The sequence below is a fragment of the Macaca thibetana genome, chromosome 2, assembly GCF_024542745.1.
Source record: "Macaca thibetana thibetana isolate TM-01 chromosome 2, ASM2454274v1, whole genome shotgun sequence".
Taxonomy (NCBI): Eukaryota; Metazoa; Chordata; class Mammalia; order Primates; family Cercopithecidae; genus Macaca; species Macaca thibetana.
Window position 1 is genome coordinate 1,294,394 of NC_065579.1, and position 60,948 is coordinate 1,355,341.

The 60,948-nt window shown below is 54.3% G+C and overlaps 2 protein-coding genes across 2 annotated transcripts; one reads left to right on the top strand and one right to left on the bottom strand.

The window, feature by feature from the left end:
- Nucleotides 1–24,978: 24,978 nt before the first annotated feature.
- On the bottom strand, nt 24,979–38,184 carry ZDHHC19 (zinc finger DHHC-type palmitoyltransferase 19). The gene is given in 8 exon segments (XM_050779241.1): nt 24,979–25,051; nt 25,054–25,165; nt 25,493–25,578; nt 34,059–34,164; nt 34,992–35,164; nt 35,974–36,113; nt 37,125–37,246; nt 37,827–38,184. Coding segments are annotated over 8 exon segments (945 nt in total). The 5' UTR covers nt 37,973–38,184; the 3' UTR covers nt 24,979–24,991.
- Nucleotides 38,185–43,082: 4,898 nt separating this feature from the next.
- Nucleotides 43,083–60,698, top strand: SLC51A (solute carrier family 51 subunit alpha). The gene is made up of 9 exons (XM_050779207.1): nt 43,083–43,394; nt 44,376–44,470; nt 54,020–54,174; nt 54,741–54,814; nt 55,221–55,379; nt 55,917–56,028; nt 57,033–57,179; nt 59,693–59,798; nt 60,333–60,698. Exons 1-9 carry the CDS (start codon nt 43,357–43,359, stop codon nt 60,467–60,469), a joined length of 1,023 nt encoding a protein of 340 aa, XP_050635164.1. The 5' UTR covers nt 43,083–43,356; the 3' UTR covers nt 60,470–60,698.
- The last annotated feature ends 250 nt before the right edge of the window (nt 60,699–60,948 follow it).

The following is a 60,948-nucleotide window of genomic DNA, read 5'->3' on the forward strand; positions in this document are numbered from 1 at the left end:
GGCGGTGGGTGGTCTGTACTTGGTCCCAGAGAGGTCAGTGAGACCCAGACTTGCATGTGAAAGAAGCAGAGTGGTGGGAGGGGCCCCGGAGAAACCCCTGCTGTGTGGCAGGCAGCCCCCCTGCGGGGCTCACTCAGTCCTCAGAACCATCCTGGGAGGCAGGCATTAGCCCCCTCTGCAGAAGAGCCTCAGAAAAGGCGAAGAACTTGACCAAGCCTCAAACTGAGCAAATGGCAGAGTCAGGCCCCTTCCCCGGCTGACCACCCAGGGGCTGCGGTGTTCCCGTTCCGAAGCACAATAGCTCTGCAAGGCACATAAGCAGGCTTTAAACCAGAGATGCACCGTCACTCCCACGTCTGGAAGCAGATCTCATCGCACAGCAAGGGACAAGGAGGGTGTTCCGTCAGGTGTGTGGAGAGGTAGCAGGGTGGGCCTTTCTCACTCGAAGGCGCTGGGACTCTTGGAGCTCTGGTAGGAGCAGGGGAGACCAACCTCAGGGGCCGCATCCCGGGACCCTGATAATGACCACAAGAAAGGCAGCACCTCTGGGGGAGGAACGTGCTGGGGCTCAGAGACACGGGTGCCATTCCAGGCTGAGCCAGGCTCGCCCCGTGTGAGCCCCGGTGAGTCCCTTAACCTCTGAACTTACTGCTTCCCATGCAAAAGGGGAAAACTTCCCGCATCCGCCTCCAGCCGTCACCTTCTCTCTGCAGCAAAACTGCCCCAAAGTGGTGTCTACGCTTCTTTTCTCCGATTCTTTATTTAAATTTTTACTTATTAGGCTGAGCGCAGTGGCTCACGCCTGTGATCCCAGCACTTTGGGAGGCTGAGGTGGGCAGATCACCTGAGGTCAGGAGCTCGAGACCAGCCTGGCCAACATGGTAAAACCCCGTCTCTGCTAAAATACAAAAATTAGCGGGCGTGGTGGCGGCGCCTGTGATCCCAGCTATTCAGGAGGCTGAGGCAGGAGAATCACTTGAACCTGGGAGGTGGAGGTTGCAGTGAGCCGAGATCGCACCACCGCACTCCAGCCTGGGCCACAGAGCAAGACTCTGTCTCAAAAATAATAAATAAATAAATAAATAAATAAATAAATCTTCACTTATAAATTACTCCCTAAATTAAAATAACACATATTATATATATATATATATACCCATCTCAGCCTCCCAAAGTGCTGATATTATAGGTGTGAGCCATCGTGCTTTGCCATAACATGGGTTTTTTTTAATGTTTTATTTTTTAAATGTTTTTATAACTTTTATGTATTTATTTATTTTTTGAGATGAAGTCTCGCTCTGTCGCCCAGGCTGGAATGCAGTGGCACCATCTCAGCTCACTGCAAGCTCCACCTCCTGGGTTAAAGCGATTCTCTGGCCTCAGCCTCCCGAGTAGCTGGGATTACAGGCGTGAGTCACCGTGCCTTGGTTACTTTTTCTACTTTTAGCAGAGACGGGGTTTCTGCATGTTGGCCAGGCTGGTCTCGAACCCCTGACCTCAGGTGATCCGCCCGCCTTGGCCTCCCAAAGTGCTGGGATTACAGGCGTGAGCCACCGCACCTGGCCAAAACTTTTTTATACCTTTTAGATTCCAGACCTACCACCAGGTTGACTCCTCTGGGCTGACTGTGCAGACCCCCCCCATGCCCCCCACTTTCCATTAACTGATATGTTCTATGTTATCAAGAACATTAAAACTAACCAATGCATCTGCCATTGAGCTTAAGAAATAGACGAACGCTGAGGCACGGGAAGCCCCAGTCACCCTTCCCTCCCCTCAACCCCAGAGGAGTCACATTCCAAACCCAGCCTTTATCATTCCCTTCCTTTTCATTAGACTGTTAGGTATGTACATATCCTTACACTTTATACTAATGGTATCACGTTGCATGTATTCTACTACTTTTAAACATTTAGGGATTAAATTCTGTCCCTCCAAAAAAGATATGTTGGAGTGTTAACCCCTAATACTTCAAGACGCGGCCCTGTTTGCAGACACCGTCTTTACAGAGGTGCTCGAGTTGAGACACAGTCGTGAGAGTGGACCCTCATTCAATACGACTGGTGTCCTTATGAAAAGGAGAACACAGGACAGAGGCAGACCCGCCAGCAGGGAGAACACACGTGAAGCCTGGAGTCAGGCTGCCACACACCAAGACACTGCCAGAAACCAGAGAGAGGCGGCGAACAGGTCCTCCTCCAGCGCCTTCCCCGGGAACGTGGCCCGTCGGCACCCTGACCTCCTCGCCTCTAGAACGAGGAGACAACACGCTTCCGCTGTTAAGCTACCCAGTGTGTGGTACTTTCTTACAGCAACCCTAAGAAATAAAGACATCGTTCCATGTAATATTCTTGAGATTCATCTGTTAATGAGTGAAACTGAGGCTTATTCATTTTCTCTGCCATGTTCTATTACATGATATCCCACAATGTGTCCATTTTACTTTGAAAAGTTGTGTGGTTTGCTTACAGGTTTTGTGGTGGTTGGTTGCTGCCCCGAACCTCCCGGCAAACTGTGCCGTAGGAGTGGAGCTGCCACTTGGGTCAAAGAGGGCAAAGGCGGGCCTTAACTGTTCAGCCCAGATCAGAGCAGTAACAACCCAGCAAGATAAGTCTAATTGCTCCTCAGTGGGTGGAACTTACGCTCTTGTCAGAGGGCAGTGGGAGTTCCCTGCGTCCCACATTCTTGTTAACACTGGAAACTGCAGTCCTTTTGTTGTTGTTGTTTGAGACAGGGTCTCACTCTGTCGCTGGGCTGGAGGGCAGTGGTGCGATCTCGGCTCACTGCAACCTCCACCTCCCAGGTTCAAGCAATTCTCCTGCCTCAGCCTCCCTAGTAGCTGGGACTACAGGCTCCCACAACCATGCCCAGCTAATTTTTGTGTTTTTATTAGAGACGAGGTTTCACCGTGTTGGCCAGGATGGTCTCAATCTCTTGACCTCATGATCCACCCGCCTCGGCCTCCCAAAGTGCTGGGATTACAGGCGTGAGCCACCGCGCCCGGCCCTGCGGTAGTTTTTTTGTTTTGGTTTGGTTTTTTATTTTTAAAAAATGTTTTTTAGACAGGATTTCACTCTGCCACCCAGGCTGGATTGTGGTGGCATGATCTTGGCTCACTGCGGCCTCGTCCTCCCAGGCTCAAGTGATCCTCCCACCTCAGCCTCCTGCGTAGCTGGGACCACAGGCATGTGCCACCATGCACGACTAATTTTTGTGTTTTTCATAGAGATGAGTTGTCACTGTGTTGCCCAGGGTGGTCTCAAACTCCTGGGCTCAAGCAATCTTCCTGCCTCAGCTTCCCAAAGTGCTGGGATTACAGGCATGAGCCAACACACCCAGCCGGAAGGAATTGCCATCGTTTTTATTTTTGCCAATCTGATGGTTGTAGAGTGGCATTTCCTAGTGGCTTTATTTTGCATTTTCTTGATTTCTAATAAAGTTAAGCATCTTTTATATGTTGATTGACAAGGTATATTTCCTGTTTTGCAAAACACCTGGTTGGGTTTTCCTGGTCTTTTTTCTATTTATTTCTAGGAGTTCTTTATGACTCTGGACTCTGATCCTGCGTTGGTCTTTCTACAGCTTTATTCATTGTGTCCTCTGATGAACAGAGTTTTCCTTTTTCTTTTCCCTTTTAAAAGTAGTAAAATTTATTCATCTTTTTTCTTAACAATTAGTGCTTTCAAGAAATTCTTTGTACCCCCAAGGTCACAGAGATATTATACTATACTCCCTTCGTAAGGGTTAATATTCTGCCTGTCAAGTCATTCATGGACCTGGCATTGATTCTGAAGCCTGCTGTGTAGTTAGATCTAAACTGGGAAAGGAACAATTGCCTGCTTTTCTCACAGGGGCGTTTTGAAGCTCAGAAGAGAAAAGGCGTGTGAAAGTGTCCAGAACTGTACAACAATGTACAAGGGAGAGTGTCTGCCATGCTGATTTGCTGGAGGGTGACAAAGCCGTTTAAGAGAGGGCTGCTTTGGCCTTTGATTTGCTCATCAATTGGTAGCGTCATAGGCTGCCAGGAGGCCAGGCAGAAACCCAACCTCCATTCTGCCTGCTGAGGCTGGAGAACACAGCCAAAAGCACCAGCTGAAGCACGTGGCCTTCGCAAGAAAGTAAGTTCCAGTGGCACTGCTGGGGCTGGCCCCAGTTCACCCACACGGTTCCCTCCATCTGCCACCTGACATTAGCAAATGAGGCTTCAAATACAGCCCTGAGTCATAGAGAAAAGATGAAATTATACTCAGGAAACCCTGCTCGCCGAAGTGCGTAACAGGAGGCAGAAAGACATCCATTAAAAGCGGCTAAAAACAAGCCAGGTGTTCCAAGGTAGCCCACACACCCGGACGACGCGCAGGCAGGCTGCACCCAGCTCCTACTGCACCCGGAGGGGCAACACGCACCCATTGTATGAGCCACACAGGGGCCCCAGCAACTGGCCCGGACAAGGCTGCAGAGCCCACGCAGGGTGAAACCCGCTTTAGCGAGCTGGAAGTTTCCATGACGGGGCTGCGGGGAAGGAAGCCGACTCGTGGGGAGGTAGCTGAGCCGCCGGAGGAAGCTGACAAAATCAAACGCACCCTTCGGCCTGCACAAGGCGATATTGCTGGTGCTCCTTGAAGCACATCCTGGCCAGGAGACAGAGCTTCGCCCAGCCCCCGGGCCAGGTGCCTGCTACAGAGACCTGTGATCCTAGCCGAAAGTCACGGAGCTCCGTGCGTCCACACTGGGAAGGGAGAGCCCCGAGGGAAGGATCCAAAAGGGCCTGAGGAAATATTCGGGGGTGACAGATTGCTCGGCATCTTTTTGTTTGGTTTTTCTTTTAAGCGATGGGGGGGGGCAGTCTCACTGTGTTGCTGAGGCTGGTCTCGAACTCCTGGCCTCAAGCAGTCCTCCTGCCTCAGCCCCCAAGTAGCTGGAATTATAGACGGAAACCGTGGCCCCCAGCTGAGGTTCAGCATGCTGATTGTCGCGGTGGCTTCACAGGTGTACATACGTCAGAACTGACCAAATTGTACGTTTCCATATATAATTTAGACAATTAGATCTCAATAAGGCTGTTAAAAAATTACAGAGCGGTGTGATGGTGACTTTTAGGAAATATGCATGTTGACAGTGAGAGGAACGACTAGAGGGAGGTCCCCAGAGGTTAACAGTGCTTAGTTCTGGGCTGTGGGATTACAGAGGATTTCACTTTTCCTCTTTGTGTTTTTCTGTACTTTAAAAAATTTCTGAAATATATGTGTTTGACTTTTTTTTTTTTAAGATGGAATCTTGCTCTGTCACCCAGGCTGGAGTGCAGTGGCGCAATCTCGGCTCATTGCAACCTCTGCCTCCTGGATTCAAGCAATTCTCCTGCCTCAGTCTCTCAAGTAGCTGGGATTACAGGTGTGTACCATCACACCCGGCTAATTTTTGTATTTTTAGTAGAGACAGGGTCTTGCCATGTTGGCCAGGCTTGTCTCGAACTCCTGACCTCAGGTGATCCACCCACCTTTGCCTCCCAAAGTGCTGGGATTACAGGTGTGAGCCACCGTGCCCGGCCGGGTTTTACTTTTATAAATCAGAAAAAAAAAAAAAAAAAAGCCTGTAATCCCATTTGGGAGGCCGAAACGAGGTCAGGAGATCGAGACATCCTGGCTAACACGGTTCTCTACTAAAAATACAAAAAACTAGCCGGGCGCGGTGGCAGGCGCCTGTAGTCCCAGCTACTCGGGAGGCTGAGGCAGGAGAATGGCGTAAACCCGGGAGCTTGCAGTGAGCTGAGATCCGGCCCTGCACTCCAACCTGGGTGACAGAGCAAGACTCCGTCTCAAAAAAAAAAAAAAAAAAAAAAAAAAAAAAAAAGTGTCTATTTCAAAATAAGAGCAACCTTTAAGTTACAGGGGTCTTCTGAAGGTTGGCAGTCGTGGACCTCACGGGGCACGTGCTGGGCTTAGCACGGTGGAGCTGTGCTCAGGGGAAGGGCTTTAGAGCTGCGGCAAACTGCCCAGGCCAAACCTCAGCTCTGCCGCCCGTCTCCTCAGCGGCCTTGAGCTAGTTACTCGAGTGCTTGGTGCCAATTTTAATCCCGAATTATATTTCAGAGACATTGTCAAAGCCTTTGCAGGTGGCTGAGAGATTCAATGAGCCAATACAGGTGGCTCTTAGCGTTCGCACAGCACGGGCTGGGTGAATTACAGTTACTATTCCCTCCTATTAGAAAGAATAGAAGTGGGCCGTGCGTGGTGGCTCACGCCTGTAATCTCAGCACTTTGGGAGGCCGAGGCGGGTGAATCATCTGAGGTCAGGAGTTCGAGACCAGCCTGGCCAATATGGTGAAACCCCGTCTCTACCAAAAATACAAAAATTAGCCGGGCCTGGTGGTGGGTGCCTGTAATCCCAGCTACTCTGGAGGCTGACACTGGAGAATTGCTTGAACCCAGGAGGCAGAGGTTTCAGTGAGCCGAGATCGCACCACTGCACTCCAGCCTGGTTGACAGAGCAAGGCTCTGTCTCAAAAAAAGAATAGAATTGACTTAAGAAACTCTTTGCTTCCCCCCCGCCCCGCCCCCGAGTTAAAAAAAGATAATTGAATAATCTCTAGAACAGGACGCCAGTTTCTGGAACTCAAGGGTTTTGAGGTTTCTCTTAACGAATATCGGAAATCTTTATCTCTCAACCAACTGTAACCAGTATCTGTGGCCTCCTCCAGCCCCCACCGACGCGGGTTCCCCTCCCAGGCCTCCTCTCCTTCCTGACCCTCTGCTGTGAATTATCTGAGTCCACTGCTTCTGAGGCTGCTTTTCTGGGGCAGAGACAAGACCCTACTCTTTCCTTCTCGTATTTGTTCCTTTTCTGCTGTCTGCCAGGAGGAACCACCGTGCCCAAATCAGTCTTTAGCTTGGCCTCCCTTTCAGGGGTCTGGATGCCATCCTTACCTGCCTTAATCTGGTGGCCTGAGCAGCTTACCTGAGCCTCAGTTTCTTTTTTCTTTTCCCTCCCTCCCTCCCTCCCTCTCTCTCTCTCTCTCTTTCTTTCTTTCTTCTTTCTTTCTTTTTTTTTTCTTTCTGACAGGATTTCACTCCATAGCCCAGGCTGGAGTACAGTGGTGCAATCACGGCTCACGGTAGCCTCGACTTCCAGAGCTCAGGTGAGCCTCCCACCTCAGCCTCCTGAGTAGCTGGGACTCCAGGCATGCACTCTCATGCCCGGCTAATTTTTGTATTTTTGGTAGAGATGGGATTTCTCTGTGTTGTCCAGGCTGGTCTCAAACTCCTGGGCTCAAGTGATCCACCCACCTTGACTTCCCAATGTGCTAAGATTACAGGCGGGATCCTACTAGATGGGGCAGGAGTAACCAACCCCACTAGACAGATGGGGAAAATGAGGCCGGGCGCGGTGGCTCACGATCCCAGCACTTTGAGAGGCTAAGGCAGGCGAATTGCTTGAGGCCAAGAGTTTGAGACCAGCCTGTCCAACATGGCAAAACCCCATTTCTACTAAAACATAAAATTAGCTGGGCATGGTTGTGGGTGCCTGTAATCCCAGCTACTTGGGAGGCTGAGGCACGAGAATTGCTTGAGCCCAGCAGGCAGAGCTTGCAGTGAGCCGAGATCGCGCCACTGCACACTCTAGCCTGGATGATAGAGTGAGACTTAGCCTCAAAACAAACACACACAAAAAAAGAAATGCACCTTTGTTTGTTAGTTTTATTTGAACCAATGTTTACATCTCTGGCCACCACAGGCTCGTATGAAACTTCATGCTATTAAATTTTATGGGTGACATGGCCGGGCACAGTGGCTCATGCCTGTAATCCAACACTTTGGGAGGCTGAGGTGGGCAGATCACGAGGTCAAGAGATGGAGACCATCCTGGCCAACATGTTGAAAACCCGTCTCTACTAAAAACACAAAAATTAGCCGGGCGCGGTGGCGGCGCCTGTAGTCCCAGCTACTCGGGAGGCTGAGGCAGGAGAATGGCGTGAACCCGGGAGGCGGAGGTTGCAGTGAGCTGAGATCCGGCCACTGCACTCCAGCCTGGGTGACAGAATGAGACTCCGCCTTAAAAAATAAACTTTATGGTTAGCAATAGAACAAAGGCAGAGAGACAGGACAGAACAATGAGTCATTCCAAAGGTGAAAAACACACCCTGTGTGTTCTAAAAGAGGCCCTGGGACAAACCCCTGCTAGGAAGGTTGTGCATTCGCTGCAGTGTGTGTATGTGGTTGTGGTGAGGACTGTGTCTGTCTGAGCAGGTGTGTGTGGCTGTGGAGTTTATAGCTTTCCTTTGACTCACATCCTTCTTACCTATCACCAGCTTACATGTTAGAGGCCTGCAACAGGAGACCAGTTCCAGGCCAACCTGTGGTTAAAAGAACCTCAGCCTGTGAACAAATGTTGCTCCTCCACACTCGAGGTCCCTGTGGCAGCCCAGCCCGCCAGGCCTCTGCAGACACGAGTTGACCTGGTTCTCCTTCTTGCCGTCCCTCACCTGCCAATTCCCAATCAGTCTTGCTATCTGCCCTGCCACAGGCCTGTGCCAGTCTGATGCAACCGTTTCTGGTCCGAGGGTACGCCCTGCCTGGCACAGCTCAGCAGTGGAGAAGAGGACTGAACCGTTAGCCCAGGGCTCCGTGGCACCCTGGCTCAGTGGTCCTGGAAGGCTCCTTTTCCAGGTCTACCGGCCACGGAAGATCAGTCATCACCAAGGATCAGCGTCTCCACTCCCTCGCTGAGTGACTGTGTGCGACTCCCCTCACCTCTCTGGGCCTGTTTCTGTCTCTGTAAAGATGAGACAGTAAGACCTGCACTCAGAGGACTGTTGTGAGCATTGGACGGAAAACAGCATTTCCCCAACTCAAGGCATCCCATTTCCCGTCACAATTCTTCCCACGCCTGCATGCCACCTGCGTGGCTTTTCACTTGGTGTTTGTCACCAAACCAGCTTTAAATCATCTCACTTTATAAACACGTACTTCACTGAAGAGCCCAGGGCATCCGTGACAGATCCAACATGCAGCCTTTCTTGTTCCTTTTAGTGGATCCATTCGAAAAGCTCCTGTCTCCTGGCCGGGTGCGGTGGCTCAGGCCTGTAATCCCAGCACTTTGGGAGGCTGAGGCGGGTGGATCACGAGGTCAGGAGTTCGAGACCATCCTGGCCAACACGGCGAAACCCCATCTCTACTAAAAATACAAAAAATTAGCCGGGTGCGGTGGCGGCGCCTGTAGTCCCAGCTACTCAGGAAGCTGAGGCAGGAGAATGGCGTGAACCCGGGAGGCGGAGCTTGCAGTGAGCCGAGATCGCGCCACCGCACTCCAGCCTGGGCGACAGAGCGAGACTCCGTCAAAAACTAAGCGAAACAAAACCCTCCTGTCTGCAGGCCGGGCACAGCGGCCCACGCCCGTCACCCCGGCACGCCGGCGGCCCACGCCCGTCATCCCCACGCCCGGCACCCCGCACGCCGGCGGCCCACGCCCGTCATCCCCGCCCGTCACCCCACGCCCGTCACCCCACGCCCGTCACGGCACGCTGGCGGCCCACGCCCGTCACCCCGGCACGCTGGCGGCCCACGCCCCTCACCCCGGCACGCCGGCGGCCCAACGCCCCTCACCCCGGCACGTTGGCGGCTCACGCCTGTCACCCCGGCACGCCGGCGGCCCACGCCCGTCACCCCGGCATGTTGCGGGGCCGATGTGGAAGGATTGCTTGAGGCCAGGAGTTCAAGACCTGTCTGGGCAACATGACGAAACCCCCCCCCCATAAAAAATTAAGATTAAACAAACCAGCTGGGCATGGTGGTGCACCTGTAGTCCCAGTTGCTCTGGAGGCTGAGACAGGAGGATGGCTTGAGCCTGGGAGGTCAAGGCTGCAGTGAGCCACAGTCTCTCCTTCACATTCCATCCGGAGAGCAAGCCCTTCGTCTCTAAATCATCATCATCATAAAATAAATAAATAAATAAACAAACTGTCTCCAAATCCTTCCATTCTTGTCCGGGCCTCTTTTGCGTTAGCTCTATCTTTTCCTAACACTCATTAAATAAATGCTTAACTGTTAAAACAGAAAGTTCTCTGGGCGGGGGTTGTGGGGGGCTGCCAGGCCGTGGTCAGAGGCTACTATGCACTGCAGACCCTGCACAGCAGAAGGGCAGCCCTGCACCTGCTCCTGTCCAAGGCAGGTGCGCGGTGACTGCAGGCCATGGGAAACGTCCATCCTAGGGGAGTCACCAGCCACCCGGGAAGCCAGGATCAGGGCCCTCCACCCCCACAGTCCAGGAGACAGAAGGAGGGACACCAGGGACAAGGAACCCGAGGGCCCAAGGCAAAGTGGCATCAGCTCACCCAGGAGTCCCACCTTCACGCCACTGTCACAGCACTCACCTCCTGCCCGCCAGCGCCTGAGACCAGAGTGCTGGGGAGGCTGGCTCCGGGTGAAGGAGGTGAGGGCAGATTTGTTTCTTGCTGCAGCTGTAGCCTCTAGAGCTGGGTGGGCAGGCAGGGCCTGGCTCCGGGAGCTCAGAGCTGACCCTCTACAAAGATTCCAGGACGTGGGGTCTGGAGATGTCTCTCTTCAAAAACAGATGAATCCAGAGGAGCCGGGGTGGGGGGCCTGCGTTTAATACACTGTACTCCGTGTCTCCAGCATCCAGGGGAGCCGGGGGGGGCCTGCGTTTCATACCCTGTACTCCGTGTCTCCAGCATCCAGGGGAGCCGGGGGGGGCCTGTGTTTAATACCCTGTACTCCGTGTCTCCAGCATCCAGGGGAGCCAGGGGCCTGCGTTTCATACACTGTACTCCGTGTCTCCAGCATCCAGGGGAGCCGGGGGCCTGCGTTTAATACACTGTACTCCGTGTCTCCAGCATCCAGAGGAGCCGGGCGGGGGGGCCTGCATTTCATACACTGTACTCCGTGTCTCCAGCATCCAGAGGAGCCGGGGGCCTGCGTTTAATACACTGTACTCCGTGTCTCCAGCATCCAGAGGAGCCGGGGGGGGGGGGCCTGCATTTCATACACTGTACTCCGTGTCTCCAGCATCCAGAGGAGCCGTGTGGGGGCCTGCGTTTCATACACTGTACTCCGTGTCTCCAGCATCCAGCGGAGCCGGGGGGGGGGCCTGCGTTTCATACACTGTACTCCGTGTCTCCAGCATCCAGGGGAGCCGGGGGGGGCCTGCGTTTAATACCCTGTACTCCGTGTCTCCAGCATCCAGGGGAGCCGGGGGCCTGCGTTTAATACCCTGTACTCCGTGTCTCCAGCATCCAGAGGAGCCGTGTGGGGGCCTGCGTTTCATACACTGTACTCCGTGTCTCCAGCATCCAGGGGAGCCGGGGGCCTGCGTTTAATACCCTGTACTCCGTGTCTCCAGCATCCAGGGGAGCCGGGGGGGGGGCCTGCGTTTAATACACTGTACTCCGTGTCTCCAGCATGGAAAGCCCTGCCCGCTCCCTGCTCGGCATCTCCCAGCGCTCCCAGGAGGCAGGCGGGGCAACTCCAGGACAGTCACCCCGGCTCACAGATGAGGAGACCGGGGTTTCCAGAGTGCGACACGAGTGCCCAGCACAGAACAGGGTGGGCGCCAGCGAGGGGGTTCAGGAGCACCTCTCGTGCACTGCCGCAGCCCATACCTTACCCCACTTCATCCCTGGGACATCCTGTGAGCTGCGGACCACCGGCCAGGTGAACAAGGTGAAGAACTCGACCCAAGATGTAGCTGATTTGAATTTGTTAAGAATTAAGGCCGGGTGTGGCAGCTCACACCTGTAATCCCAGCACTGTGGGAAGCCGAGGCGGACGGGTCACCTGAGGTCGGGAGTTCGAGTCCAGCCTGGCCAACATAGTGAAACCCCGTCTCTACTAAAATACAAGAAATTAGCCAGATGTGGAGGCGGGTGCCTGTAATTCCAGCTTCTTAGGAGGCTGAGGCAGGAGAATCACTTGAACCCGGGAAGCGGAGGTTGCAGTGAGCCGAGATCGTGCCGCTGCGCTCCAGCCTGGGCAACAAAGGGAGACTCTGTCTCAAAAAAATAAAATAAATAAATAAACTACGGCAGCCCCAACTTCCAACTACGTTATATTCCAAGATATGATCAAAACACATTTTCCCACTGCAACAGTGTTATTTTATTTACCTGTTGGAGCTTGTCCATCAAGGGCCAGTTAACCCGTAACACACCAGGATTTCTGAACAAGCGTAATGAACATCTGACAAATATTATTACAACACCAATGGTCAAAATAGAAAAGCAAGAGCATTTGGTAAGAAATTCCTTTTTTTTTTTTTTTTTTTTTTTGAGAAAGAGTCTTGCTCTGTCGCCAGGCTGGAGTGCAGTGGTGCGATCTCGGCTCACTGCAAGCTCCGCCTCCTGGGTTCAAGTGATTCTCCTGCCTCAGCCTCTCCACTAGCTGGGACTACAAGCACCTGCCACCACGCCCGGCTAATTTTTGTAATTTTAGCAGAGATGGGATTTCACCATGTTGACCACGCTGGTCTCGAGCTCCTGGCCTTAAATGGTCTGCCCGCCTTGGTCTCCCAAACTGCTGAGATTACAGGTGTGAGCCATTGCACCCAGCCGACTTTTTATTTAATATCTTGAATACCTGTCTGAAAATCTGAGACCAGATGGGAGAACGGACAGAATTTCCTGCACTCTCCTGTTCCGGAATTTAAAGAAGAGAAAAGAGGGGACGCATCGCCCAGTTGGGACCAGGCTGGGAGAAAAAAAGACAGAATTTGCTGACAAAATAGGGAAGCTGTGAAAGAAAAAAGCAGGTCACTGGCAACTAGCTCAGCAGCTGGAAATCCCCTCGGTCCTCGGGAAAGACGATGAGCTCCGTCTGACTGCTTCCAACTCCGATGCAGAGAGAGCTGGTTCCTATCCCGCAGCAGTCCCCGTGTCCTTCTCCTCGCTGAGCCTCCTCTCCTCCACCTGCCACAGACACATCACCTCCTTCTCCTCGCTGAGCCTCACCTCCTCCGCCTGCCACAGACACATCACCTCCTTCTCCTCGCTGAGCCTCACCTCCTCCCCCTGCCACAGAGGCGAGCATCACCTCCTTCTCCTCGCTGAGCCTCACCTCCTCCCCCTGCCACAGAGGCGAGCATCACCTCCTTCTCCTCGCTGAGCCTCACCTCCTCCCCCTGCCACAGAGGCGAGCATCCCGCTTGCTGCCCAGGGATGTGGTGGGGAATGAGAATCACCTAAGTAACAACTCACAAGCACAGTGTCTGGCTTTGGGGCGTAGGGGCGGGGGCACAGGTAATCAATACAGGCCCCCCCCTGCCTGGATGGCTTTCCCCTCCCTGATGAAGGCCTCCGGGACACAGGGCCCGCTCTGTTCCTGGTCACGAGGCTGCAGCTGAAGGGCGGAGGAGGCCTCTCAGATTCGAAGTAGGGCGGAGATGAGAGGCGTAATTCCAACTTGAGATCAGAGTCTGACAGCCGGGCAGGCGGCAGGCAGCCGCTTCCTCCCCTCCGTGGAGCCTGCCAGGAGAGGGTCGTAGTAAGGGCGTGACTGGCAAGGCCCGCAGCGGGAAGGGCAGCCCCACACCACGCCGTGCAGCTCTGTGTAAATCCTGAGTCCTGAATATCCTCGTGTAACTCAGATCTGGAAAGAGTCATAGATATTCTGGTTCCACGCTTTCATCTCACAGATAAGGAAACGGGCCCAGAGAGGAAAAGGGCACTTGGCGAGGCAGGGAAGCTGGGCTGAGAATGCAGGTGCCCTGCCCACCAGACCCACAGCCAGGATCCCCGACGGGAAAACACTCGCTCGGTCACCATGAGCATTTGATGAATTTGCCTCTGGTCTTTTAAAAATACATATGTGTAATTTTATTTTAAATTTTTTTTTTTTTTTTTTTTTTTTTTTTTTTTTGAAACAGGGTCTCCCTGTGTCAGCCAGGCTGGAGTGCAGGGGCGTGATCTCGGCTCACTGCAACCTCCGCCTCCTGGGCTCAAGCAATCCTCCCGCCTCAGCCTCGCAAGTAGCTGTGACTACTCCTGGCAGGCATGTGCCACCATACTCAGATGATACGATTTTTTGTAGAGATGGGGACTTGCTCACAACAAAGCCCAGGTTGCTGTGAAATTCCTGAGCTCCAGTGATGCTCCCACCTCAGCCTCCCAAAGAGCTGGGATTGCAGGCGTGAGCTGCTGCACCCAGCCTACATGTAATTTTATTTTATTTTATTATTTTATTTTTTCATTTTATTTTCGAGACAGGGTTTCGCTCTGTTGTCCAGGCTGGAGTGCAGTGGCGAAATTAAAGCTCACTGCAGCCTCTGCTTCCTGGGCTCCAGTGATCCTCCCCCCCTCAGCCTCCTGAATAGCTGGGACTATAGGTGTGCATCACCGTGCCTGGCTAGTTTTAGTCTATTTTTTTGTAGAGGTAGGGTGAGCCACTATGTTGCCCAGGCAGGCCTCAACCTCCTGGGCTCAAGTAATCCTTTCACCTCAGCTTCCCAAAGTGCTGGGATCACAGGTGTGAGCCATTGTGCCTGGCTATAATTTTAAATTAATACCTAATTATACTATGCATGAATACTTTCTCTTTAAAAACTTATTTTCTCGGCCGGGCGCGGTGGCTCAAGCCTGTAATCCCAGCACTTTGGGAGGCCGAGGCGGGCGGATCACGAGGTCAGGAGATCGAGACCATCCTGGCTAACACGGTGAAACCCCGTCTCTACTAAAAAATACAAAAAACTAGCCGGGCGAGGTGGCGGGCGCCTGTAGTCCCAGCTACTCGGGAGGCTGAGGCAGGAGAATGGCGGGAACCCGGGAGGCGGAGCTTGCAGTGAGCCGAGATCGCGCCACTGCCTCCAGCCTGGGTGACAGAGCCAGACTCCGTCTCAAAAACAACAACAACAACAACAACAACAACAACAAAAAACTTATTTTCTTGCCTCCTGGATATGGTGTGGCTACTCAGTGTTTGTTGAATGTGTGAACAGGTGAATTCTTATTTCTATCATCCTGTTCAGGCCCCAATCTTATGACCAGCTCCTCCTGGATGACAGCACCTCCCAACGCCCCGTCCCGCGGCCCTCCTTCCCCAACCCATTCTACCAGGGCCACTGGATCAGGGCACCAGGGGCAAGGAGGCCGACGAGGCTGCTTGAGGACCCCTCTCATTCCTGCCCCACTCTTGGTTGGGGCTAGCTTTGCGGCACCCTTTGGATTTTTTTTTTTTTTTTCCCAGACAGAGTCTCATTCTGTCACCCAGGCTGGAGTTCAGTAGCGCAATTTTGGCTCAACCTCTGCCTCCTGGGTTCAGGCGATTCTCCTGCCTCAGCCTCCCAAGTAGCTGGGACTACAGGCACGTGCCATCACGCCAGGCTAATTTTTGTATTTTTAGAAGAGACGGGGTTTCGCCATGTTGGCCAGGCTGGTCTCGAACTCCCGACCTCAAGTGATCCGCCCGCCTCGGCCTCCCAAAGTGCTGAGATTACATGTGTGAGCCACCACACCCGGCCCCTTTGGATTTTTCTATCCCAGCCCCAAGCTTGGGACGAGTCTGGGGCACCCAGATACCCTCCCATGAACCTGCACCATGCTCAACCGCCTGCACACAAGCAGCTGTTCCTCTTACTCCGTGGCTCCTCGCACATCTGCTTCCTCTCGCCCCGTACTGGGACGTGGAAAGACCTTAAACGCCCGGGAGATCCAGAAAATGAAGCGCAAAACCTGGGCTCCTGGGAGGACCCGAGGGCCTGGAGATGGAGGCTGGGCAGGTCCAGCACTGCTGAAGCCAAGGGAATGAGTGACTTCTCCAAGAGCAGGCTGAGTCATGCTGAGCCTCACTGGTGCCCTAGTAGCAGGAGCTTGAGGACCAAGGATGGAACCTGAAAGATTCATGGTAGGGGTGAGGGGAAGAGCAGCCAAGAGTCAGGAGGGTCAGAAGTGTGTCTGATCCCTTGGCAGGGCACGGTGGCTCACGCCTGTAATCCCAGCACTTTGGGAGGGCAAGGCAGGCGGATCACCTGAGGTCAGGAGTTCAAGACAGCCCGTCTCTACTAAAAATACAAAAATTAGCTGGGCGAGGTGACACGCGCCTGTAGTCCCAGCTACTCAGGAGATTGAGGCAGGAGAATCGCTCGAACCCAGGAGGCGGAGGCTGCAGTGAGCCGAGATCGCACCACTGCACTCCAGCCTGGGTGACAGAGCAAGACTCTGTCTCAAAAACAGCAACAACAACAAAAGAACTATGTCTGATTCTGGAGGCCAAGACTGAAAGAGGTTCCGAGACAGAGGGTGTGGCCAACAGTGCCAGGTACAGCTGGTATAAAGGAAAAGTAGTCTTTTTTCCTTGACGTGGCCGTGCACAAACCCTCCCCGGGACCAAGCTCAGGGCTGGGCCACGACCAGGGGCCCTCAGGCTAGATCTGGTGCCGAGGAGACCTGCTGCTGAGGCTGGACGGGTGAGCCTGGAAGGGCGTGGACCCTCCACCAAAGCCCAGGGACAAGTGCCCCAGACCCCACTGAGCAGAAACAGGGTGGGACGGAAACCAAACAAACGGCTCCTTTAAAGCCACCTGAAATCCATGTTTGCGGAATGTTTGGTTTTCTGCTTCTCTTTCCTGCAGCAGGATATTTAAAGAAAACAAATCTTTAAAGGCTTCTACTCCAAAGCAAAGAGCGCTGTGTGTGCCTACTTCTGGTCTCCGCTTCAGGAACAAACCCCCTTTACTCTCTGGCCTGGATTGTACCCAAGGCAGCCAGAGCCTCCTGGCCAAGCTGGGCCAGCAGCCCAGGCCCCCGCCAAAGGCTCAGAGTGAGCTGGGCACCACCAGGCCTTGAGGCCTTCCAGAGGCTTCTACTCCAGGGCACTCTGAGGCCAGGGGGTGGCTAACGGACTATGCTGCCAGCTGGGAGCAGAGGGGCCCCATCTCTGCGCCACACCCAAGTCTGGCCAGCTCTTTCCCCTGGGGATAGATACTTGGTGGTGAAGAGAGGGAGCTGGGAAGGTCACCCAAGAAAGGTGAGCCGGGCCATCTGCTTGGGAGTCAGAATGAGGTGGCCCATCCTCAGCCTTGGCCATTTCCCAACGCTCTCTTTTATTTAATTTTTTATTTTATTATATAGAGACAGGGACTCAATATATTGCCCAGGCTACTCTCAAACTCCTGGACTCACATGATCCACTTGCCTCGGCCTCCCAAAGTGCTGGGATTACAGGCATGAGCCACCGCGCCCGACCCCCAAATAATCTACATTCAGAGCCTGCAAAAGAGTCGGGGCCCAAGGAGAGAAAATGGAGACAGAAGAGAAAGGGAGTTACTCCCTCCAGGTCCCCACGCCTGAGTCAGACCCTCTCACTGTTTCCCTGTTTCCTTTACAACCACCGCACACCCACCTGGTCCCGGCCTAAGGAAAGGAATACAAGTCCTTGAAGGTTTTCCCGTTTTTTGTTTTTTTGTTTGTTTTTTTCCTTCTTCTTCTTTCTTCTGTCTCCCAGGCTGGAGTGCAATGAAGCGATCTCGGCTCACCTCAAGCGATTCTCCCGCCTCAGCCTCTGGGATTACAGGTGCACCACCATGCCTGGCTAATGTTTGTATTTTTAGTACAGACAGGGTTTTGCCATGTTGGCCAGGCTGGTCTTGAACTCCTGACCTCAGGTGATCCACCTACCTCAGCCTCCAAAAGTGCTGGGATTACAGGCGTGAACCACCACACCTGGCCCATCATGTACCCTTCTGATCCTACAAGCGCACTGTGAGGTAGGCCGGGCATGGAGTTTAGTTTCAGCTTTGCATTGAGATCAGAGCGGCTCTGAGAGGTCGGGGCCTCATCCAGGGCCACACATACAGCTGGCAGCAGAGCCGCCTGTCGCCCAGCTCTCCGGGTGCCCGGCCTGTGCTCCCTGCACAGCCGCTTACTGCCCTGCCAGGAAAAGGCAGGCAGGAGGATCTTTCCACTCCCGTCAGGGGCTGAAGAACAGGCGTCTGGGAGCTAAATTTGGCTGGGGGACTCTCCCAGCCCAGACAGCCCAGGGCCTGCCCAGGGACCAGTGCTTTCACCCGCTGACCTCATGCCTCCACCACTACTCAGGACAGATAAGATTCAGCACAACTCAGGTTCAGCCAAAGGATACTAATGGGCCATGGAATAAATCCTGCCCAGAGCCCCGTTCACCTCAGGACTTGTCCTCAGACCAGGGACCTTCCTCCCTGGTCACTCAGTCAAGGAATCGCAGGAGATCAGTGCAAGAATAGCCCTGAACAGTCCGGGCGTCGTGGCTCACGCCTGTAATCCCAGCACTTTGGGAGGCCGAGACGGGCGGATCGCGAGGTCAGGAGATCGAGACCATCCTGGCTACCACGGAGAAACCCCGTCTCTACTAAAAATACAAAAAACTAGCCGGGCGTGGTGGGGGAGCCTGTAGTCCCAGCTACTCAGGAGGCTGAGGCAGGAGAATCGCTTGAACCTGGGAGGCGGAAGTTACAGTGAGCTGAGATTGCGCCACTGCACTCCAGCCTGGGCGACACAGCGAGACTCCGTCTCAAAAAAAAAAAAAAAGAGTAGCCCTGAAGCTCCTCCAGCACACCTGGTCTTTGCAGGCCCGAGACACCCACAAGAGTAACGGCAGTGCCTCATTCAGGAGGCTGAGGACTAAGCGAGCAAATGCAGGCCGAGCGCTTCCCCAGGCCTGGAGCTCGGGTAGCGCTCACCTGTGTCCTCAGTGTCCTCATTGCTACACTGCAGCCCGATCGCTGGGCCTTTAGGAGGAGGGACGTGCCCTTCCTGTTGACAGGCCAGGCCTCGGACCCAGCCGTCTCCTCTCCGTGGGGCGGCAGGAAGGGCCCAGGACTCAGGTGGCAGATCAGGGACCCCTGGCCTGGCCTCTGCTCGGCTGTGTGATCCCGGGGAAGCCCCGCCTTGCGTCCCCCACCGCCTTGGCTTCTTCTCACTGAGAAGTAGAGGAGGTGGCTGGCTCTTCAGCAGGGCCCCTTCCACTTTGGGAATCCCCGGTTTCAGCAGCAGAACTTCCCCGAGCAGAAAGCCGCTGGGAACGTGGGTGCCCGGGTGGGAGGTGGAAGCCCCAGGGAGAGGCAGACAGGGTGCCCTGTGCAGGCCCTGCCTCCAGCCTGGCAGACAGTTCCCGGGGCTTCCACACCCGGACCAGGGCCTTCCAGAACCGCAGCTAGTACATGAAAGCGGTCAGACAGTTGACTGTTCCTGGAAGCTGTGGTTCAGGAAAAGTGGGAGGGAGAGAAGGAGGGAGAGAGCAATCGAGGGAGAGCAGAAGAGTGTGTGATGAGAAGGAAAGACAGGAGGAGGAGGAGCAGGGGGAAGGGAGGACACAAGCCTGGAACGGTGAGAAGAGGTGAGGCAGAGGCCCACGTGGAGAGGCAGAGCCTGGGACACTGCCGCCGGGGAGGTCAGGGAGGAGCAGGGAGGGCGGAGGCTGTGAGCAGCCTCCCTGGAGCAGAGCGCGGAACCACCATTGCTTCTGACTTCCTTCAGCCTGAAACACTGCCTGGCCACAAAGCAGAAGCCGCAGTTGCTTTCTCAACAGGAGGCAGAGCCGTTGTTGGGTGATCTTCTTCCCATCCCCTCAAAGAACCTCAGCCCACGTCCCCACCCCCTTTGGCCTGGAGACACCAGTGTTGGTGGATTTTCTGTAAAACAGTAGCAAAGACCTCGTGTCCGAAGCGGCACCCTTCACCTCTGTGGTCAGGGCCACAGGGGAACCCGCACCGAGCCGGGCAGGAGCTGGCGGCTGTTGTCATGGGAACTGGCATCCCAAGGCCTGGCCTGCCTCCTGCCTCCTTTATCGTGCTATGATGGTCACTGCCCCCTCCACGAAGCACCCGCCGTGTGGGGGGGTTTGTGCCAAGCTCTTTCCATGCACTGTGTAATCCATGTCATAACTACACGATGAGACACGACGTGTGTGTGTGTGTGTGTGTGTGTGTTTTCTAGATATTAATCTTACGTTACAGAGGTTGGAACCAGGCAGCCCACCTTCAGAGCCCTCGTCTTAACGATGACCCTACGTTGAAATAAAATGTGGAAACCGCCCACAGACATACATCGTGGTGGTTACGGGTCATAGGAGCTGCCCTCCTGCCTCTTGGAAGCAACACGACCTTGGGAGCAACGCGACCTTGGAAGCAACGTGACCTTGGGAGCAACGTAACCTTGGGAAGCGACGTGACCTTGGGAAGCGACGTGACCTTGGGAAGCGACGTGACCTTGGGAGAGTGGCGTGTTTGCTCCGTGCTGGTTTCCTCACCTCAAAACCTAGAGTGACACCTTCACAGAGCAGTTGTGAGGATTAAAGGAGGTGCCTGAACCCCCGAGCACAGGCCCTGGCCCAGGCAGGGTCCATTGAGGGTTTGTTAGCACAGGAGTTGTGGAAGCCTTCAGCCCCCGGGCTGCTTCCCTCCAGCCATTCTTCCGCATGCTAAGAACTAAAGTGAAGGGATTCGGACCCAGATGAAGCATGGGTGCCAGGCACTGTGCCCAGCTGCCCGTGAGGGCCAGCAAGGTGCCTATGTCCGGTGAGGTACTAGGATTCTGGGCCCTGGATCCTGCAGTGCGATGATCTTCCCTTCCCCCATCTGTCCCTGCCCTGCTCCACCCTCAGCCACCTTCAGGGTCCCCACCCAAGGGTCAGGGCAGAGCAGGGCAGGGCTGAGCGGGAGGCAGGGGGAGGGGGTCATTATCGCCGGCAGCACAGGGCTGGAGACAGAGTTAAACCTTCTTATCAGTTCCCTGGGCTTGTGCTGAAATGCCCAGCCCAGCCCAGCTCCGAGGCACAGGCTCTGGGGAGCAGGGCCCTGCGGATGCCGGCCAAGCCTGTCTCCTCTGGAATGGCCCAGGACCAGGGATAGGGGCAGCGGCCTGGGCACCAGAGAGTCACCAGACTGACTGCGCAGTGCGATCCCACGCAACCACTTCCCTGTCTGGGCCCCAGAGTCCCTGTTTGTGAAACTGGGGGCTGGGGGCGGCTGGATAAGGCAGCCCAGGCCCCTTCCTCCCCTAGAGAGTTGGGATCCTGTGACCCCTGGGAGGCGGCTGTGACTGTCCGCCCTACAGACGAGGAAGCTGAGGCTGCACACGGGACGGTGACTTCTCCACAGCACACTAGCTGGGCACAGAGAGGAATGACGGGGCTGAGCTCCACCCCACGTGCCCATGAAGCCTGTGAGCTCCCCAGAAGGCGCATGGAGGAAAGGCGTGGAGATGGGGGCGCTGCTCTGGGCACCCCATCCCAGGGTCTAACCCCTTTCTTCAGGTCCTAGGGGCCAGCTGGGGACCTCTCAGAGGAGCCCTAGACAGGCAGGCGCCTGGCAGCTTTGCAGGCCTGGGGGTCGCTCCTCGGCTGCAGCCCACAGAAGGCAGAGATGGCAAGGCTTCCTGGGCGTGTGGACAGTGGGCCCCATAACTGGGCTCTGATAACACCCCTCCCCTTATCAGTGGGTCAAGGACTGGGCGGGGTGCATCTGAGAATCAAGAGTACATTCCGCAGAAGCAAGGAAGGGACAGAAAGGAAAAGTGGGTGCAGCTGAACCGAGGCCTCCCAAAGGCAAAGAATCCCTGAGGGGGCCCTGGCTTAGGGGAGACTGTGGAGTGGTGGGGAGTCAACATAAGGGACAGTCAAAGCCTCACTTAACCCTCCAGGAGCAAAGGGGCCTGATCCAAACGACTTTCCTGAAGCAACCTTAGAAATCCTGGGCTGGGGCTGGGCGCGGTGGCTCACGCCTGTATTCCCAGCCCTTTGCGAGGCTGAGATGGGCCAATCTCTTGAGTCCTGGAGATCGAGACCAGCCTGGCTAACATGGTGAAACTCTGTCTCTACTAAAAATACAAAAATTAGCTGGACACGGTGGTGCACACCTGTAATTCCAGCTACTCAGGAGGCTGAGGCACGAGAATCGATTGAATCCTGGAGGAGGAGGTTGTAGTGAGCCGAGACTGCACCACTGCACTCCAGCCTGGGCAACAGAGCAAGACTCCGTTTCAAAAAAAAAACAACAGAAATCCCAGGCTGGGAGGGACAGAGAGACCTAGGACCTGCATTTGGAGCAGGAGGCCATTGCCCTCAGAGGGGTCATGGTCTCCTCTGACACTTTGAGGAAAATTATGTCTGCCCAGTGAGGAAACTGAGGCCCAGCGTGTGAGGGGAGATGACTCACAGCTGGCTTAGGCCTGAAAGGCTCTTGCCTGAGGCTGAGTGAGTCAGTCCCTGCATACCTGGAGGCGAGGACCAGTAGGTGCCATCCTGAACCAAGGGACAGGGTGGCAGAGGAAGGGCAGGGCCTCCCCAGATACCGGGCCTGGCCTTCTTTGCCCCTGTGGGCTGGGACTCCAGGCAGGCACCACTTCTTCAACCACCCAGTTCCATAATTCACATCCGGCCTTGGCCCAGGCTCCTGGACCCCCTCCTCCGTGGCCCAGGCCAGGCAGGTGGGGGAGGCTGGGCCTACAGGGAAGGGCCTGAAGCCTCCAGGGCCAGTTGTGGCAGGACCCAGTGGGCTGGAGATCTGGAGGGACGTCCTGCATCGCCAGCGGCCAAGAGGACAGGGGCTGGGCCAGCATCCCCTGAGAATGGGCGCAGAGACACACACGCCTCCACGGTGCCTGGGGGTGCTCATCTGAACCCTTGGGGGACATCCTTCCGTCCCCACCTTCCTCCACACCCTGGCTTCACCCGGATACAAAGGTGGCAGGAAGCAAACAGTGTGGCAGAATCACTGGGACACTTGATAAAAATTCCTACCCTCCTCCGACACAGAGAGCCCGAGCCACGGGAGCCTGGAGAGGCCGAGCCACGGGAGCCTGGAGAGGCCGAGCCACGGGAGCCGGGAGAGGCCGAGCCACGGGAGCCTGGAGAGACCGAGCCACGGGAGCCTGGAGAGGCCGAGCCACGGGAGCCTGGAGAGGCCGAGCCACGGGAGCCTGGCAGAAAGGGGACGAGCCTGGCAGAAGGGACTTCCCTTAAGAAAGGGGCCCGGGTCAGTCTCGAAGGTGGTCCTTGGAGAAGCTCTGCGTGGAGTGTCAGCTGTGTGGTGGAGAAAATAATCATGATGATACTGGCTGCACCCATTGCGTGCCTACGGTGTACCTGTGTTCCCGATGTTTTGCACAAAACACCTCATTCTAGCCTCTGACAACCTTCCAGAAAGGTGACTTTATTCCCAGTCCCACGGTCACATTCTGGCCACTAGCAGAGCCACAGTTAGATGTGCCCCCAGCCCCCCACCCCAGGGGCCTGAAGATGTGTGGGGCCTGGGACCACCCCAGGGGCAGGACCAGAACCAGCTCCTGACTTCCCACCAGGAAAGAGGGACAAGGGTGAGACACAGCTGCAGGAAAGATGCAAGGCCGGGCTGTGGTGGAGAACGCCCCCACCCCTCCACTTCCCCAGGACGCCGCAGCCGGGAGGGGGCTGCTCCCAGCCTCAGGGCCCCAGAAGCCATAGGGCCAGCCCCAACCCCGCCCCGGAGGCTCCAGTGAGGCAGGGCTGAACCGGGCCAGTCTGGCGAATCCCTGGGCTGCGGGTGCCCCCTGCAGCCGGACGAAGGTGTGACTGGGCAGAGGCCAGGTCTTCCCAGCCTCGGACACCCTGACATGGTGGTTTTCTCTCCTATCACCTCCAGCTGTGGCTGGGAGCTGGGCCAGTCGGCTGCTGCAATTATTGTTGCCTTTTTTTTTTCTTTTTTTTTTTTTTTTTGAGACAGAGTCTCACTCTGTCACCCAGGCTGGAGTGCAGTGGCCGGATCTCAGCTCACTGCAACCTCCATCTCCCGGGTTCAAGCGATTCTCCTGCCTCAGCCTCCTGAGTAGCTGAGACTACAGGTGCCCACCACTGCTCCTGGCTAATTTTTATATTTTTTAGTAGAGATGGGGTTTCACTATGTTGGCCAGGCTGGTCTTGAACTCCTGACCTCAGGTGGCCTCGGCCTCCCAAAGTGCTGGGATGACAGGAATGAGCCACCGCGCCCGGCCTGTTGTTGCCCAATTGTAAGGAGGAGAGAGATGCCAGGTGTCTGGTCTAAGGTCACAGAGCCAGGTGGTGTGGGGTCCTGAACTCCGCAGATCCTGGCTCCTCCGTCCCGGCCCGTTAGAGCCTCTCCAAACCCTCACCCGGGACAGACACGCGCAGCGTGACAGCTGTAAGCGGCAGGCAAGGGTATTTAATGGGCATCGAGGGTCTTGGCACTCCCACCACCACTCCCACCAGGGGAGCGGCAAAGGGCAGGGCCCAGAAAGGCTTCCGCTCAGGGCTCAGGAGGTGGGAGGTAAGGAGGTGGGCTCAGGAGGCGGAATCAGGAGGTGGGTTCAGGACGTGGGTTCAGGAGGCGGGTTCAGGAGGTGGAGCTCAGGTGCTGGTGTTGTGGGCATCTCCGCGGGTGCACGGGGCAAGAGGAAGGCTGAACCTCGTCTGGGGGCTCCTGCGGCAGCAGGGGGGGCACTGGGCCGGTGTGGAGCTAAACACAGAACAGGGGCATGAGCGCCCTCACCAAGACCCCGCCCCACAGCTCGTGCCAGGTCTCCTGCCCCGGGGGGCAAAGGGAGGGGCTGGCACAACAGAATGTGCTGCAGAGGCCCCGGGCACAGGGGTTGCCCAGCCCCACGGCGGCCTCCTGATCCTCCACCTCCCGTCTCCGTGTCTCATGGGGCTTCAAGTCAACATTTCCTTTAAATAAAAGAATCTCCCGCCACTCCCACCCCTTGGCCAAATTATAAACCATGAGACTCATCTCAGTCCTAAGAGTGACTGGCCCAAGGCCAATCAGCACATTAGTGGCGTAGTCATCATTCATTTGTCTTTGTGACTCCAGGGACCCCTGGGTATATTCTAGAGGCCTGGGTCCTCCTTTCAACGCCCCTCCAGGGTAGGACCCTCCTCCGCCAAGCTCGGAGTGCTCCAGTTTCAGGGTCAGCCCAACCTCAGGGGCCTCCCCCCACACCCTCACAACCTGCAGACACCCCTCTCCCGACACGCACAGACACACAGGCGCACACACGCTTCTTACCTCCTGGGGAGCTGCAGCCTCACCACACCCTGGGGGGCCCTTTCCTGGTTGGTAGGTACCCAGAGGTTGGGGCTGGGGGCCAGGGCGGGCTGGGGGGTTGAGAGCAGAGGGGGACATTGGAGGGTGCAGGTTGGGCACGGATGTCCAGTCAGGCCCCACCACTCTCTGCAGCTGGACAGCTTCAGCCATGTACCTGGGGAGCAACAGGCCAGATGCAGGGGCCACTGCCCTCCCTGGTCTGGCTCCCCCGCCCGCCTCAGCTTAGGAAGCACGCAGCCCAGGGCTTGGCTCTGCAGGAAGCTGAGGCCTCATCCAGGATGCAGCACCCCTCTACGCCATAACGGGGCAAGAACCCACAGAGCCAAGTAAGTAGGGAGGCCCCAGAGCCCCCAGCGCCCCGGAGAAAACCCCAGAGGAGCAGGCACTGTGAGTGTAAGCACCCGTGGAAAGGAGCCGGGGAACCCCCCTCTGCCCCACCCCCAGGGCTCACCAGTTGGGCCTCTTGGTTTTGCCAACTCACTTGGGTCCCAGTGGTGCACAAATTGCTAAATACCAGTTGCTGGCACAGCCCTGGTCGAAGGGGTTGTATCCGTGAAGGTCTCTGCACTGGAGGGGGATGGAGACCGGAAGAGGAGCTCAGAACCAGCAGGAATGGCTGGGCCATCGCCCAGTGGCCCTCCCTGAGCTGGTCAGCTAGCCAGCGCTCAGTCCAGGCAGCAGCAAGCTGGAGGCTGGGAAAATGAGAGCATCCCCCGACCACTGCCCCATCCTCCTCCTCTTGGTCTCCACTGGCCACACGCATCCTCCTGCTACCTCCTTCCAGATACTGAACGCCACTGTCTGGAAGGTCAGTTGAGTGAGGCCCAGTCATATTTCCCTAACCGTGATCACATGGCGCAGGAAAATCTGGGCTAAAAGCCTTGAACACACAATGCGGTAAAGGCCGAGTCCTCCCCTGGGCACTCTTGACCTTGACCAGGTTTTCTCCCTCCTCTCTCCCCTTCACCCACTCACTCTACCCATCAGCCTCACCCCCTCCCGAACTCCCCAGGGCAGGCTGGGCCTCATCTGACTTCAAAAGCCTTCGCTGTCACGTTTTGTCACTGAAAGTGGCCCAGCAGCATCTCTGCCCACCACCAACTCCCCCATGTCCCATGCCCCCCGCCCCTGCCGCAAAGGCTGAGATTTTCAACACCATCCTCCACCAAAGGAACCAGGACTCCATGCGAGGACAGCTGGCACTCACTCCAGGAGGAAAGCTCTGGATGGCTCCAGAACGTTCACTGTCGCCACTCACTGTCACCACAGGGCAACACGCGTCCTCGCACTATCTGAGATTCTGCCGACTTTAAGGTATTTAAAGCATGTAAAAGCAGCGTATTGGCTGGGTGAGATGGCTCACGCCTGTAATCCCTGCACTTTGGGAGACCGAGGCAGATGGATCACTTGAGGTCAGGAGTTGGAGACCATCCTGGCTAACAGGGTGAAACCCCATCTCTACTAAAAATACAAAAAATTAGCCGGGCGTGGTGGCGGGCGCCTGTAATCCCAGCCACTGGGGAGGCTGAGGCAGGAGAATCGCTTGAACCCAGGAGGTGGAGTTTGCAGTGAGCCAAGATCATGCCACTGCACTCCAGCCTGGGAGGCAGAGCAACACTCCAGTTCAAAAAAAAAAAGAAAAAGAAAAAGAGGCCGGGCGCGGTGGCTCAAGCCTGTAATCCCAGCACTTTGGGAGGCCGAGACGGGCGGATCACGAGGTCAGGAGATCGAGACCATCCTGGCAAACACGGTGAAACCCCGTCTCTACTAAAAAATACAAAAAACTAGCCAGGCGAGGTGGCGGGTGCCTGTGGTCCCAGCTACTCGGGAGGCTGAGGCAGGAGAATGGCGTAAGCCCGGGAGGCGGAGCTTGCAGTGAGCCGAGATCGCGCCACTGCACTCCAGCCCGGGCGACAGAGCAAGACTCCGTCTCAAAAAAAAAAAAAAAGAAAAAAAGAAAAAGAAACTGGTATTGTAGTAGTCATTTAGAAGACTTTAATTAAATGTATGGAATTTTGGCCAGGCATGGTAATTCACACCTGTAATCCCAGCGTTTTGGGAGGTGGAGAAAGGAGGATCTCTTGAGCTCAGGAGTTCAAGACCGACCTGAGCAACATAGTGAGACTTTCATCTCTAAAAAAATAAAAACAGTTAGGTGGCTGTGGCATGTGCACCTCTAGTCACAGGTGCACTGGGCACTGGGATGAGAGGACCCCTTGAGCCTAGGAGTTCAAGGTTGCAGTGAGCTGTGATTACGCCACTGCACTCCAGCCTGAATGACAGAGTGGGACCCTGTCTCTAGGAAAACTAAAAATATATTGACAGAATTTTAAAATTTGTATATATATATATATGTTTTTTGTTGTTGTTGTTGTTTTTGTTGTTTTTTGAGACAGTCTCACCCTGTTGCCCAGGCTGGAGTGCAGTGGCGCGATCTCGGCTCATTGCAAGCTCCGCCTCCCAGGCTCACGCCATTCTCCTGCCTCAGCCTCCCCAGTAGCTGAGATTACAGGCGCCCATCACCACGCCCGGCTAATTTTTATATTTTTAGTGGAGATGGGGTTTCACCGTGTTAGTCAGGATAGTCTCGATCTCCCAATCTCGTGATCCGCCCGCCTCGGCCTCCCAAAGTGCTGGGATTACAGGCGTGAGCCACCGCGCCTGCCTTTTTTTTGTTTTGCTTTGTTTTGTTTTTGTTTGTTTGTTTTGAGACGCAGTTTTGCTCCTGTTGCCCAGACTGGAGGGCAATGGTGCGATCTCGGCTCACTGCAAGCTCCGCCTTCCAGGTTCAAGTGATTCTCCTTCCTCAGTCTCACAAGTAGCTGGGATTACAGACACCTGTCACCACACCCGGCTAATTTTGGTATTTTTGGTAGAGACGGGGTTTCACCATGTTGGCCAGGTTGCTCTCAAACTCCTGACCTCAGGTGATCCGCCTGCCTCAGTGAGACAGTCTGGCTCTGTTGCCCAGGCTGGAGTGGAGGGATCATAGGTCCTTGCAAACTCAAACTCCTGGGCTCAAGGGATCCTCCCACCTCTATCTCCCAAGTAGCTGAGACTACAGGCATGCACGACTACGCCCAGCCAATTTTTAATTTTTTTGTAGGAATGGGGTCTGGCTATGTTGCCCAGGCTGGTCTTGAACTCCTGGCCTCAAGAGATCTTCCCGCCTCAGCCTTTCAAAGGGCTGGGATTACAGGTGTGAGTCACTGTACCCTACATTAGGGAAATAAATTTTGATTAGATGTATATAAGGTATAGAAAATGTTGATTGTATATGAGGCATAGAAAAAAGTTGATTGTATATGAGGCATAGAAAAATGCTTAAAGGAATGATGATCTTTAATAAATTCGTAAGACTGACCAATACTTTTTTTTTTTTTTGAGACAGAGTCTCACTCTGTCGCCCAGGCTGGAGTACGGTGGCACGATCTTGGCTCACTGCAACCTCCACCTCCCAGGTTCAAGCGATTTTCCTGCCTCAGCCTCCCGAGTAGCTGGGATTACAGGCGCCCACCACCACGCCCGGCTAATTTTTGTATTTTTAGTAGAGATGGGGTTTCACTGTTGTTGGCCAGGCTGGTCTCGAACTCCTGACCTCATGACCCACCCGCCTCGGCCTCCCAAAGTGCTGGGATTACAACCGTGAACCACCATGCCCAGCTAAGACTGACCAATACATTTGTACCTGCCTCTCCCACGAAAGATGCTTTCAGATATGAATGAAACCAACAGCTCTTGGCTGGGCGCAGTGGCTCACACCTGTAATCCCAGCACTTTGGGAGGCCGAGGCGGGTGGATCACTTGAGGCCAGGAGTTCGAGACCAGCCTGGCCAACATGGCAAAACCCCGTCTACTAAAAATGCAAAACTTAGTCGGGCATAGTGGCAGGTGCCTGAAATCCCAACTACTTGGGAGGCTGAGGCATGAAAATTGCTTGAACCTAGGAGGTGGAGGTTGAAGTGAGCCGAGATCACACCACTGCACTCCAGCCTGGGCGACAGAGTGAGACTCTGTCTCAAAAAATATAAAAAGGAAGAAACCAACAGCTCTGAAGCACTCAGCCCCCCTCACTGTCTCCACACCCGGGGCTCCTGCTCTGATTCTGTGTCTAAAACTGCCTGACACTCCGCAGGACCAAAGCCAGAGTGGGCAGCTTCTTGCTCCATCTCCCACCCAACTCCCTTCGCCCCATTCCCCGCCAGGGATCAGGGCTTCCGGCTTCTCTCTCTGTCTCTGCGTCTCTCCCAAAGTGTTATGGATTCTTTTGGTGGTTGGTTCGCTCACTGTTTCAGAAACATTTGGGGTCCTTAAAAATGTTTCAGGGGCTGGGAGTGGTGGCTCATGCCTGTAATCCCAGCACTTTGGATCATTTGAGGTCACAAGTTCAAGACCAGCCTGGCCAACATAGTGAAATCCCGTCTCTACTAAAAATACAAAAATTTTTAGTAGGGTGTGGTGCTGCACACCTGTAGTTTCAGCTGCTTGGGAGGCTGAGGCAGGAGAATTGCTTGAACCCAGGAGGCGGAGGCTGCAGCGAGCCGAGATGGTGCCATTGCACTCCAGCCGGGACAACAGTGTGAGAGTCAGTCTCAAAAAAAGAAAGAAAAAAGAAAAGTTCCAGGGGCTGGTCTGAAAGCAGTGGTTTATCTCGCCTTTTCAGTAAGTTACAGATCCAATTCCTTGTTCTACTCTTTCCTCGCTGCTCACTACTGCCCTTGTCGTCAAGAAAAAAAAAAAAAAAAAAGAAAGTTCCAGGCACTGTGCTGGGAACTGCACACGACATAAACTGGACCAGCCTCAGCCCTCAGGGTGGCGAGGGCACCGCGGGGAGGAGCAGGAAGCCAGGCGCCGCCCAGGAGGCCAGAGGCTGAGCCCTGCGGGCCGGGGACAGGCCGCTTCCCGTGCAGTTTCAGAAGCTGCTGTGTGCGGTCTGGAGAGAGGCTTCTGAGGCCTGACCACCGGCTTTGGCCGCCGGGTGAGAGCAGCGTCAGTGTGACAGTGAGGACAGCGGCCCGCTGAAGCCGGCCTGGGACGGGGGAGAGTGGAGCACGTGAGCACTGCCAGCTCTGTCAGGAGACTGGGCTGCGGGAGAGCAGCGTGGAGCAGGGGGAGGGGAGGCTGGCGATGTTAAGTGAGGGTTTTGCTTTGCTTTTAAGATGAGAGACAGGAGCATGTGTAAATGGTGATGAAAATGAATGGTGCCAGGAGCAGTGGCTCACGCCTGTAATCCCAGCACTTAGGGAGGCCGAGGCGGGTAGATCACCTGAGGTCAGGAGTTCAAGACCAGCCTGGCCAACGTGGTGAAACCCCGTCTCTACTAAAAATACAAAAAATTAGCCAGGTGTGGTGGCTCATGGCTCATGCCTGTAATCCCAGCACTTTGAGAGGCCGGCCATGGTGTAACTCCAGCTACTCGGGAGGCCAAGATCATGCCACTACACTCCAGCCTGAGTGACAGAGAGATGCTCCGTCAAAAAAAAAAAAAGAAAGAAGAAAAGAAAGAAAGAAAGAAAGAAAGAAAGAAAGAAAGAAAGAAAGAAAGAAAGAAAGAAAGAAAGAAAAGAAAGAAAGAGAGAAAGAAAGAAATTGAATGGTACTAATAGTAGCGACATCTGGAGCAGTCACTTGTACCAGCCACTACTCTGTGTCTTGCACTCACCCATGCTGCCCATTTTACAGACGGGGAAAGTGGATGCCTAGGTGGCCAAGCAATATTCCCAGGATCTCCCTGCTGGTATGCTGTGGAGTTGTGATGTGAACATGTGTGAACTGGATCCAGAGACCTTGCTATCAACCACAGGCGGAGTTGCAACCCGGGGATGGAGGAAGAAGGGAATGAGATTTGGGGCATGTGAAAAAGGCCTGAGGTGGGTGCTGCGGGCCGCAGGAAGGAGCCCCGCCTGGTGAATCGCAGGCCACGTTAAGGTCCCTGGAGGCTGGAGAGCCTGGGGACCTGTAGTCTTAGCTACTTGGGAGGCTGAGGTGGGAGGATCACTTGAATCTGGGAGGTGGAGGTTGCAGTGAGCCAAGATCGAGCCACTGCACTCCATCCTGGGTGACAGAGTGACATTCCGTCTCAAACGAACAAACAAAAAAACCACATTCAATTACCATATGACCCCTTTAAGTATTTACCCCAAAGAAATGAAAACTTACGTTCACATGCCTGTACACCAGTGTTTATAGCAGCTTTATTTATTATAATCTCCCAAACTAGAAATAACACAAACATCTTCAGTTGGTAAATGGATAATCTATTGAACATCCACACAATGCAATACCGTACAGCAATCAAAAGGAATAAACGGCTGATATGAGCAACAACGTGAATGAATCTCGAATGTATGTGCTGAGTGAAAGAAGCCAGACTCACAAGCCAACAATTCCATTTATTCTAGAAAAGGAAAAATGATAAGGACAGAAGACAGATCAGTGGTTGCCAAGAGCTGCAGGTAGGGGGAGAAATCGACTACAAAAGACCATGATCTCTGATTTTCTGGGGCGATGGACCTGTCCTAAATATTGATTACGGTGGTGATCTCTGATTTTCTGGGGCGATGGACCCGTCCTAAATATTGATTACGGTGGTGATCTCTGATTTTCTGGGGCGATGGACCCGTCCTAAATATTGATTACGGTGGTGGTCTCTGATTTTCTGGGGCGATGGACCCGTCCTAAATATTGATTACGGTGGTGGTCTCTGATTTTCTGGGGCGATGGACCCGTCCTAAATATTGATTACGGTGGTGGTCTCTGATTTTCTGGGGCGATGGACCCGTCCTAAATATTGATTACGGTGGTGGTCTCTGATTTTCTGGGGCGATGGACCCGTCCTAAATATTGATTACGGTGGTGGTCTCTGATTTTCTGGGGCGATGGACCCGTCCTAAATATTGATTACGGTGGTGGTCTCTGATTTTCTGGGGCGATGGACCCGTCCTAAATATTGATTACGGTGGTGGTCTCTGATTTTCTGGGGCGATGGACCCGTCCTAAATATTGATTACGGTGGTGGTCTCTGATTTTCTGGGGCGATGGACCCGTCCTAAATATTGATTCGGTGGTGGTCTCTGATTTTCTGGGGCGATGGACCCGTCCTAAATATTGATTACGGTGGTGGTCTCTGATTTTCTGGGGCGATGGACCTGTCCTAAATATTGATTACCGTGGTGGTCTCTGATTTTCTGGGCCGATGGACCTGTCCTAAATATTGATTACGGTGGTGGTCTCTGATTTTCTGGGGCGATGGACCTGTCCTAAATATTGATTACGGTGGTGATCTCTGATTTTCTGGGGCGATGGACCTGTCCTAAATATTGATTATAGTGGTGGCTGCAGGACTGTATCCATTTGTCAGAACTCATAGCTGTACACTAGAAAAGGGTATTACATAGGTAGATTATTGTTCAATAAAATACTTTTTGTTTTGGTTTGGTTTTTGTTTATTTGTTTGTTTGTTTGTTTTGAGACAGAGTCTGGTTCTGTCTCCCAGGCTGGAGTGCAGTGGCATAATCTCAGCTCACTGCAACTTCTGCCTCCCGGGTTCAAGAGATTCTCTGCCTCAGCCTCCAAGTAGGTGGGATTACAGGCACAAGCCACCACGCCCGCCTAATTTTTGCATTTTTTGTAGAGACGGTTTTGCCATGTTGGCCAGGCTGGTCTCAAACTCCTGGCCTGGCCTGAAGTGATCCACCCACCTTGGCCTCCCAAAGTACTGGGATTGCAGGTATGAGCCACGCACCCGTCCAATAAACTTGGCTTTTAAGAAATCCTACCCTGGCTCTTGTACCATGATTTCATCATCAAGCCTAAATTCACCTGACTTTCTGGGGGGTTTTTGTTTGTTTGTTTGTTTGTTTGTTTTTTGAGACAGTCTCGATCTGTCACATAGGCTGGAGTGCAATAGCATAATCTCGGCTCACTTCAACTTCTGCTTCCCAGGTTCAAGCGATTCTTGTGCCTCAGCCCCCTGAGTAGCTGGGACTACAGGCGTGCCCCACCACACCTGGCTAATGTTTGTATTTTTAGTGGAGACAGGGTTTCGCCATGTTGGCCAGGCTGGTCTCGAACTCCCAACCTCAGGTCATCTGCCCACCTCGGCCTCCCAAAGTGTTGGGATTACAGGCATAAGCCACCGCACCCAGCCTGGGCATTTTTTTTAAGACAGGATCTTGCTCTATTGCCCAGGCTAGAGTGCAGCGGTGCAATCACAGCTCGCTGACTGCAGCCTCCATCTCCTGGGCTCAAGCCATCCTCCCACTTCAGCCTCTGGAGTAGCTGGGACTATAGGCATGTGCCATCATGCCTGGATAATTTTAAAATTTTTTGTAGAGATGAAGTTTCGTTATGTTGCCCAGGCTGGTTTCAAACTCCTGGGCTCAAGTGATCCTCCTGCCTCAGCCTCCCAAAGCGCTGGGATTACAGACATGAGCCACGGGGCCCAGCCTGGACCTTTCTAATGGGGCCAAAGGAAGCAGTTGACTCAGTTGCCCACACCACCTTCTGCCCAATTAGAATTGTTTCCTCTCCATCCTACCAACGTTCCACAGACTTCAGGCTTCCCTGAGTTTTTGCAAAGGTGTGCCCCTCACCTGCAATGCCCTCCGCTCTGTCTTCTGTCTCTCCCGAACCCCTAAGCTGCACGTCCTACCCTACCATGGGGTCCTCCCCGAACCCTCAGTGCCTGAGTCTGCGCCACACAGCTCAGGACCGGCCCCCTCTCCGAGTGTTCGTGGGCCTCTGGTGGCTGTTACTCCCATTTCAGGTTCCTCATCAACACAGTGTGGAACGTAGCCTCACTCACCTCTATTCCCATCGCTCAAAGAATCCAAACCGCCTAGCACACAGTAGGCTCCCAGGAGGGACAATGACCACCGAGCTCCCGGAGGAGGCGAGATTGGAGCCTCTTAAGAGCTGGGTCTAGAGGGACCTAACGAGGCGCCATCGGGGGTGGGGGTCGGGCTACGAGGCCAAGGGCAGTGGAGAAAGCGCGGGAAGCGCGGAGGTCCCGGGGGTGCCAGCTGACTCCCCACGGCCCCGCGTACCTTGACCTTGTAGGTGCGGTCGGCCGAGCTCACGGACACGGCCTGGGTCAGCAGCAGGATGGACAGCGGCACCAGGAAGCCCGCGGCGGGCACAGCCACCACGATGCTGCCCGGGTTAAGGATCGGAGCTGTGGGACCCCCACGCCTGGCCCCGCCCCTCAGGCCCGACTCCACTCCCGAGCCCCGCCCCCGGACGCCCACCCACCCACCCAGTCCCCTGGTTCCACCCTCGCCCCGCCCACCCCGCGAAAGCCCGACTCCGCCCCGAGCCCCGAGCCCCCGCGCCCACGCCCCCGGTTCCACCCTCGCCCCGCCCACCCCGCGAAAGCCCACCCGCCCCCCCCCGCCCCGGGACGCCCACCCTCGCCCCCCGCCCCACCCCCGCGAAAGCCCGACTCCGCCCCGCTGTCCCCGCCCGTCCAGATCTGCGGTCCGCCTTTAGCACCCGCCCATGACCCCGCCAGATTCCTTTTTCTTTCTCTTCTTTTCTTCTTCTGAGGCACAATCACAGCTCACTGCAGCCTCGACCTCCCTCCCCGGTTCAAGCGATCCTCCCGCCTCGGCCTCCCGAGCGGCCGGGACTATAGGCACGTGCCACCACGCTCGGCTAATTTTTCTGTTTGTTTGTAGAGACGGAGTCTGGGTCGCCCAGGCTGGTCTGGGACACGGGCTGACGCGATCCTCCCGCCTCGGCCTCCCAAGGTGCCGGAACTACAGGCGTGAGCCGCCGCGCCCCACCCGCGGGAGGCTTAATGCCCCGCCCCTTCTCCTAGCCCCGCCCATCCCCGGCCCCACCCACCTCACCTCGTCCCGGACTGGTCCTCCCAGGCGGCTTCTCCCTCTGGCCCCGCCCCCATAGCCCCGCCCCCCCGTAGCCCCGCCCTCCTTGGCTGTCCCCGCCTCCTCCCTCTCCTTCCCCACGTGGGCGGATACGCGACGGCCTTGTCGGTGGAGAAGGGCAGGTGGGTCGTGCGCACCAGGAAGATGAGACAGGTGACCAGCAGGGCGCCTGAGTAGAGGTACAGGGACAGGACGAGCAGCATGAAGAAGCGAAAGTTGCGGTGACCGATGCAGTTGTTGACCCACTTGCAGTGGTGGTCAAAGTCCTGGGCGACAGGCAGAGGGCCAGGCTTGAGGACTTCCCCTCCGGCCCAACTTCCATCACCCCAAATCCCGAGGCCTTCCCCCTGCCCTCTAGGCCACCTGCCCTTGGCCCATGCACTGGCTTCCACCTGCAGGGAGAAACTGGGCCACAGAATGCCTCGTGCTGGCATTTCCCTCGTTAGAGCACAGTTGGGTCTCTGTGGTGTAAAGGTCTCCTGTCCGAAGACCTTTAGAGAAAAGGCTGGCCTGGCCTTCTGTGAGACGCACCCTGCTGGAACTTTGGGCAGAACGGAAACCAGCTCTGGGCCTCCACTTTCTCATCCATTCGATGAAGATGACAGTAACACCCTGGCCCAGCCAGCCTCCTGCACTTGGAAACCTGTGCAGGCCGTGCTCACGAGGGGGACGGTCACTCAGAGCCGGTAGACCCTCCACCTTGGACACCCAGGTGAGGACAGGCAAGGCCTTCCAGACCAGGCGGGCAGCCAGCCTGAGGGGCTTGGGTATCTCCTGTTAGCAAGCCCAGGGGTGGGACAGAGGGCTGCCTCTCCTCCCCTGGCCTGACCCAGCCCAGGACAGATGTGGATGCCTGTACATGTCAGCACCTCTGCAGGCAATGGGCAGCCTCCCAGGACAGGTGCAGGCAGGAAGCACATGAGTGACCAAGAGTGGCTGGGAGGTACTGTCACCCTTGGCCTTTAGCGGTCCTGAAAGACAGCCTCACGCCCAGCCCCAGCCCCTGTATGAGGGAGGCTCCTGGTCCCAGCCAGATGTGGGGCGACGGCTGGTGGACAGGTAGAGGGGCTCTCACCTCCACACAGATGTTGCACCAGGGGCAGTGGTAGGTCCGGGGCGGGCGGTGGAAGCAGCACTGTGGGCACCACTGCAGGCGGAAGGCCCCGTGGTTCACCCACACCACGTGCACTGTCAAGGGGCCCTGCTCAGCGGAGCCTGGCGTGGGAAGAGGATGGGGCACAGCAGAAGGCCCTGCGGTCACTCCGAGGCATCACGGGGCACGAGGAAGGGTGGGGACGAGGTGGCCAGGGGAACCCCTGCCCCTGAGCAAGCTGTCCAAGCTCAGAGAGGATGGCAAAGGGAAGACGGGTTTCCAGCCAGGAGAGTTTTGTATGAAACTCAGGCGTTTGGAACAGTGAGTGCTGCTCTAAGTGGCATTGTGTAGTGAAGGGAGGAAGTACAAACAGTGGTTTGGAAGAGCCCACTGACTTCTGGCCCTGGCCTGCCCAGTCCTCGCATCTGAGGCAACTGGGAAAACGCAACAATTCTCTTTTTCTACACCGTGGTGGCCTAAGAAGTGAGGTAGGGCCAGGCACAGTGGCTCACACCTGTAATCCCAGCACTTTGGGAGGCCGAGGTGGGCTGTTCACGAGGTCAGGAGTTTGAAACCAGCCTGGCCAATATGGTGAAACCCCCGTCTCTACTAAAATTACAAAAAATTAGCTGGGCGTGGTAGCATGCTCCTGTAATCCCAGCTACTCTGGAGGCTGAGGCAGAAGAATCGCTTGAACCTGAGAGGCAGAGGTTGCAGTGAGCTGAGATCGCGCCACTGCACTCCAGCCTGGGCAGCAGAGCGAGACTCTAGCTCAAAAAAAAAGAAAAGGAAAGACAGAAAGAAAGAAGAAAGGAAAGAAAGGGGAGGGGAGGGGGAGGGGAGGGAGGGAGGGAAGGGGAGGGGAGGGGGGGAGGGAGGGGGGGGGAGGGGAGGGGAGGGGAGGGGAGGGGAAGGGAAGGGAAGGGAAGGGAAGGGAAGGGAAGGGAAGGGAAGGGAAGGGAAGGGAAGGGAAGGGAAGGGAAGGGAAGGGGCTAGGGCCACAGTAATGAAGACGTGGGGTGAAGGGGTCCAGAGGCTGGAGGAGGGGCGGTAGGAAGAGCAGTTTAGGAATCCCCTGCAGGTTCCCAGCCCTTGGGGTGCCACCTCCTTTTCCCAGGGGGCTGATGCCTCACCTTGATGTAAGATGCCAGGGTCTGAGAAGTTGAGTGAAACGAGACTGAAGAAGGTGAGAGCAAAGAGGGGGCCTGTGATGATGGGAAAGACCCACTCCCCGTTCTGAGCCAGCCACCTGCAACTGAGACCAGAGGCAGGCTCGGTCCCGAGCGGGGGCAGCCCAAAGCCACCTGCAACTGAGACCACAGGCAGGCTCGGTCCCGAGCGGGGGCAGCCCAGCCACCTGCAACTGAGACCAGAGGCAGGCTCGGTCCCGAGCGGGGGCAGCCCAGCCACCTGCAACTGAGACCAGAGGCAGGCTCGGTCCCGAGCGGGGGCAGCCCAGCCACCTGCAACTGAGACCAGAGGCAGGCTCGGTCCTGAGTGGGGGCAGCCCAAAGCCCCCCACCCAGGGCCTGGCTTACTCAGGTCAGGACCCACAGACCTTAAAGCCAGATCTAAAAATCCAGGCTCCAAATACCCAGGCAGACTCATAATGGCTCCACCAAATGGCAGCAGCACGACCAGCCACCCAAAGCTCCCAAAATGCACAGGCACCCTTGACCTCTGTGCCTTAGCACATCGGTTCCCTAGACCAGAATATCCCCCTTTCCCTGATTCTCCCCCACCGTCTTCTGCACTCCCCTGCCTCCATCCTATCATATTCTGTTTCCCTGGCTGTCTCTTTGTAGGAAACCTAACGCCTTGCCTGGGAAACTCACGGGAATGCGAAGAAGAGGCCACTGAAAAAGACCAGCAGCACCACATTGAAGGCAGCAAACAGGCTGGAGAGGACCCAGGGACGTGGGACCAGAGGCAGGGGATAGAGCTCCTTCACCTGGGGCGTGGCATCCATTAAGAGTGTCATGGTTGCGCCTCCTGCGGCTCCAGGGGAGGTCAGAGCCACCAGGCTTCCTCCCCCAGCCCAGCTTCCAGAGCTCCATGGCCACAGCGGCCTCAGAGCCACAGCCCAGGATGAAAGGAAAGAAGCTCCAGTGTGACATCACAGAGGCTGGGGGCCTTCAGCAGAACTGCTGCAGTTTTTTGTGGCTGCCTCCGGTGACAGGCACTTCCAACAGCAAACCCCACCCCTACACGTGCTGGGGAACCGAGAGGCCCTGCCCCTGACAGGCTGATGTTGTTGGAGAAAATATGACCTTGGAGAAACACATAGGAAGAAAGTTGGTCATTTTCAGCCAGGCGTTGTAATCCTTATAATCCCAGCACTTTGGGAGGCCGAGGCGGTTGAGGTCAGGAGTTCGAGACCAGCCTGGCCAACATGGTGAAACTCCGTCTCTACTAAAAATAGAAAACTAGCCAGGAGTGGTGACGCCCGCCTGTAGTCCCAGCTACTCGGGAGGCTGAGGCAGGAGAATCACTTGAACCTGGAAGGTGGACGTTGCAGTGAGCCAAGATCATGCCATTGCACTCCAGCTTGGGCGACAGAGTCAACTCCATCTCAAATAAAAAAAAAGAAAAGAAAAGAAAGAAAGAAAGTTGCTAGGTTTTTTTGTTGGGTTCTTTTTTGTTTGTTTTGTTTTGGTTTTTTTTGAGACAGAGTTTCACTCTTGTTGCCCAGGCTGGAGTGCAGTGGCGCGATCTCCGCTCACTGCAACCTCTGCCTCCTGTGTTCAAGCGATTCTCCTGCCTCAGCCTCCCGAGTAGCTGGGATTACAGGCATGCGCCACCACGCCTGGCTAATTTTGTATTTTGTGGTAGAGACGGGGTTTTGTCATGTTGGTCAGGCTGGTCTCGAACTCCTGACCTCAGGTGATCCACCCACCTTGGCCTCCCAAAGTGCTGGGATTACAGGCGTGAGCCATATCAAACTTCTTTTATAAAAGGCCTCAAAAAGAAGAAACTGAGGCAGACATTTAAAAATAAATAGGCATTCATTCACTCCAAGAAAAGTAACAAGCAAGGCGAAAGTTCAAAAGAAAACGAGTTTTCCTCTGCCTAGCACGCTCACTTCAAGCACAGTTATAAGAGAACGCTGTCCAGAAAGCCAAGGCTGAAAGAATACGCTCCAGACAGCCCTCCCCTCCAGACCAAAGCTGAAGAAGAAAAAGACAAATTCTTTTACTGTTACTCCTTTCCCAGGTTTCTTAAGCATGATTATGTTTTACAAATGTCTGTATTTAGCCAGTTCTTATTTTTCTTTCAGTGCAGCTACAAAGACACCGGCTATGCAAGGCCACAAGTGATGCTATAGATTATGTGACCTATCATATGATTAACCACCTTTATTTTATTTATTGTAAGTCTGCTTGTAAAATCCCTGCTCTGTCTTTGTTTAACGTTCAGCTTCTTAGACGCGAATCCACTAAGCCAGTGTGTACCTAAAATAAACAATCCTCTTGTTCTCCATATCAGCCTTGCCAGTCCTCAGTTTCCTGCAACATCTCTACTAAAAATACAAAAATTAGCCAGGCGAGCTGGCAGGCACCTGTAATCCTAGCTACTCGGGAGGCGGAGGCACGAGAATCGCTTGAACCTGGGAGGTGGAGGTTGCAGTGAGCCGAGATCTCACCATTGCACTCCAGCCTAGGAAACAAGAGTGAAACTCCGTCTCAAAAACACAAAAAAAGAAAAGAAAAGATTATGCGAAATGGAAGAAGCTCAGCACGAAAAGCCACATATTGTTCCACTTACATGAAATATCCAGAGTCGCCAAATCCATAGAGATCAAAAGCAGATTTGCAGCTGCCAGGGTGTGGGAGGAGGGGGAACTGGAAGATGCGAGGGTGGTTGGTTGTTGTTGTTGTTGTCTTGAGACTGAGTCTCACTCTGTCACCCAGGCTGGAGTGCAGTGGCACCATCTTAGCTCACTGCAACCTCTGCCTCCCAGGTTCAAGCAATTCTCTTGCCTCAGCCTCCTGAGTAACTGGGATTACAGGCATTCGCCACCATGCCCGGCTAATTTATTTATTTATTTATTTATTTTGTATTTTTAGTAGAGATGGGGTTTTGCCAGATTGGCCAGCCTGGTCTCGAACTCCTGACCTCAGGTGATCCACCCACCTCAGCCTCCCAAAGTGCTGGGATTACAGGTGTGAGCCACTGCACTCGGCCTAATTTTTGTATTTTTAAGAGATGGAGTTTCGCCACGTTGGTCAGGCTGGTCTCGAACTCCTGACCTCAGGTGATCCACCCACCTCAGCCTCCCAAAGTACTGGGATTACAGGTGTGAGCCACTGCACCCAGCCTCTTTTTTGATTTTTCAAAACTGACCCTCACATTAAGGAAACCAAAACTTAAGTGATAACTGAAGTGAGCCTGTTACTGACCACAGGTTCTTTAGGTTCCAATAAAAATTGGCACGAGGCCAAGCAAATTTCCCAGACGAGGCGTTATTAGGGGCTTTCGTTCCACCACGGGGGAGACAGCACTGCAGGGAGAGTTGTCCGGCTGGCCCCCAGAGGAGCGCATTGTGGTGTCGTGGGCCTGAGGAGGGCGACACGGTAATTCAGGAGGGAGGTGAGCGTTCCTGCAGGAGTGGCGTGCAGAACGCACAGGGACAAGGAGTCGTGGTAACACGTACATCGCAGGATCAGAACACGACGAGCAAGCCTCTCCCTGGCAGAGGCTTTTGTTTTTGTTTTTGTTTTTTTTCTGTCGCCCAGGCTGGAGTCCAGTGGCACCATCTCGGCTCACGGCAACCTCCGCCTCCCAGGTTCAAGCGATTCTCCTGCCTCAGCCTCCCGAGTAGCTGGGATTACAGGCGCCTGCCACCGCACCCAGCTAATGTTTGTATTTTTAGTATATACGGAGTTTCACCTTGTTGGCCAGGCTGGTCTCAAATGCCTGACCTCAGGTGATCCGTCCGCTTCGGCCTCCCAAAGTGCTGGGATTACAGGTGTGAGCTCCCACGCCGGGACAGAGATTTTGGTCTTGTAATGAGGCCAAGGGTAAAGATGGTCGTTCTTCTGGTTTTGTGCACACCGAGGCAATGGGGTTCACTCCCTGAAGCATAAGATTTAAAGCGGGATACTGCCTATCTGCATTTTTTCAAGGTCCTGTGATCAGTGGATATGGCATTTTGCAAAAGATTTATAGTGAAATGCTGCTTATCTTAATTTTTTCACTGTCCTGTGATGAGCAGGTAAGAAAAAAAAGAAGAAAGAAAAAGGGTTGGGGGAGGAACGCACTAGTGGGGTTGGGAGCCAAGTCCCTCCTCTGTCTCAGTAAGCGTCAGATGATGCTCTCATATAATTTCATGGGAAAAAAATAGGCCAAAGAAGGGGAAATCAGAAGGATTTATTCTTCATGGTTCTAAAACATCAGTTTCTGACAGCTGGCAGGCCTCAACTGCCAAGAGAAGACCCTGGCGCCACAGCTCGTCCTCTCTGACCAAGCCTTAGCTGGGGACGGGCCAGCCTCCAGGCAGGGCCTCCCACTGGTTGGATCCCGGGCCACTCTGTACAGAAGACGCCCCCTGGAGACCTTGGGTGGGGCAGAAGCCCCCTCCCCTCACGGACGCCCTGCCGGTCTCTCCTGGGGTGCCCGGTGGGGAAGCACCAGTCTCAGTCCAACCTCCGTCCCTCTGGCTCCCTCCTGCCCTTCCACCTTTCCCGCCATTCCCCACTGTGTCCTGAAGTTGAAGTTTCTAAGAACATCCCCAGCGCCCTGTTGTCAGCTCTGGGAAGTCTAAAGTTCAGGGCTTTGGGTAATTAAACCCAAGGCCTCCAGTGGGCTCAGGGTAAATGACCTGGCGAGCGTTCCTGGAGAGATGCTGGGAGGAAGCTGAGTCAGTCTGCCTCTTTGTCAGGGTGGGGCTGAGGCCAGTGACCCTCTGGGGGTCAGGGCCCTTGGCGGCCTCTTCCTTCCCTGACCTCCACCTTAGAGGCAGCTGGCCCCTGAGACGCCGGCCTCACGACATTGTCCTGTCCCAGGAACTGGACTTTGGGAGGAGGGGAAACTGGAGGAGGACCCAGCTTGACTCTTGGGAGAGACTTTGAGGTGTTTGGGGACAGGAGTGGGGAGTCCTCCGGGTACCCCATCAGGGACCGCTTCCCTGCTTGTATGGCCTCACCAGCCCGGCACAGGGAGCCCCTTGTCCCTTCCCAGAACTGACCCTCTGCACCCTCCTCCGGGCCCTCTTCTCACTTCCTACCATCTCCACCAGGCCCCAACACAGCCCCTCCCCCAGGCCCTTTTGGCCGCTCTCCACACCCCATGGCTTTCTGTCCACCCTGGTTTCTTAACCTCTCTGCACCTCAGCCTCCTTATCTGTAAAATGGGAATAAGGATACTACTTCCCTTGTAATGCGGTGGTAAAGTCTAAATGAGCGAAGCCCCCTGGCACCCCAGACATGCTGACGGATGCTGCTGCCGCTCTGGGTTTGTGCTTTCATCAACTATGCAACCAAATTCTAAGGAACCCTTTGTATGTGTCAGCTTCGGTGCCAGGAACCTAGAGGTACCAGCGTACCACAGTACAAGATGCTGTGTCTGCCTTCAAAGAGATTTCAATCTGTTTGGAGAGAGAGAAAAGGGAAGCTATCAACCAATAAAATTGTTTGCAAGCCTATAATTCAGCAGGTTTTCAAGACCTGTCAAAATGCCCAGCAATCTCACTCTGCAACTCTGACTCCCAGGCACAGCCTCCACTCGGCTGCATCTTCCGGCCCCGCGTGCGGCTGGCTGAGCCCATCGTCCCGCTGTGATGAACTGGGGTTCGGGAACCCACACCGGCCTCATCTGGCTTTTCCAGCCTGTCCTCCCTTCCGCACATCAGGCGGACGGCGCCAAACACAGCCGAGGACTCAGCCTGAGTCTCCCCACTGCGGAGTGCCGGAGCCTGAGTTCCAGCAGGTTCTTCGGGGGCATCTGACCGGGGAGCACTGCGGTGAGGACTTCGTCCCCGCCCCCGCCCAGGGCAGGAGTTTGTGGCGAGCCCACCCCACCCCAGAACGGTCCTGGAAGGGCAGGGCGGACTCGCCACAAAACTCCTATAGGATGGGCCGGGCCAGGGGCAAGGGGTGGCCAAAGGCGCCTGTCCAAGAGGTGGGAGGGACCAGCCTGGGGGCAGGGATGAGTCAGGCACAGGGAACTTCGCCAGCCTCGAGGATCAAATTCCTCCAGGGTGAACTCTGAGATAGAAAAGTTGGCCCAGGAAGCTCAAGGAGGGACAGCGGCAGAGGGGAAGACTCTGGAACTCCGCTGGCCCCCACCCGGCCCCGGGCCCACACCTGCCGCCCCGCCTGCCCGTCTCACCCGCGGTGCCTGCGGGATTGCTGGAGAGAAAGCGGCATGGAGCCGTGCAGGACCCAGATAAAGCTTGACCCCAGGTAAGTGAGGGCGGCGGGCCCTGGGCCAGTTGCTAAAGCAGCGGCGGCGCCTGTCCCCCTCCTGTCCTCTCTCCCTCCCAGAGCCCTTTGGCTGCCGCACTCAGAATGAGACAGGACTGAAAATGGTCTGCTGTTCCTAGGTCCTCAGGGACAACGTGGGTTTGGGCCAGGGTGTGACACTTCAGGGCCTTGGCCTTGCCCCCCACCGTGGGGAGAGAAAGATCCCAGAGCAGGGGCTGTGGAAGGCATCCCCAGAGGAAGTGGCAGCGCCCCTCAGTAGCAGGGGGCCGTCCCTCTGCAAGGACTCACCCTTCCTCTGGGATCCTGCTCTTCCTCTCTGGTCAGTGGCCAGTCCCTGGGCTGCAGCCCGACCAGCATGGAGAGAATCCACGGTGGGCTCTTCAGGCACTGCAGCCAGGCACGCCCCAGCTAGGTGGCAGCTTGTCTTACTCCCCTGCCTGGGCAGTTCTCCACTCCCTCTAAGAAAACGGCCCTGAGGCCGGGCACCTGTAATCCCAGCACTTTGGGAGGCTGAGGCAGGAGTCCAGGAGTTCAAGCCCAGTTCCAGTTTGAGTCCAGGAGTTCGAGACTAGTGTCTGAGCAACATGGCGAAATCCTGTCTCTACCAAAAATATACAAAATTAGTTGGGTGTGGTGGCGTGCGCCTGTAGTCCCAGCTTCCTCCATGGGGACGGGGGCTGAATAGATCACTTGAGCCCGGGAGGTCAAGGCTGCTTGTGTGAGCCAAGACACCACTGCACTCCAGCCTGGGCAACACAGCAAGACCCTGTCTCAACGAGAAAAAAAAAGGAAGGAAGGAAGGAAGGAAAGGAGGGAGGGAGGGAGGGAAGAGAGAGAGAGAAAGAGACCCTGAGGGCAACAGACAAAGTCCTGCGCTCAGGAGTGGTTGAGGGTCCAGTATGCACCCCTCCCCCTTCCCCCAGCCCCCACGGTTCTGAGCACAGGCTGGTGTCTCGCCAGATACACAGCAGATCTTCTGGAGGTACTGAAGACCAATTATGGCGTCCCCTCCGCCTGCTTCTCTCATCCACCCACAGCAGCCCAACTCCTGAGAGGTGAGTGGGGACCCTCGCCAGAGGGAACTGAGAGGAGGGAAACCAGGATTGCTGGGTGGAGCTGGGGAGAGGCGGCCCTGAGCTGGTCCACCTGGGCAGCTGGGAAGAATAACTGGCCCGCTGTCCGTCATCGTGGTTAAGGCCTTGGAGAAAGGCAATGCCTCAAGGAGTCAGGGGTCAAAAGGGCAGCACGAGAGCCTGGTTCTGGAGAGCAACCCTCATGTTGGGCCTCCACAAAACTGGCCCCAAAGCTCATTCACACTGGGGCACTGCGACCTGGGGCGCTTTTTCAGACCCCAGCGCCATCTGGGGACTCAAGGTGGTGCCCAAGTGGTCCAGGCCCCATCGGGTCTCCTGGAGGCCTGCATGGCATCCGCCCTGGACGCATGGCATTCTAGAGGGTGGTTACTGTGGGTGACGCGCTTCACAGAGGTGAACCAGCTGGATTTGTTTTACGATCCAGCCTCCTTTCTGAAAAGGATCCAGACTTTTCTGAAAACCCTTCTCCTCCCTGGGGCATTCTGTTGTTGGGTGTGTGTGTGTTTGTGGGTATTTGCCTCATTCCACCCCGGAGCTTTCAGGTAGACAGATGTGCTTATTGTAGTGGAGTAATTGGTTTGCAATAATAAGTCACACTTTTCCACTGAAGGGGAGGGTGTGGGGATCCCCGAGACGAGCTCAAGTTCAGTTGTTGGAAGAATTCCTTGACTGGAAATTTTACCTTTGCATTTTGACACAGTTTCCTGAAAATAACTTGGGGGTGCTCCTGGTCATCCATCTACCGCTTTGATCCCCCGGATCCCACCCATTCTTTCACTTTAAGAAAAAACAAGTAATTGTTGCAGAGGTCTCTGTTTTGCAGCTTCCCTTTTGCAAGAAGCACTTTTTCGAATAAAACAATAATTAAAAAAAAAAAAAAATAGGTGAACCTGCAAAAGCGTCCTCTCAGTGTTGGCCAACAAGATTCTGTTACTGAATTACTTTTCAAAGTGAAAGGCATTGGGCTGGGCGCGGTGGCTCACGCCTGTAATCCCAGCACTTTGGGAGGCTGAGGTGGGCGGATCACCTGAAGCCAGAAGTTTGAGACCCGCCTGGCCAACATGGTGAAACCCTGTCTCTACTACTAAAAATACAAAAGTTAGCCGAGCATGGTAGAGTGAACCTGTCATCCCAGCTACTCGGGAGGCTGAGGTAGGAGAATCTCTTGAACCCGGGAGGTGGAGGTTGCAGTGAGCTGAGATTGCACCACTGCACTCCAGCCTGAGTGACAGAGTGAGACTCCGTCTCAGGAAAAAAAAAAATAGTGAAAAGCATCTGCCAGGCGCAGTGGGCTCCCACCTGTGATCCCAGCACTTTGGGAGGCCGAGGTGAGCTGATCACCTGAGGTCAGGAGTTCGAGACCAGCCTGGCCAACATGGTGAAACCCCCGTCTCTACTAAAAATACAGAAATTAGCTGGGCGTGGTGGCGGGCACCTGTAGTCCCAGCTACTCAGGAGGCTGAGGCAGGAGAGTCACTTGAACTCGGGAGGTGGAGGTTGCAGTGAGCCGACATCATGCCATTGCACTCCAGCCTGGGTGACAGTGAGTGAGACTACGTCCCAAAAAGAAAAAAAAAAAAAAAAAAAAAAAGAAAAGAAAAAGAAAGTGAAAGGCATAGGATGGGGCTCCGCTTATTCCCTGGACACCAAAAACATTGAGAATCATGGCCCGAGCATGCTTAGAGAAAATGTGGCTCACGCCTGCACTTTATTTTGTTTTCCTGCTGCATATTGACTACCTGTGAAATGTTGGCTAGAGGTCTATGTCTCTGTAGCACATTTAATGCATTTCCCAGGCAACAGGAAGCTCTCAGTTTGCATTCCGACGCAGATGTGGGCGTGTCCTTGGGCTGTGTATGGCTTCATTTCAGATTATCTGAACCAGAGCGGCTGCCAACTGCCAGAGTGTCCGGAGATGCCTGGTGGCCACTCTGTGGTTTGCGCAGCAGGTGGCTGCTACATCCAGTTCCAGGAACCTCCTGTTCAGATAGTGCAGCTGGCGGCCCGAGCCTTCCCTTACACAGCAGCTCTCCCCGCAGGGAACACGTGGCAGTGTCCGGAGACTGTTCCCGTGCCACACTGGAAGGTGCTACTGGCACCTCATGGTCAGAGGCCAGGAAAGCTGCTAAACTCCTACAGTACACAGGAAGAACCCCCACAAAAAAGATTATTCGGGCCAAAGTGTCAACAGCGCTCAGGTTGAGAAACCTTGTCTCACACAATGAAAAGGTTGTCACATTGCTTTCCTTCAAAATGTGCAAATAGGAACCCCAAGGCTGCTCAGAACAGGCCATGCTGAGTCTGCTAGTCCAGCAAGCCTTGCTGCAGGCAGAGTGGGGAGGATTTGGCCAGCAGCCCTCTCTCTGGGACAGGGAAGCTGAGAGGATGAGTCGGGGGTGCCCCAGGCCCAGGGGAGTGAGGCCTGGCAGGATTCAAGGATCCTGGTGGAAGAACCGGGGACAATTGAGAGGGCTCGGCAGGTGAGGTGAGGCCTGATGCCTGCTGGGCTGGCAGAGGAGCTGTACTTTATCCCACAGAGAGAAGGAGCTGCTGAGGGCTCTGAGACTGGGAGTGGCTGGATGAAAGCAGTGCTTCACAGCCATTAATTAGTAATCAGGATGGATAGCAGAGGAAGAGCCTTAAGAAGCAGGGACATGGCCGGGCGCGGTGGCTCGCGCCTGTAATCCCAGCACTTTGGGAGACTGACGCGGGTGGATCATTTGAGGTTGAGTTCAAGATCAGCCTGGCCAAGATGGTGAAACCTCATCTCTACTGAAAATACAAAAATTAGCCAAGCGAGGTGGCGGGTGCCTGTAGTCCCAGCTACTCGGGAGGCTGAGGCAGGAGAATTGCTTGAACCCGGTAGGCAGAGGTTGCAGTGAGCTGAGATCATGCCACTGCACTCCAGCCTGGGCGACAGAACAAGACTCCATCTCAGCAACAGCAGGAAATAGGCAGGGATGCATATGAGAGGTTGTTGCCCTGGCCTGGCATGCGGGAAAACAGTCTGAGGCAGGGCAGCGGCAGGGAAAGAAGAGGAAGTGTGGCAAACAGGCAATTCAAAGAAAGAGCAGGCAATCTGGTAAAGACCTAGGTGTGTAAGTGCTAGTTCTGGGCAATGGCGATGGCACAGACAGAGAAGGAAGACGTGCCTCTGGGAGGATGTGGCAAAACCTCCTCACTTCATTCGTAAACTCTGTTGTTCCTTTTTTTTTTTTTTTTTGAGACATGGTCTTGCTCTGTCACCCAGACTGGAGGGCAGTGGTGCGAGCTTGGCTCACCCCAACCCTCCACCTGCTGGGGTCAGGTAATCCTCCCACCTCAGCCTCCCAAGTAGCTGGGACCACAGGCACTTGCCACCAAGCCCGGCTAATTTTTGTGGTTTTTTTGTAGAGATGGAATTTCCCCGTGTTACCCAGGCTGGTCTCGAACTTAAAATTAAATGCTAAGAAAACTATTTCAGGCCAGTCATGGTGGGCCATGCTGCAACCCTGGGAGGTCGAGGTTGCAGTGAGCTATGATTGTACCACCAGCCTTAGCCTTCGCAACAGACCGAAACCCTGTCTCAATTTAAAAAATAAAAATAAAGAGAGAGAGAGAGAAAGCTATTGTTCTGGAAGAACCATTGAATCAATTTTTTTTTTTTTTTTTTTTTGAGATGGAGTCTCGCTCTGTCGCCCAGGCTGGAGTGCAGTGGCCAGATCTCAGCTCACTGCAAGCTCCGCCTCCCGGGTTTACGCCATTCTCCTGCCTCAGCCTCCCAAGCAGCTGGGACTACAGGTGCCCACCACCACGCCCGGCCAGTTTTTTGTATTTTTTAGTAGAGACGGGGTTTCACTGTGTTAGCCAGGATGGTCTCGATCCCCTGACCTTGTGATCCGCCTGTCTCGGCCTCCCAAAGTGCTGGGATTACAGGCTTGAGCCACCGCGCCCGGCCAATTTTTTTTTTTTTTAATCACGGCTCACTGCAGCTCAATCTCTGGGCTCAAGTGATCCTCCCACCTCATCCTCTCGAGTAGCTGGGAGTGTAGGCACACACCACCATGCCTGGGCTAACTATTAATTTTTGTAGAGACACAGTCTCACTTTGTTGCCCAGGCTGATCTCAAACTCCCCAGCTCAAGCAATCCTCCTGCCTCAGCCTCCTAAAGTGCTGGGATTACAGGTGTGAACCACTGTGCCCAGCCTTAAAGCTACTTTTTATTGAACAAATACTACACGCCAGGTGCTTTGCTAAGAAGCTTAAGGAGAGGATAAGTAACTGTCTATGGTCATAGAGCTATTGGTAAGTGGCATTTTACTTTGAACTCAAGTGTCTGACTCCAACACCCCATACTGTGCTTCTAACCTCCTGGAAGCAGATACGCAATCATGGAAATAATTTTTGGTTAGAAAGCGGGGATTACAGGTGATTATTCTTTTTTCAAATTTTTATTTAATGTTCCTGTTTTCATTCTTTTAAAAAGTAATCTTTGTTATTCTAGAGACAGTGGGAAATTTAATAGTTGCTGTAAGTATGATTATAGTCAAAATGGTCAGCCAGACAAGCATTTCCCAAAGTCTCAGAAACTTAACCCCACGGAGTCCTTCATGGAAACAGAGTTCTGTAGGAAGCTAAGTTTTGTGACCAGGCGCGGTGGCTCACGCCTGTAATCCCAGCACTGTGGGAGGCCAAGGCGGGTGGATCACGTGAGGTCAGGATTTCGAGACCAGCCTGCCCAACATGGTGAACCCCTATCTCTACTTAAAATACAAAAATTAGCTGGGCATGGTGGTGGTTACCTGTAATCCCAGCTACTTGGGAGGCGGAGGCAGGAGAATTGCTTGAATCCACGAGGCGGAGGTGGCAGTGAGCTGAGATCACACCACTGCACCCCAGCCTGGCGACAGAGTGAGACTCCATCTCAAAAAAAAAAGTTAAGTTTTGTAAAAGGTGCATTCTAGACCCTCCTTTTGGAAATTTACAATGTAAATTAGCAGATTAAAAATTTCATTATGCTCTGCGGGAATCATCATATTTAACTTTAATGCATTTCCAAAAATTCTTCAGCCGCGGAATACTTTTGTCCCATAGTATCCATTTAGATGCACTTTGGGGGAAACTGAGTTCAACCAGAAAAGAAGAGGTTATCTCCTGCTATCTCCTGCCATCTCCTAAGAAGATGATGGTTTGATGGGCAGGCCCAGTATCGGACTATGGATGCTAAGGAACTTTTCCTTTCCTAATTAGAGTACCAAAGGCGACAGTTAGAAGACACTGCAAAACCTTTTGTGTTGAACAGTCAGAATCTGCCCCACCCTCACCTTCATAAATGGAACAGCCCCCCCAGGTTGCCTTGAAAATCTCTCCCACATCCACGAGTACACACACCTGGAGTCACTGTGTGTCATGGTTAATAGGAGTGTGGGCTTTCCCTGTGCTTCAATCTCCGCTCCTTCACTTCCAGGTCGTGTGACCCTGGGCGAGGTGCTTCCTTCTCTGAGCCTCGTTTCCTGAAAAAGTCTATAAAATGGGGATGATGACAGGAATTCTCACAGGCTATTGCTTTCATTCAACAAATAGTTACAGAGCAGTTACTGCTCCAGGCGTTTGAGAACAGCACAAGCTTGACAAGGTCCCTGCCTCCGTGGAGTTTGCACCACAAGGTGGAGAACCGGCAGTAAGCGAGTAAACAGCTATGTAAATACAAACAGCCCTGATGTGGGCGGAAGGAGGACGAAACGTCACCGCAATGGAGGTTTTCACGGAGCAGGGGGCAGTTAGGGAAATGAGGACTGGGAAAGACTGAGTTGGTGGGTGTGTGAAGGGCAGTTTTTACGCTCTCCAAGGGCTGATGAGCACACGGGGCTGGGGTAAGAGAGGCTCTAGCAATGGCCCTGCTTTCCCAACCATGGAACGTTGGTTTTGGAAAACCACCTGCATTAATTTTGGCTTTTTCCTGTCTGGACTTTGCCTATTGTCTGAATTTTTTTAAATTAAACATTTCTATTATAAAAATCATTCAGGTTTAGTTTAACAAAAAAAGAAAATACGGAACAGTAAAAAGAGAAAAAAGCATCTACAGTCTCACCCAGAGACAGGCACGGCAAATATCTTAGTGTAATTTCCTTTTTTTTTTTTTTTGAGACAGTCTGGCTCTGTTGCCCAGGCTGAAGTGCAGTGGTGTGATCTCAGCTCACTGCAACTTCCACCTCCCAATTCAAGCAATTCTTCTGCCTCAGCCTCTCAGAGTAGCTGGGATTACAGGCACCCGCCACCACGCCTGGCTAATTTTGTATTTTTGGTAGAGATGGGGTTCCACCATGTTGGCCAGGCTGGTCTTGAACTCCTGACCTCAGGTGATCCACCCGCCTCGGCCTCCCAAAGTGCTGAGATTACAGGGCATGAGCCCTGTAATCCTGGCCCTTTCTCTATGCTTTTATTTAACGTTTGTAGAAATCATATTATTCCTATAGTTTTATGTTCTGTTTTTGTAAACATGACACGAAATAAATTTTTCACATCATTGTATATTTGGAAAAATATGTTTTCCAGAAAAAGGTTTATTTTTGTTATAAGATACATATTCATTATAGAATAATTGGAAAAGAAAGACACTAGGGATTTTCACACACGGAGAAAAGGCCGTGTGAGGACACAGTAGAAACATGGGTGTCGGCCGGGCGTGGAGGCTCACGCCTGTGATCCCAGTTAGCAATGGGCTTTCTCTGTGATGGTTTATTAGTTAATGTTTAGGCCGGGCGCGGAGGCTCACGCCTGTGATCGCAGCACTTTGGGAGGCCGAGGCGGGCGGACCAGTTGAGGTCAGGAGATCAAGACCAGCCTGGCCAACGTGGTGAAAACTGTCTCCACTAGCTTGGCAGGTGCCTGTAGTCCCAGCTACTTGCAAGGCTGAGGCAGGAGAATCACTTAAACCTGGGAGGTGGAGGGTGCAGTAAGCTGAGATCAGGCCACTGCACTCCAGCCTGGGTGACAAGAGTGAAACTTCGTTGAAAGAAAGAAAAGAGCCGGGCGCGGTGGCTCACGCCTGTAATCCCAGCACTTTGGGAGGCCGAGGCGGGCAGATCACAAGGTCAGGAGATCGAGACCACGGTGAAACCCCGTCTCTACTAAAAATACAAAAAAAAAAAATTAGCCGGGCGCGGTTGTGGGCGCCTGTAGTCCCAGCTACTCGGGAGGCTGAGGCAGGAGAATGGCGTGAACCCGGGAGGCGGAGCTTGCAGTGAGCCGAGATCGCGCCACTGCACTCCAGCCTGGGCGACAGAGCGAGACTCCGTCTCAAAAAAAAAAAAAAAAAAAAAAAAAAAGAAAGAAAAGAAGGGGAGGAGAGGGAGGAAGGGAGGAGGGAGGGGAGGGGAGGGAGGAAGGGAGGGGGAGGAGGGGGAGGGGGAGGAGAGGGGAGGGGAGGAGGGGGGGGGGGGGGGGGGGGGAGGGGAGGGAGGAAGGGAGGGTGAGGAGAGGGGAGGGGGGGAGAGGGGAGGGAGGGGGGAGGGGGGGGGGGGGGGGGAGGGGGGAGAGGAGGGGAGGGGGAGGGGAGAGGAGGGGAGGGAGGAGGGGAGAGGAGGGGAGGGAGGAGGGGAGGGGAGTTGTCTGCAAGTGGAGCAGAGAGGCCTCAGGAGAAATCAAACCTGCTGACACCTTGATCTTGAACTTCTCGCCTCCAAAACGGTGAGAAAATTAAGTTGTTTAAAAAAAAAAAGAATACTCAGAAAAGATAGAAAAAAGTAAGAAGATAGAAAAGAAGACACAAATCATCCGTAGTCCCATCACCCAAACATAAACATTGCTAACTTTTTTCAGTATTATAGACATTTTCCTCTTCTTGTTATTTTTTGTTTGTTTGTTTGAAACAGGGTCTTGCTCTGTCACCTGGGCTGGAGGGCAGTGGTGTGACCTTGGCTCACTGCAGCCTCCACCTCTCCCCGAGTAGCTGGGACCACAGGCTAGCAGCACCACACCCAGCTAATTTCTGTGTTTTTAGTAGAGGTGGGGTTTTGCTGTGTTGGCCAGGCTTGTCTTGGACTCCCGGCCTCAAGTGATCTACCCACCTCAGCTTCCCGAAGTGCTGGGACCACAGGTGTGAGCCACCGCGCCCGGCCTCCCTGAGTGCTGGGATTACAGGCGTGAGCCACCGCGCCCGGCCAGCTAGCTGCTTTTTAACAACTCCCAAAATGATTGCAATATCCATGAAAGTTTGAGAACCAATGGACTATATTTCATGTAAGACCAAGCATGAGGCCGGCTTGGGTCAGGTGTCCTTGGGGTTTTTATTTGTATCCATTTCTCTTTTGTTGAAGTTCCCCCTGGTCTAGTGTGGTGGGTCACACCTGTAATCCCAGCACTTTGGGAGGCCAAGGTGGGAGGACTGCTTAAGCCCAGGAATTTGAGACCAGTCTGGGCAATGTAGTGAGACCCCGTCTCTACAGAAAATCATACAAATTAGCCGGCCGTGGTGGTGGTGCACGCCTGTAGTCCCAGGCTACTTGGGAGGCTGAGGTTGGAGGATGGTTTGAACCCAGAAGGTCAAGGTTGCAGTGAGCTACGATCGCACCACTGCCCTCCAATCTGGGTGGCAGAGTGAGGCCCTGTCCTCCCCACAAGAAAGTAGCCTCCTGATGTCTTGGCTTCACCATATAATGATGGTGAAATCAACTTAAACAGCTCCAGAATGTCCCATAATCACATTCTGCTTCAATTATGTTAATTGATCTACATTTGCTAGTGTAACACCTGGCACTGGAGATAGAAAAGTGAATTGGGGTCAGGCACGGGGGCTCAGGCCTGTAATCCCAGCACTTTGTGGGGCCAAGGCGAGTGGATCACTTGAGGTCAGGAGTTCGGGATCATCCTGGCCAACATGGAGAAAACCATCTCTACTAAAAATACAAAAATTAGCCGGGTGTAGTGGTGGGCATCTGTAACCCCAGCTACTTGGCAGGCTGAGGCAGGAGAATTGCTTAAACCCGGGAGGCGGAGGTTGCGGCGAGCCAATTTTGCACCACTGCACTCCAGCCTGGGTGACACAGCAAGTCTCCATCTAAAAAAAAAAAGTCTAAAAAATCATCATTCCGGCCGGGCGCGGTGGCTCAAGCCTGTAATCCCAGCACTTTGGGAGGCCGAGACGGGTGGATCACGAGGTCAGGAGATCGAGACCATCCTGGCTAACACAGTGAAACCCCGTCTCTACTAAAAAATACAAAAAAACTAGCCGGGCGAGGTGGTGGGCGCCTGTAGTCCCAGCTACTCGGGAGGCTGAGGCAGGAGAATGGCCTGAACCCGGGAGGCGGAGCTTGCAGTGAGCTGAGATCCGGCCACTGCACTCCAGCAAGGGGGACAGAGTGAGACTCCGTCTCAAAAAAAAAAAAAAAAAAAAAAAAAAAAAAAAAATCATCATTCCTGTGCACGGGTGAGAGCCTAGATCCAGTAAGGCCACTTGGATCCGAGGGAACAAGCCCACACCTTCTCCCGCTCCGTCCCGGTCGTCAGCTCTCTGCCTTCTCCTCCTCTAGCCCTGGGCCCTGTGGAACTTGCCCTCACCAGCATCATGACCTTGCTGGTGCTGGGCTCCATTGCCATCTTCCTGGAGGATGCCGTCTACCTGTACAAGAACACCCGCTGCCCCATCAAGAGGCGGTCTCTGCTCTGGAATAGCTCAGCACCCACGGTGAGGCCCTGGGGCTGCCCTTCGGGGGGAACTGAGACGAAGGCAGAGACCAACGTGAGAATTCCTCTAAACTCAGCAACTCACTTCAGCGAAGACTTCCCTGCCACTACCCGCTGAGGGCCGAGGTTTGCAATCCGACCTCCCCTTGCAGTAAGGATCCTCCGCTTGCAAGGCTGGGATGCAGTGTTTTAATTCTAAGGGCTGCGGAGACAGCTGGAGACCTGCTCAGCCCACCAGCGGCCTCACTCACTGCTCCCTGCCACAGTATTGCTATTAAAAGCGCTTCCTTCCTGTAGAGGCAGGCCGTGGTTCCTGTGTGGGGAAGTCTCATTCCACAGGGTCACACTCAGCTCCATCCTTATGTCGAGGCGTTTGAAACGCCCTCCCACAGCCATTACACAGGTCCTTGGTTTGCTTGATTTAATTAGTCCTTCTTCCGGCTGGCAACGTTTAAGGAACGCTGCCTAAATGTACAGGTTTTGCCTTCTGTGCCGGTGCCACAAAAGGTTTCAGGAGCCTCAGCGGGCTCCCTCCCGCCCTCACCTGCTCCTGCCCCTTCTCAACAGGTGGTGGCTGTGTTCTGCTGCTTTGGTCTCTGGATCCCTCGTTCCCTGTTTCTGGTGGAAATGGCCATCGCCTCGTGAGTGTCCTGCCTCACTCACTCCCCCTCCGAGGGCCCCTCTGCTCCCGCTCACCAGGACTCTGGAGTCCGTGTCCTTGATCCCAGCTGACCTTGAGTCTGGCCCTTCCCAAACTGTGCTAGTTCGGGGATCTTGCACTCCTGGTTCTGCTCAGGGAATGCCTCGCTTTCACATCTGGCACATTCCTCAGCCAGCCCTTTGCTCCCACAGTCTGAAATTCCGCTTCTCCCAGTCCTGTCCTGTCTCCTCTCCCTTGCTCCTCTTGGGGAACACACCCAGAATGCCCAGCCCTACCTCTTCCCCTCGGTGAGCCCCGCCTGTCCCTGCCGTCTTTCCCTCTGGCAGCAAAGGGGTGTCCCTGCAGCGTGCCCCCACCTCATAGGCCCCCTTCTCTCCCCACCCCAGGTTTTATGCCGTGTGCTTTTACCTGCTGATGCTGGTCATGGTGGAAGGCTTTGGGGGGAAGGAGGCAGTGTTGAGGACGCTGAGGGACACCCCGATGATGGTCCACACAGGCCCCTGCTGCTGCTGCTGCCCCTGCTGTCCGCGGCTGCTGCTCACCAGGTGAGGCAGGGCCAAGGTGCCTCCTCCAGGAGCTGGGGAGCTTCTTCTGACCCCCTAGCCCTCTTCAAGGCTCTGGGAATTCGGCGTGAATGGGCCAAAGCCAGTGACGGAAAGGTGGGCATCCCACAGCCAGGACTCAGGGGCACCAACCTCAGGGGACAGGGGAGCAGAGGAAAGAGAGGTCCTAAATTCTCATCACTGAACTTCACTGCACCCTGCAAGCCTTAGCCACACAGAGAAAACTGGACTTGGGGCCATTTGCTTGCTTGCCCCTTCTGCCCACTTTGGTGAATGAGGTTGAGGTCACACTCCCAGACCTCGCTCCAAAGACAGCATTCTGGTCTGGAGGCGAGCGGGAGACTAAGAGGGTTCCCAGCACTCTCAACATTCTGGTTTTTTCCTCCGTCCCCACGCACTTAACCTGGCTGGTGTTTATGGTGGCAGCCAAGCCTCGGCGCAGGAGCCCAGTGAGGAGCGGGGGGTCTTCCTGGGACAGCTGGTTTGTGGCCTGTGTTCCTCACCCTCTTCCCCACGCAGGAAGAAGCTTCAGCTGCTGATGCTGGGTCCTTTCCAATACGCCTTCCTGAAGATAACGCTGAGCCTGGTGGGCCTGTTTCTCATCCCCGACGGCATCTATGACCCGGCAGACGTAAGCCGGGAGGAAGGGGCAGCACAGCCCAAGACTCATTTAGCCCCTTTGTGTTCTAAAAGGAACAGCCAGAGCCAACGCCCCTTGACAGAGGGCCCCAGAAAAGGGTGGCTGTGGGAACACAGAGGCTCAGGGACTCTGCCAGGGAGAGCAAAGAACTGCAGTAGGCCCAGGCTCTGGGGCTTTGCTCATTACCTTTCCTGCCATGGGAGAGGAGAGATCGAAGGAAGCACCGGGTGCCGTGACACATGCCTGTAATCCCAATGGCTCACGAGGCCGAGGTGGGAGGACTGCTCAAGAGTGGGAGTTCAAGACCAGCCTGGGGAATATAGCGAGCCCCTTTTTCTAAAATTAGACTGGGCGCGGTGGTTCACACCTGTAATCCCAGCACTTTGGGAGGCTGAGACGGGAGGATCACTTGAAGCCAGGAGTTTGAGACCAGCTTGGGCAACATAGTGAGATCCCATCTCTCTCTCTTTTTTTTTTTTTGAGACAGAGTTTCTCTTCTGTTGCCCAGGCTGGAGTGCAATAGCACAATCCCAGCTCACTGCAACCTCCACCTCCCAGGTTCAAGCAATTCTGCCTCAGCCTTCCGAGTAGCTAGGATTACAGGCATGTGCCACCATGCCCGGCTCATTTTGTATTTTTAGTAGAGACGAGGTTTCACCGTGTTAGTCAGGATGACCTCGATCTCCTAAGCTCAGGTGATCCGCCCGCCTCTGCCTCCCAAAGTGCTGGGATTATAGGCGTGAGCCACCACGCCTGGCCCATCTCTATTATTTTAAAAAAACAAAACAAATTAGCTGGGAATGGTGGTGTGCACCTGTAGTCCCAGCTACTCAGGAGCCTGAGGCTAGTGGACCACTGGAGCCAGGAATGTGACGCTGCAGTGAGCTATGATTGCGCCACTGCAATCAGCTCGGTGACAGAGTGACACCATCTCTTAAAAAGAAAGAGAGAGGGAGAGAAATCTTGCCTGCCTGACTACTTTCTGTTGCCACCAGATTTCTGAGACAAGCACAGCTCTGTGGATCAACACTTTCCTCGGCGTGTCCACACTGCTGGCTCTCTGGACCCTGGGCATCCTTTCCCGGCAAGCCAGGCTACACCTGGGTGAGCAGAGCATGGGAGCCAAATTTGCTCTGTTCCAGGTAACTACGCCCTGGGGGAGAAAAGATGTTTCATAAGAGACCTACAAATGGTTGGGGTTAGGAGGTGAGACCAACAAAGGCTAAAAGTGGGCCCAGACATTTTTTTCATAAGTCTCAGATCTCCCAAGAGGTTTGGAAAATGCTTCCTGTGCTTCCTGCTTTTTGTCTTTCTGTGCTGGAATTGTTTCCCAGGGCTGCCATGACAAAATACCACAAACCAGATGGCTTGAAACAACAGGCACGTCTTGTCTCATGTGCTGCAGGCTAGAAGCCCACAGTCAAGGAGCCCGCAGGGCCGTGCTCCCTTTGAGCCCTGCGGGGGTCTCCAGCCTCTCCTGTCTCCGGTGGTTCCCAGCGGAGTCCTGGGGCTCCCTTTGAGCCCTGCGGGGGTCTCCAGCCTCTCTTGTTTCCGGTGGTTCCCAGCGGAGTCCTGGGGCTCCCTTTGAGCCCTGCGGGGGTCTCCAGCCTCTGTTTCCGGTGGTTTCCAGCAGAGTCCTGGGCGACCCTTGACCAGCATTTGTGTCGCTCCAGTTTTTGCCTCCATTGTCTGATGACATTCTCCCCATGTGTTTCTGTGTGTCTTCTTTTTTTTTGGAAACGGAATCCGGAATCTTGCTCTGTTGCCCAGGCTGGAGTGCAGGAGTGCGATCTTGGGTTGGGCAATTCTGCTGCCTCAGCGTCCCGAGGAGCTGGGATTACAGGCACACACCACCACACCCAGCAAATTTTGTATTTTTAGTAGAGACAGGGTTTCTTATGTTGGCCAGGCTGGTCTCACACTCCTGACCCCAGGTGATCCACCCGCCTTGGCCTCCCAAAGTGTTGGGATTACAGGCGTGAGCCACTGCACCCGCCTGTCTCGTCTATTTTTAGGACACCAGTCAAATTGGATTAAGGGCCTACCCTATTCCACTACGACCTCATCTCAACCAATTACATGTGAAACAAACTGTTCTTAAACAAGGTCACAAGTACTTGGGGGCAAGACTTCAACATAGCTTTTTGGGGGACACAATTTCACCTATAACACGTATGTTAACAAACCTTAAATTTGTCTACCCTTGCTTCTTCCTTTCCTTTTCTACCTATGACTTCCTAAAATCCTATAATCCATCAACACCAGCAGCAGCACTAGCATAGCTACAGGAACTACCCACACCACCTGCGAGGCACTTTCACACATTACACTTAAATTTTCACAACCCTAGGAGTCATTATTATTCCCATTTCACAAAGGAAGAAACAGACCTCGAGATGTTCTTGCTCAAAGGCACATACGGGATGGGGCTAGAATTTACACCCAGGTGTGTCTGACTCCTGCACACACCTGTCTTCTCCTTACCCTGACCTTCATCTTCACACCGCTTCTGAAAATTCTCTCAAAGGCATGTTTGCCCGCCTTCTACGCGCTGCATTCTCTAACCCCAAAGATGACTTTTCCACCAAATGCAATGACTTCTAGCCCAGTCTTGGTCTCCTTCTCTCTCCATCCTGTCTCCTTGCTGGTCTTCTACTCCCAAGGCATAATGACTGCCCTACAGTTAACAGAGTGAATTCACATACATTCTCATTTGATCTATGCAGATGCCTCCGAAATGTGAACTTCCAGGCACAAAGTAGGTAGAATGGAAGAGGCTATGGGAACAGAGAGAGAAGTCCCCGGAACGAGTCAGGGATTGAAGGGGCAGAAAGGTTCTGGGTCCCAGATGTACTTGAGAGCAGGCGGAAAGATAAAAGCCCTGTGATGGCCGAGCCTGCCCATGGTTAATGTGGGGCAGCCTGGGCGAGCCACGCCAGCCTCGAAGCAGCTGAGTCTTGCACACAGTGTACTCAGGGAGGGCAGTACTAAGACAGACCGTGCTTCCAGGGCCGCTGGACAGCGATCCTCCTCTTCTTCTTCTCAGCTTTCGCCTTCTTTCTTTATTGTGGTGAAATCTTGGTAAGATTTGCCCTGTTAATGATTTTGAAGTGTAAGGTCTGTGGCATTAAGTACATTCACATCGTTGCACTACCATTACCACCATCCATCTCCAGAACTGAAATTTCCCCAGATGAAACCCGGCACCCATTAAACACATTCCCCAGTGCCCTCTCCCTGCAGTCCCTGGCATGGCAGAGTTTTCAAAGGGCATTTCCATGGTGAATTGTCCATTATTCTAGAACAGGGACCTCAGGCACGTGAGCTAGATGGAATGATTTCTCTAATCACCCATCTTTTTATCCAGTAAGTGCTCACTGGTAGCCAAGGCTGAGAAAGGGAATTAAAAATGAGTTCTTGTATCTTGTCAGAAACTCTAATAAAATATTGGGTAGAAAATGAGAACGTCATTTGCCTGAAGATGAAAATCCCACAGATTTTTAATGAAGTGACAGCCTCAAGCCTCTGTGACTGCACAGATCTGGTGGTGGGTGGAATCTGCCCGTGGAAGGGCAAGGCCCAGCAGTGGGCTGGCTGCGCTCTGTGCCGTGAGAGCAGGCCTAGCCCACCCTTGCCTCTCTTTTATGTTCCACAGGTTCTCCTCATCCTGACTGCCCTACAGCCCGCCATCTTCTCAGTCTTGGCCAACGGCGGGCAGATTGCGTGTTCGCCTCCCTTTTCCTCTAAAACCAGGTCTCAAGGTGAGCACGTGAAGGCTCCTATCCCATCGTGGGATGGATGAGACGGGGAGAGTCAGGAAAGAAAGGGCCTCAGAACAGACATTAGGCCGGCCTGACTTCTGCTCAGTGTTCAGAGGGGATCTCCGGGAAATGCCAACAATGGCTTTGAGGAAAGGATGACCTCTCTGATCACACAGAAGAGAAGGGAAACCCCCCAGCTTGAGGCCAGCCCTGAGGGCCAACCCAGGAAGCCATGGGTTCAGTCCTCAGCTCCCGGGGGAGGAATGGGTGTGGTTAAAAAACAGAAGCCCATGTTGATGGAACACACAGAAGAAACGGACTTTAATGCTAGCCTCACAGCACAGAAGCAGACAGCCAAGTTCTGGTTCTGGCTCTACCATTAACCCGATGTTATTTATGACAATTTTGTATCCCTAAGTCCTAGTTTGGGGATCAACTGGAGACAGTGTTGCTCCACTCCTCTGCCAGGGCTGCTAGTAAAATACCACCTCTGTGACTCAGCATAACCTACCCTGTATTTCCCCCACACTGCAGTGATGAACTGCCACCTCCTCATCCTGGAGACCTTCCTCATGACCGTGCTGACACGAATGTACTACCGAAGGAAAGACCACAAGGTTGGGTACGAAACTTTCTCTTCTCTAGACCCGGACTTGAACCTCCAAGCCTAAGGTGGATGGCTTGGATGGTGAAAGGATGCTGTACTCATTAGAATGTAAGATTTCTGTACCGTCCCTCAACCTTGACCAAACGGAAAGCATTCCGCTTGTCAACACAAGCTGGCAGATGACATTTGACTCTACAGATGAAGGGGAACAATGTGTAGGATAAAATTGTATCTTGCCTGGGGAAGGTGTTTTAAGTTTTGTAATAAACAAGATGACGTCTGAAAATGTGTAACTGGGCCCACTGCCTCTGTCCATGTCACTATTAGCCCTTCAGGGTTGTATATTGCTGGCTGGGTGTGGCAGCTCATGCCTGCTATCCCAGCACTTTGGGAGCCTGAGGCGGGGGATCACTTGAGCCCAGGAGGTTGAGGCTGCAGTGAGCGACGGTTGTGCCGTACACTCCAGCCTGGGTGATACAGCCAGACCCTGCCTCTGGAAAAAAAATAAAAGAAAGTTTACTGAGCTTTCCTAAAGCAGATGAA

What these genes read in the sequence shown, in the direction of transcription:
- SLC51A (XM_050779207.1), top strand. Translation starts at nt 43,357, where the DNA reads ATGGAGCCGTGCAGGACCCAGATAAAGCTTGACCCCAG. An exon ending in AGCAGCCCAACTCCTGAGAG is followed by an intron (nt 44,471 to 54,019) that starts GTGAGTGGGGAC and finishes CTCCTCCTCTAG; the next exon opens with CCCTGGGCCCTGTGGAACTT. An exon ending in CCGCGGCTGCTGCTCACCAG is followed by an intron (nt 55,380 to 55,916) that starts GTGAGGCAGGGC and finishes TTCCCCACGCAG; the next exon opens with GAAGAAGCTTCAGCTGCTGA.